This window comes from Stegodyphus dumicola, chromosome 11 (genome assembly GCF_044657685.1).
Source record: "Stegodyphus dumicola isolate Sdum_Otavi_A_Nest chromosome 11, ASM4465768v1".
NCBI classification, from domain to species: Eukaryota; Metazoa; Arthropoda; class Arachnida; order Araneae; family Eresidae; genus Stegodyphus; species Stegodyphus dumicola.
The window spans coordinates 118,377,272-118,431,028 of NC_140778.1; the positions used below are offsets into that span (position 1 = coordinate 118,377,272).

At 33.5% G+C, this 53,757-nt stretch overlaps 1 protein-coding gene across 2 annotated transcripts; it reads right to left on the reverse strand.

Annotated features, from left to right (window-relative positions):
- Window positions 1-233: 233 nt before the first annotated feature.
- LOC118196342 (uncharacterized) lies at window positions 234-39,744 on the reverse strand. 2 transcript variants are annotated; one of them, XM_035367774.2, is made up of 13 exons: window positions 39,577-39,744; window positions 34,958-35,074; window positions 31,772-31,873; window positions 28,325-28,429; window positions 20,580-20,684; window positions 19,571-19,678; window positions 17,561-17,662; window positions 12,960-13,070; window positions 11,166-11,267; window positions 9,684-9,791; window positions 5,000-5,101; window positions 2,865-2,964; window positions 234-428 (listed from the first exon to the last, which is right to left on the reverse strand). In XM_035367774.2, the coding sequence occupies exons 1-13, from the start codon at window positions 39,674-39,676 to the stop codon at window positions 419-421; spliced, it is 1,272 nt and encodes a 423-aa protein (XP_035223665.2). In that variant the 5' UTR covers window positions 39,677-39,744; the 3' UTR covers window positions 234-418. The 2 variants fall into 2 exon arrangements, with proteins under 2 accessions (XP_035223665.2, XP_035223664.2); XM_035367773.2 differs by lacking the exon at window positions 39,577-39,744 and adding an exon at window positions 39,151-39,441.
- Window positions 39,745-53,757: the final 14,013 nt, after the last annotated feature.

The following is a 53,757-nucleotide window of genomic DNA, read 5'->3' on the forward strand; positions in this document are numbered from 1 at the left end:
CCGCTAGGCTTATCTAATGGTCAATGGATTATATTATTATTTAGTTTAATTAAAAAATCAAAATATTGTTAGAGAATTAATATGTACGTATTTATGTTTCATTAAAATATAGAATTCCATACTACAAGTAAATGATGTTTTGATTTTCACATAGTTTTGTATGAAGATATAATAAACAAAATTTCGAACAAAACTTGTCAATTCAGAGAAGAAAGTACAAAACTTAGCAATGATTTATAATCTTGCAAAGAAAAGTCTGTGAAATTTATTTAAATTTAGCACACAAAATATAAAAGTTTTTCTCAGTTACAAAATACTTCCAGAAAAAATGCATGTTAGGAGAATGTGATTAGGGTAACTGGATGTAATCATATATTCCAGTACTTTCTAATTGATTTGAGAAGAGTGCTGTTTGCATTTATTTCCTTCTGTAAAAAAGAAATGCATTTAGTATACATTAGAATTTGTATAAGCACAGAATAATTACATACGTTAACAAATGGGTAAAAGTTTAATGCAGGAATGCATTTATTTCCCCATTCCTGTATAATAAATAGCAAATTAATAATTAGTTATAAAAAAGTCCTTTATACAGACGAGAACGTTTAGGCGTGTTACCACTAGTGTGTAAATCCTGTGACCAACACAACGAAAAAATTATCTCACTTTAGAAGCTAAAAATCAAAATCAAGTTTCAAAATACTTTTTGAAGCTGTAATTTATTAGACTGATTACACATGCCCCTTGTTATTTCACGGAGTAAATTTTTAAACAATTCTGTTATTAACATAAAAATATTGGCAAAATTTCTCCAAGTATTAAATCGTATGAATATACTTATTGTGACCGTCTCATATTGCGGTTTTCAATATCCATTTATAAAAATATGTAGAAAGATATTTAACTGCACAATACTAGAACTACATTAAATAATACTAATTTTAATAGCCATAGACGCCATTTATGCAACTTGAGAAAATACGTATAAGTTATATTTTTGCGCAAATTCTACATGTGTTCTTGGTATTTATAAAAAGCACCAGATTTTTTTCCTAATCTTAAAATCATCATTGTAATTAATGTAATGTTATTATATTGTTGTTGTTAGTTCGTTATGCTCACTTTTCTGACAGTAATATCAACCGAAGCCCACGAAAATCCTCGTGGCAAGGAGCGCAAGATACGCCTGTCGTTGGTAACAGCCTTGAACATTTTTTACATGTGGCAGTGCCAGTTAGCTCAGTTCCGCCCCCCCAGTTTTTACATGGAGGTAGGAAAGGTACTTCCATGAGTTTTTATGGAGGGGGGACGGTTCCGAGGGTCTCCTACCAAACCACACTTATTCCTCATAATCGTATAATTAGCCTTATTGCATGTTTTTCCCACAGTACCACGTGATCAATTGCATTGTACGGCTATTGCATTCTGTTACTAAGTTTGGTACGAATCCTGTACCATAATTGCTAGTAACCAATGTATCGACCTTTGTGTACCTTAAACACAGTTGCATGCTAAATATATTTTGTATAACATATTCCTTTTTCCTAACTATTGTTGTACTATAGGGATTGAATGCGTATCGAGATCAAATTATATTGTACGCTACCTACTTCTTCTGTATCACATCACTACCTGCGGTATTGTAACGTGACTTTGTCATAGCGAATATCTAGTTTATTTCACTTACTTTCAACGTGTTGCTTTGTCAAATATATGTACTTGGCTATGCAATGTATCCCCATCCAGTTGTTAGTCTTCTGAATTAAGTCGAATTCTGAATGCTTTACGCATTTCCCATGTATCAGTACTTCCAGTCACACACTGATGGCTATTGTATTCTTTTATTTTTATTTCTTTAGGTATATCCTCTGTGTATTGCTGTAATCATTTACATTCATTATGTCACTATGTTCTCTATTTTTATGTTATATTGTCATTAAGTCTAATTCTACTGTCTATATTTTACTCATTGTATATTATTGGGCTGCCCAACATCAGACTGTACTTTAGCTTATGTATATTCTATATTTGTGTGTATTATACCTTTGTAAAACTTTTGCTTATTGTCAAAACTCGCCCTTTTTGGCCCCGCATGCTTTTGTTATTTTATTTAATAAATGTGGGGCCTGGGCGGTTGGTCTGTTGGACTGCCCCCGGGTTGAATTTGGTTCTGGGTTTGGGCGCCTGATGCGTGGCGTCTTGTCATTCCTCTTTAGGCTCTAGATATAGGTGGACGTGGTGCTAAACCGATTAACCTTTTGGTAAAGGGACAGTGCCCACGTCCTCCGTTGCTTATCGCTTATCGCTTACCAAACCACACTAAAGGACTTTCAGCTCACTGCAAATTTAGAGCGCAGTCATGCCGCACCGACATTAAGCATTTGCAAACATCCATCATTTCTCCGGGATTCGATTCCGGACCATCGGCACGGAAGTTAGCGACGCTAACCACTATAGCGGTTGGATGACATTATCCTGCTAATAACATGAAATTAGAATGAATAACATGCTTAAATTCAAAATATGAAAATAAAAATATGTCAAATTGTTGTATTAATTTAATGCTTCTTGTTTACGTTTGCAACGTTTCCAAAATTTTGAAGCAAGACTTGATTGTAAAAGAAATTCTGTAAGGACTCTTGTATATTTTCTTTCGAATGCATATTTTTTCATTGGGGTAGGTACTTCTGTCAAACGAACTTGAATCTAGGGCTGGATACCTCTGGTTTTTAATTTAAAATTTGAAAATTTCTTTTCAATTTATAGATTAATTTTGCTTAAATTTTACCGTTGAGTAACTGAAACGTTAACATACATATGCGTAATATATAAGGTCCTTGCAAACTGCGGAAAAGTGTACTTACTTCCTCCATAACACACACGCAAAAAGAACGATTCCGATAAAGAGCGTAGCCAGTATAATTCCAAGCAGTATAAGAAGGGCGGTGTTTTGTTTTTTGTCTTCTGCAATGAAAAATATGGCATTGTTACTCCACTACACTTAAAATTAAAGATCTAGAATTAAATTATCTAGATGAAAACTGTTGTGATAGTATGCAGAAATATTTGAAATTCCGAGAAATATTTATATATAACCAATAAGATACACAACCTATACCTAAATTAAAGATTTAGAATTAAATTATTTATATGAAAATTGTTGTGATAGTATGCAGAAATATTTGAAATTCCGAGAAATATTTATTTATAACCGATAAGATACACAACCTATACTCAAATTACAGTTGAAATAGAAAGGTGTAATGACTTAAAAGCATTTTTCACATCTGACCGAGTATCTCCCAAAATGTTGGACAAATTTTAATCAAATGTTTGTTGATACATGTTGATATAATGTAAAACAAGATACCCCAGGGCACAGCCCAATATAGTTCTGCCACAGAATGTCATTTCCATTAAAATATTTATCAGTTATATTCAAAACTCCGCTGTCTGTAGTACTGCAGTCAATAGGTTTATAGAATAACACATCTTCGCTAACATCAGTTTCTACAACATATCTTATATGTAATCAAGTGAGCATCTTTACGTACATGTATTACTACTTTTTCTATTAATTGATTGCAAAGATCTTCAGATACATCGTAAAATTTTCTTCACACTGTATTATCTGCAGACTAAATCATTCTATGTTGTTCAGCGTGCGATTCGCAGAGCATCCTGGCTACCATGTCAGTAACCGCAGATAGCACCGAAGTTTTCCACACTGAATGGTAATTTTTGCATTTTGTTATTCTATAAAAAAACCTTACATGATGCAAGCAATCCTATTGATTGCAAAGATCTTCAGATACATCGTAAAATTTTCTTCACACTGTATTATCTGCAGACTAAATCATTCTATGTTGTTCAGCGTGCGATTCGCAGAGCATCCTGGCTACCATGTCAGTAACCGCAGATAGCACCGAAGTTTTCCACACTGAATGGTAATTTTTGCATTTTGTTATTCTATAAAAAAACCTTACATGATGCAAGCAATCCTATTGATGTTATAGATCATAGTTTTTGAAAACTATTCTTGCTGTTTATTTAAAATGTCTAATTTTCTTTGAAAAATTCTGTAGTTTTGCCAACGTGGTCTGCATATACGTTTTCATTGTTAGTTTTTATGCTATCTACGGCCAAACTCTTCATAGAGAGCAAATGTATTGATCGTTCTGGGTCATTAAGAACCTTATATGTAAACCCCAATGATAAGTACTTTGGATCACTGGTTTGTGCACACGTACACGGGATTTCTACATTTAGGATTACTATTTTGAGTAGCTGTATAACCGCTATTTGCATTTACGTGTACCGACTTTCCTCTGCTTTATTTCTCTTCTCATTTCTTTTTTAATCCAGTTACGTATTTAGGTATATTATTCTAAATAAATTAAAACTACTTTACTCCAGTTTTGAAATTAACCTCAATAATAATTTAGAAGTGTACCAAGAGCCCCCAGTCACGCCGTTTTTCTCATCTCGCCTCACCGGCGCTTGATTCCAATGCGGAAGCAAGACTTGATGTTGAGGTTCTTCTTCCGCCAAGAGTGTGAATTATTTCCAGAATTAGTGCCCCAGATACTTGGACGAAAGTTGTGGATTACGCATAATCGTATAGATGATTAATCTATTACCACGCCTATTGGACTTTTTGTGGCTTGTTTGTACTCGAAAATAATATATTGGTACAGCTGCGTAAGCCCATTGCAATAATCTTGCGCCCCATAGGTTGGAAACCGAAAACCGAAAATGAGATTATATCTAATGCAAAACAAAAGCATATATGTTTCGTCAGAAATGGCTTCGTATGGTATAATGAGAAACAATAAAATAGCAATTTATAAGAAGGTCTTTATTGTTAAACTATTTTTGTTCCTTATGCGAACTTTCTTTGAATAATAATTTAAAAGTTATGCATTTTTTCAGAAATTGAGTATGAAAAGAATAGTATGAATATCAGTTAATAAGAAGAGGATGAAGAAACTGACTCTACCTTTGCATGATCCTTCAAATTCGACAAAACCACGTCGACAGTAGCATTCTTTGTTTCCATGAATGTCCAAAGAGCATTTGCCATTCGGGCCACAGCTGCAGTCTGGAAATGACGAAACAAAATTTATGAAATAAAAGACAATACATGTATCGGCTTTTATCGCAATGTTTGGAGGCAGAAATTTTTTTTATCATTATATTACTACAAAAAAGGTGCAAGAAATATAACAAAATTATTAATTTTTTTATTTTTACAAAATAAATTAGAGAAGAAAGTTTTAAACAAAAAGCGATATAGACTAAATACATTTCCTGTTATCGCTGAAGAATTTGTCCAATTGTAAGGTTGAGAAGAATACCAGATTTTCAAGCAGGAAATGTGAAAAGTGAATTTTGCCATCAATGGAAAACGAACTCTGGATCTTGGAATTATTAGCTGGGATTGCTGATTCCTACTGTAAAAGTGGGAAGATAGGAGAGCCATCATTTTTTAGAAGAACATTACGACGATCTGCCATAACAACGAGTTACTATTTAAATTTTATGCTTTCTCATTACATTCTCCTAAATTTTCAAATGTTCTTATTCAGAGTCATGGAAAATTAACTAACAGTTCATCCACTTTCCCATATGTTGATTATAGTTTGTATACAACTTTTCATTTTCACTCTAATTAATAGAATTGTACACTTAGATGAATTAGGCTTGTTATTATTTACTTAGCTATCTGTTGCGTTTTCAATTTTTTTAATTAGTCATTTTAATTTCTTTTATAATTCAGTATTAATTTCATCCTGGTTATACCCAAAATCACATAAATGATTCAACATTAACATCTATAACCACTAAATCTCTAGAAATTTTTCTCCGAGTCACAAAAGTAATACCGTAATTTTCTCATATTAGGGGAAAGAAATTCTCATAAATTTCCTTTTTTCATCTTTCTGGGAAAGGAATTCGTGATCGAGGTCAGTGACGAGTATCAAAATTAATCAAATGCCACGAAACAGTAAAGTAGCATTTTAAGGCTAAATTACGATTACAATGAAAGCAATAATAACTGTTATACGGACTGCATTTTAGAAACACACATGTTATTAGTTAATTAAAACAATATTTATTTGTTAATGACACATTTTTATTTACATTAGTGCTCATATCATACCATCTAATTATATTATTCTTACTCTTTAAAAAATATTTCGGCCGCTGAGAAAATTCAGCTGTTTGTCTTGTACGAGTAAAATACAAACTGTAATGAAAAATTTAAAAAGTCTCTTGACGACATATGGACTATAGTTTTTTATCAATCACAAGAATTTAGAGAGACAGAACTTTCGCTTTCTCTCTTCTAACAGTTTTAACAACCACAAAAATTTTTCTTTTTATATCGAATTGTTGTTAAACAAATTGTATTTCTTTGTAATGCGATGTCTGACAAAATCTTAAAAGAATGTTTTCAGATACTGATAAAGTTTCAACTCCAGCAACTCGAACTAAGTAATTATTTAAACAAATATGATTAATACTTGCGACACTATTAATAAACTGGGTAACTGAATACCAGCAAAGAGTGCCATTTTGGCCATCATTCATATAGCTCTAGATGACCCAAAGAAGGAAAATAAAGTTTCAAAATTTGTGAATGAATTCTACTTCATAATGGAATAAATTTTTGATCCAGGTTCGACTAAAATTAAATAATTTTATTTACATTTTTCTTATTGCTGCAAGAGCAATTATTGAATACATTTGAGATTAACAGAAACTTGGGATGCTATTTTCTGCTTCTCTTCATGAAGGAAAAAGTAGCATTATATATTCTGCTACTGTTTCAGTAAGAATAAATAGAATATAAGTTAAAAATTGATAAATTCTTATAAATTGGCTGGCATTACGACTCATACAGATTATGAGTGGCGAACTGTAGAATATGCAATCCAGTTGCTCAGCATGTTCGGAGACAGAGCAAGAAAATTGTAACTGTTGCCCTAACAATTCTGTAGAGGTTCGATGGAAGAAATTTGAAGATCTAGAGGGCAAAGGGAAAGTTAATGGCATAATACAGGAACTTTTTTATTACGTTCTCTATACGATCTTAGAGCAACGTTTATCATTACGTTATGTACGTATTTTATTATGTACTTTGAGCAAGCTGATATCTTTCAGGATATCAACTTGCTCAAAGGAAGCCCTCGACAAGTGCGACAACATTGGCAATATAACAGGTGACAGCACTTTGTAGACCTATCGTCGAGTCATTAAAGTTCTGCACACATTCTCGCAAGGTTACTTGGTAGTATGGGCAGCAGAGGAATCGTCTGAGTGCATGCCATTTTGTCCAAAGGAAAGAGAAGTTACAGTTTTTTTACTCATTCATATAGTACTATAATCCTTATTTATTATGTTTAATTTCTAGTTATATTCTCGGTCATGGATTTTAGAGTCAGAGTTAATAATAACAATAATCGTAATAATGAACGAGTTACGACCTGGCACGTCTTTTCTTGTCCATTCTCTACAAAAAAAGCACATTACATAGTTATGAATACAAGTCATTTTGTTCCCTAAACATAAAAACGGGCAAAGTGGGATTTCTTTCTTCCTCTCCTTTCCTCCCACAATGCGAAATAATGAGACAAGTTCATGCTGCCGCATTACAGTTACAAGGAAAGCATTTTCATTCTTTTAAATGAATTTTAGTAAAATTTAATGTTATTTCTTAGTTACGATACAAACAAGTTTTCGACGTAAGATTCCCTAGAGGCTAGATTAGTCAGCTATACCGTGTACAATTACATTACATAAAACTGATAAGTCTAAATACAGAAACAAACATGCAAGGAGGAACAAACATGCCATGCCTGTGAATATTTTCTCTTGTTCCAAATGTTATAAACTGCATTTCAAAAGACTATGAATATCATGAAAATAAAACAGTTGTTTATCAATTTGCAAAATATACTAAAGTTTTATATTGTAAGGTTTTACATAGTAAGGCTTTACACTGTACTATATATTAATGTTGGCTAATCAGTATCTCTGAAAGTCTTTCAAATGTTCATGTCACAGAGTATAATATCTATTAGCTAAGTATCTTTTCTAGACAACTGAAGCGCGTCTGGAAATGAATCTGAGATCGTTTGAAAGAACATAATTCAACAGCTGTTGAAGTGTTTCTAGAAAAACAAATATTGAAAATGATACACGTTGTTCTTTTGTAATGGGCATGATCAGTAAATATAAAAATAGAAGCTGAAGACATTTTTAAATTACAAAAATCGAAAAGGAAAATCCTTAATCATTTAATAATTTATGATATTAAGGAAATTTTTTGGTTTCGGTCTCTTTAATTAATAGTATCAGAATCAGTGCTTAAAATAAGGAGCAATTTAGGATTTTCACTGTACATCTAGCAATTTAGCAACTAGATACTTACACATTTCGTTTTAATAATATCTACTTTTTAACTAAGAAAAATCTCTCTTTTATTTTAGAACAAATTTATAGCTTTTCCCTGAGTGGGGTATCTAGAACAGGTATTCATTTGAATATGCAAATGAAATTACGTTAGGATAATTATTAAAGATTATAAAAAGGTAGTAATAAATGTAATGAAAGTTTAAATCGACTGAAAAATTATAAGATTCCTTCGAAAAGCAATAACTGTGACACAGAGATTTTGATCAGTCTGCTGATGCCACATGCAATAAAATTACATAAAACTGCTAAACCTAAATCAGAAAAACAAACATGCAAGGAAGGTCGTCTTTGGATATTTCCTCTTGCTCAAAATGTTATAAATTGCATTACATTATTATATTTTTTCTTATAGATTTTTTTAATTATAATTTTATTTTTAAAATTTGTATGAATATCAAGAAAGCAAAACAAAAATCTTTCAATTTTAGTTTCTACAGCAAAACATAGTTAGCAGACAATAGTAAAAGGACATCTGTTATAAAAGAATAGAATGTGTGAAATGAGGTACTTGTATAGTAAAATTATTATAGATCCATGCAGAAATGTGAAAAGATAAGTACTTATAAGTTTGAATTCGTTAAAGAAAAAATTTGTAAATTTTTAAAGCATATGAGTCCTCTTTTTCAAAAATATATCTGTATATGATATTGATTGATTTTAATGGAATGTTATTCGAGTAAATAGTTTTGTACCTCGAATGAGAGAGCCTTTAATTAGATTTCTTAGAACACAGAATAGGCAAGGCAACATAAACATAATCGCATAATTTCATACAATAAAAAATTATAAATTGCGTATATTTTAGGATAAGAAACTGAGAGATGAAAATTTAAAACATGTTTTATTAAATTATGTTTTCCATTATAATGTCTTCTAATCCGTAAAAAAATCCAAATTATTTTCTTTTCAGTAGCCATTCATCGCATGCAGATGTAAAAAAATAGGCTTAGTGGACGTGCAATAAATGCTATTTTGCTTTTAATTTACACAGATGCTTAGTCAATATTAAAATATTTTACTCGGAATCTGAAAAGATTTTGACTTCTGATAAAAAATAATAGCTTATTTTTATTGAATATATATGTAGATGTAATGTCATCAACCGCATTTTCTCAGGAGAACTATGAAGAATTTTACATTTCATTTCACATTCTTGAACAAATGTAGCGTCTACAAAATAACTGTAGCATAAAAAATAGTACCTATTTCACATGTCCTTCCTGAGTGCGGAGGCACACAAGCGCAGCTGTAATTTCCATTAGAGAACTTGCATTTCCCTTTGTTTTGGCATGGATTTGGGTTGCAAGGATCTAAAAAGAAGAAAGAAAAATTAAATCTCTGTTTTATTACATTAAAATACTTCATTATCCTAGTTGAGTAAAATTTAATTAACGTTCAAATAAATTTTCAAGGTATTATGACTTTTATTTTCTGACTTTTGCAGTCGCTTCATCATCGAAGAATGCAAAGCCATTTTTTAATTGGAAAAACGAAAAAACGAGCCGCCGCTGTTGAAAAGTCGGACATATAAAGACGGACAAGAATTAAGAGAGCTGAGAGATGTTTATGAATGTGATGCACATTGCAGATATTTTTTGATTAATTCTGGCTGCAGAAAACTGAAAATATGTTTCGTTTGACCAGAACTGTTGGAATATGGAAAATGTAAGATTTTGTTCTTTTAATATATTTCGTGTTTTTAATGTGCTGTTTCGAGATTTTGCTTGAGTAGCCAATGTATATTAAGGTACATTGTCAAAGAATATTGTAGATACCCAATACCCCAGAAGTTCATATAGAAATTTTGTCTTTAAGCATCGATCTTTAGTATTCCCTATCACTACAGCTTAATATATATTGGTCCAGCAAGAAGAGTCTTGAAATTTCGCACCAATAAGCGCGAAACTTGTAATAGGAAAAAGGAAACACATCAATATTGCTGTTCAATATTGCTGTTCAAAGAACCACATTTTCCTTTTTTCTGTAACTGAATTTATTGAAAAATATCTTCCGTCGACTATTTAGTTTTTTAAAAACAGTCCAAAGTCATAAAACTCTTTCAGTCTGGTTGATTATATGACCCATCTTTACTTTTAGTTTTTTTAAAATTTATTTCATAGTTGATTTCGCGCTTTGTCAGTATACGGCCCATTAGTTTCATCTCCCTTAGCTGAAAATTTTCTCGAATTTCCTACATTCCTGGAGGAGTCTGTATTCTGGCAGCTGAAGAAAAAGGTTTTGTTTAAACTTCGAAAGCTTAGTCCTGCAAATTTACACAACATGCGCTTATTCTTGTTGCTAATTGCTAATATCGTCAACACCTAGTCATTTATATAAGCCTAGATCGATCTCTGTTACTTGCTTTTTAATACAAACGAATTATCCATTAAAACACTGCATATTTTTAATTTTACGTGCTTAACTTATTTTAAATTTTTTAATAATATTTCATTATGCTGGTGTGAAAACTTTTTTTATTATTTTTTATTTATGTTTACTTGTGACTTTATTAAACTTTACAATATGTGCTGCATGCGTGTCTTAAAATTTTAAAGTTAAATGCATTATTTTATATGCATTATTTTATATAAAATGCATTTATGTTTAAATGCATTATTTTATATAAAAATTACAGTGTGTTTCAGTAATTGCTAAATTAATTATTGACGTAAAGAATTACGTACCTTTGCATATTCCGTCAATTTCCATAAATCCATCTGAACAAATGCATCGCTTAACATCATAATTTTCGAAGAAGCACGATGAAGCTGAGCCACAGTAACACTCTATATGTACACAAACAAGAAGTGGTTATTAGTGAAAAATATTCAAGTATAATGTCTTTGAATCGCTCTGACATAATATTTAGATATATGACTAAAATGTGTCAGGTATGTGTTATTGAAAATGTACAAGTTCGATTTTTAATTAGGTAAATTTCATTTTGAAATTGTTTTCAACCCAAATAGGCATTAGCCCAGAAGGGATAATAGTCTAGAAATGACATTTTGATTCGAATCACTTTAAATGTGCGAATTAATTTTCAAATCGTTGCCACCAAATATTATTGCCCTGTATTATATTTAAATAATGGAAAAATCTGCATAAATGTGTGTATGTTTCTCTCATTGTGAAAACCCGAAACCGAGAGACATCGAATTTTGAATACTGTAGTCCTCCAACCAAGTATGGCGCATGGAAGCTCGAATCTTGAATTACGAATTTTTTTCATTAACTGTTTCACATTTTTTAAACTTTAATGAATTTTTGATTAAGAAACTCAACGATTTCAAAGCGAGCAATGGCAACACTCTGAATGAAATTAAATATTTTTATCCCAAAGCGCGAAACTATCTATCGGAAATTTTAAATTACGTTGCTTTTAAATATTTTAGCCCAATGTGGCGTTAGCCCAAATACTGTCGAAACGTGTATATGTCTCTAAATGAAAAACACACCTGTTTGGCGTAATATAAAATCTGGAAGCTTGCAGATTTTTTAGTTTATATTTTTGTTATTAGTCACTATCAAAGAACTGACAGGCTTTTGCAAAATGTTCTTGCTTCATTAAGAAGAGAGACTAGGGTTTTACGCACTGAGATACCTTCAGTGTTTGAACACTTATTTTCGCATGCCTGAGAAAAACATTCATTTTCTTCATTTAATTATTTATTTGTGTATGCAGATTTTAAAAACATAAATTTAGTGAGTCACTAATGATGAGATTATATAAGCACTTATTACGAACATCCTTCACCATGGGCTCTACCTTTCGGTATTAACACTTGATTGATTTTCGGTATTAACACTTGATTGCGGTATTAACACTTGATTGCTTGATTTTTTAATACTGGAAATGTCTAAAAATCGAAGTGATTGAACCACAGTAGATTGCCTATTATACTGTAGATTTTGTTTTCTTTTCAGGTTTTTTATTTGCATTTACATAGTTTGTAAAATGGGATTAAACTTATAAATACATAAAATAAATTCTTCTGCGTTAAACCAATTCAAATGTCTTGCATTACAAAAATATTGACTCTAAGAATGGTTAAAATTCAGATAGACAATGTCTGTAGCACTTTTGTAAATTAACATTCTGTATTTTATGCACGTTATCAGTCAGACTTAGAAAAGCTCTCATAGTCACACTAGTGAACAAAATTAGTGCTTATATCATGCGCAATACTTTAAGTTATACAGTTTAACAAGAATATCACATAAATTTCAGAAAGAATTCATTGAAAATAATGAAAGTCAATTCTGTCTAAAAAAACGAATTAAGTACATAGTAAATATGTTTCATTTTACATTCTTTTTTAGTTTTGTTAAGAATGTATATTTCTATTTTAGCCTGAATTAGAAACAGATAATTGATATAATTTGTGAAAACAGATGTAATAAATTACTAAATTAATTTACTTCCAATAATTATGATGTCTCAGCTTTATACATTGTAAAGTATTAAGTAGGTATACCCTTGCATATATTCATAATATTTTGGTATCCTTCTTTACAGAAGCAAGTCTTCACAGTAGCAGCTGCCGATCCATTAAATTCACAGCTTGCTTCTCCGCCACATTCACATGCTGCAAATGAAGACATATACTTTTAAAAAGGGAAATAATTGCATAAGTGTTTGATAGTATTTTCAGAATTTATTAACATGATATTTAGGTAAATATATAAGCCCTAAATGGAAAGCTATATGTAAATTTTGAAATATATTTATTCATGTTTCAGTGTTCAAAAAATATTTTTATTCATAAAAATATTCAAAAAATAAATATCACAGGCATGAAGAGAAATTTTTTGAAAATTTAGCTCTCTTAATTTAAGTTTGCACTAGAAACTAATCATTGTCATGAACTAACTTGTCGTTTAGTTTTACTTAGTAAACTCATATTTTTAATCGCATTCAAAATATGTTATGTTTTGGCTTCTATTACTATGCAAAATTTAAATGAATTACAAAGAAATATGCTTAGCAAAATTGAATGCATAAACAATAAATTAAAAATTTATTACTAACATGATAACAAATTAAGAATTTTTAAATATTTCCTATAACTGCATTTTAATATTTTTTTAAAACGCTTATAAATTTTCTACTAGATAAGGCACTATATGTTGAAATATATACATACAATAAATACATATCTTTTTATTTCGCTGTTCAGAGAAACATGAACAAAGATTTAATACAGATTGCAACAAAACAATGAAATGATGAAAAAATTGAGGTCGTTTCTAAATTCTATACCCAAAAACTTATGAATTCTCCCTACACTTTGGGCAAGGGAAGTTTCGCCGTTATAACTTTCTTAGGCCTGTGTCAATTATGATATAATAGTAAAAAGCTTTTAAATGATATACACTCACTTCCAAAAGTTAAGCACGAAGATGTAAAATGCAAAAAAATCAACAAATACTACTTTGATTGACACAAAATTCGGCAGGAAAGTAGCATATATATTTATGTAAAACAAAATCAATAATTATATACAGAAATGAAAAAAATATTAAATTTTTGTAAGTTATCAGATAATGACACACTGGAGACTTAAACAGAATTATGTATAAAGTGAAAATAAACAGCATAAAATGAAAAAAAGGACATTAATAGGGTATGTGATCCCCCTCCCCTCATCTGTATACAAAGTTTACACCTTGTGACCATGCTTTCAATTAGGTGGTCAACCACCGCAGAATTAAGCAATTGCCATTCTTCTTGTAGAGCAGTTTCCAGCTCAATAAGAGTAGCTGGAGGTGGGAAACAAGAAGATACAGCACGACAGAGAGCATCCCAAAAATTTTCAATGGGATTAAAGTCGGGCGAATATGCTGGCCATGCCATACGCGCAATCGCTTTACGGTACAGGTCAGTTCGACGCCAACGTGTCGACGCCAACGGTTCAACGCCAACTGTTCGACGCCAGCGTTTCGATGCGTGGTCAATTCGACACGAAGTCGTTTCGACGCGGGGTCAGTTCGACACCATACTTTTTTTTGCTTTTGTTTGAGGCCATACTTTTCATATTTTTATTTATTTTTAGAATAAGTTTGCATCATCATTCAAATAAATTTGATGTCATCATCATTTGGTGTTTCACACCCCACATTATGGGAATTCATAGATGGTCTCAGGCGTGTTCAAAAATCAATTGATAAATGTTATGAACAATATGTACGTGGAGATGAACTGGCGCACAAGCGGAATAGGCATCTTCGAGCTGATATGAGAATTAAAGTACTAGCTGAAGATTTTGAAAATCGAGAAATAATGGAATACCTGAAAGGTGGGGTGCATAATTTTGCAATGGATTAGTGTAATAACAGTTCTGTGATGTAATCTTATTTATCTCTAATCTTATTTATGTGTAAGCTTATTTATCTGTAATTATATTTGTCTGCAATATAATATAACTACTTTGTAACCGTATGTTTATTTACCATTTGTGTATTTTGCCTTTTTGATGCTGTTTTGTGAAATAAATAAATAAAACAAAAACCTCCCTCATGTCTCGGAGCCTTGACGTTGGCGAGGGGGCTTCTCACTAATCTGGGACACATACAAAAGTCTAGAACACTTTCACACATATACACAACATATATTTATTTCAAATATGCATACAAACAATCGCTAATTCAATAATTCAGTCATATTACTTATTTATATTAATTCATATTTATTCTAAAAATAAATAAAAATACGATAAAAATATGGCGTCGAACTGCCCCTGCGTCGAAACGTACGGCGTCGAACTGCCCCAGCGTCGAAACGTTGGCGTCAAACCATCGGCGTCGAAACGACTTGCTTCGATCGCTTTACTCTCCAGGTAGTCATCGACGATGTCAGCTCTATGGGGACGTGCGTTATCGTACATTAAAACAAAAGTTGGGCCAACTGCTGCAGCGTACAATCTCACAATGAGCTCTAGGATTTCATCTCGATACTGGACAGCCGTCAAAGAACGCCGTTTAAACATGTGCAGGTCCAGTTCGGTATCCTAATGAAATCCCTGCCCACACCATAATGCTTCCGCCTCGGAATGCGTGATGTTCGGGGATGTTTTGGGACTGATTGCGTGTTCGTTGTTCACACCATATCCTTATACGCTTGTCATCTGGCTCCAGAGCAAATCTTGACTCATCAGTAAACATGACATTGCCCTAGTCAGACACATTCGAATTGACATGTTTCCGGCACCACTGTAATCGTGCCCCTCTTGATTGGACAGATAGAGGAACAGAAACTCGAGGTACCCGGGCGTAGAGTCCACTCATATGTAATCTTCGGCGTACAGTACCTGCAGATATCGCCTTACCAATGGACGCTGTAACCATATATGTCATACGTGTGGAGGTCGCTCTGCTATTCGGATTGGCTACAATAACAATATATCGATCTTCCGTGAGGGTTGTAATCATTGGTCGACCGGCTACGAGTCTTCGGACAACTGTCTGTGGGGTTTGGAATTGTTTCCATAAGTCTAAAATTACAGAATGATGAACGCCGTAGAAAGGAGCAACATCTGTGATCGATTGTCCTGCTTCAATGTGCCCCCAGCACGCCAGAGCTCAGAATCTTCCATTCGCCTTTTGGAAGTCATAGAAACACGTATGTCTTGCAAACAAATTGTGCGGAACTTTTAAACACCTTCTATCAGCACTTAAATCAATTTCTGTAACCCTTCATAAAGCTGGCTTCTTATAAGACTGTTTTCTTGACATGAAAGCGCGATTGGCTGTTATCTAACATATTTGCATACTTCCATCTACCTCTGCAGTGAATTGTATCCTCCTCAGTTTTGATTGGTTTCCGGAGATTAGCATTTTTCTCTCCGTGCTTAACTTTTGGAAGTGAGTGTATAATTCAGAACTATTTGACACCAAATTGCACATATCTCAATGGTAAGTAGCGAAATATTTAATTGCAGATATTTTAATAAAAGTTCTTGAAAGTGAAATATTCATTAATATTTAAATTCTGAATATTATCATACATAAGTTTTTATCGGTCTACGTTTATTTACAAGACAAAGTTCTGACACATTTCGCAAAAATTTATGAATTTTATACGAATTAACATTTTAATTATGAGTCTTATCATTTCTATAAAAAAATTGTGCCATCGGAGAAGTTTCTTCTTTAACGGAAAAAACATTTTTTTTTATTTTTTCGCAAATACAAGTTAAAATTTTATTTGCAAATTGTTTGCCTTAAATCTATGAAAACGGTATATTAATTAAAAAAAGGTATTAAAGTTTTCGATAGTTAATTTATTTAATAAATAATTCACCATTGCACATTTTTAATTATGTATATTAATTGTTTTATACAATACTAGGTATACCTTTCTGTGTTTCGAATATCATACATTCATGTATGATATTCGAAACACAGAAATTCAATAATTAATTAATTAAAAACTATAATACAAAGAACGAAATGGTTTAAAATATTATTAAAATTAAGGAAATTAATATAATGTTATTTATTTATTTTCTTTGTTAAAAAAATCAAGTTAAAACAGTCAAACAGTCAACGAATAAGTTGATAGAATTAATCCTCAATCAATTAAAAACTTTAATACGAGGAATCAAGCAGTTTACGATTAGGAAAGGAATTTGCAAAACATATGATAAAATTGTACTTATTTATTCGTGCAGTCTAAAGATTCGTGACCCTTTGAATTACATAGGAATTGGTTTTTGCGGCCGGCACGCATCTTTTTGTGGTAGTTTAGATTTGCAGTTACATTTTTTTAAACCCTGCTCAATATTAAGGGATTGCTTTAATGCTGTTTGCCATAAAATGATTCTGCAAGAGGGACATGTTCTTTCGTTAAAAGTCTTTCTTTGCAAACAGTGAATTCAGATCTTGCATATAATTGTTTTAAGAAAAAAAAAATGTGAACTTTAACGATACGGAAAACGTTAACGTGCACATTTTCTAGGTGAAATACGGAAAACTCTTGATTCCTCGCTTTAACGAAGCAAATTACCACCAGATTAGTTAGGTAATGTTCACATTTACGACTCTGAAGCTTTAGCAGTAACGTATACAATTACCTTACCTCTGCATATATTATTTAAATAGAGACCAAACCCAGGCGGACACTGACAGATTGCGTTTCCGAATTGGTCCTCAACGCATGTACCATTTTCGCACCCACAATCTAGATCAAACGAAAAAAATATTGTGAATGTCATGAATTTTATATTCATAAGATGTTTTGAAACTGAATGAGAATTTTTACAAAATAAACACATCCTACAGCAACAAGAACCAAAGCTATGGAATATTTTATTTATGAAAGTAGATCAAATGGCTAACAGACGGTTAAATCATCGCTGATTCCACGCAGTATTAATTTACAACATTACCATTTCCATCGTTTGCAAAGAAGAATCTTTTAATTTATACTGGCCTCTAAACCACTCATTCTACGTTAAATTGATGCTCATAAAATTACATTCACTTTGGTGTATAGATACTGCGTTTCGATTAGTAAAAATAACAGGAAACGACCAGGATATGAAATAAAGAAGAAAACGTAAATATGCTTTCCTCTTTTCATTTTATGTTTTGCTTTCTTCCCTGCATTTAAAGACATATGACATAAGCAGTATCTTTCGTCTTACTAGCATAAATTTAATGTATTTCGTTGTTTTTCGCTACTCAGTATATCCTGCGACGCGAAATACTGATGTTTAAATTGGAGACGCTTTCGGTAGAGGTTGTAGCAATTGTAACTACAATATGTGTTCTATACGAACCCCATGAACATATGTGCGTAATGTTCACCACATGACCACATGTCGGCATATCATGAACACATATCGGTATGTATTTATCTCACGAAGATTCTATATATACATTTTTGCTTTTAGCACTTCAAAAGTTACGGCTATTTGCTCTAGATACCAATTTTTACCACCTTATATTTCATTCAGGGACGATATAACCCTGAACGTTCCTCCAAAAGACGGATCTCAATCTTAACACATTCGATATACTCGAATAACATTTAGATAAAATTATTCTTGTTCGGAATTTTATTCAAGTCTACAAAATTTCCCCCTTATATTTTTATTTCTCTCTCACCGCACTGATCCAATTTTCGACAATATTATTCGTGTCTCCCAGGTGTTTTGCATGTCGAATCATATCGCCTAGTTAGTGATACCTAATGTGATTCTTGTTTCCTGATACAGAAGGCAGTTTAAGGGTAAAGATTCTTACCAGATACTCAATTCTTATAGATTTTGATGCACGTAGCCCAATGAATTCGAATAAATTTCAACTTTCTGTTTACACTAATAAAGGAAAATTAGCTGCCACGGCAAAATATACAAGCCAAAGTACACCTAATTTTCTCGTGAAAGATTAATGATTTAAAACGATTGCAGGGAGTTTGAAACGGTTGGAGGAAAACATCTCAGCCACTCCACCAACTTTTACATTTTTCTCACTTCTCTACTGTTGCTTAGCAACTTCATATTAATACGTTTGTAGAAGTATTAGGTGTTTCGAAGCAGGACACATAAAAAATGAGCAATGCTCTCGCCGGAACTCGAACTTGTACCTCTCAAATGCGTTCCGAGTGTGCTACCTTTCTGAGATTCTCAAATGCGTTCCAACTGTGAGAAGATATAGCAGAAGGAGGGTGAAAATATCTTATATACTCCTTCTTTTAAAGAGAGACTGGAAATTAAGAGACCCAAATGCCAAATCTTGGTGGTAACGAATTATTGTCCACCAACTTTTAGTTCGGGCTCCACTGTAGAGTCGTTAGATTATTTTGAAGCTGGAAACGTGTAAAATGAGCAATGCGCTCGCCGGCATTGAAACCTGGACTTCTAGAATATGCGCCGACTGCGCTACCATTTCACCATGGAGGCATGCTGGGAGGAGAGAGAAAATGCTTTGTAAATGTATTAATTGAAATTTAGTTACTACATTTTGAACTTACATTCTACATATCTAAGAAGGAAAGGTAAATTACAATCAAACGTTTTTCAACGTGTCTAATCGGAACTATAATGCGTCCAATTGCAAAGACTCATTCTGTAAATATAAATACCTTTCTCACAGTTCCTTCCCGAATAGGGAAATTTGCATGTGCAGGTATAATCAACGTACTCCACTTTACATTTGCCTTCATTCTGGCATGGATTGGGGATGCACGGATCTAAGTAAAAAAAAGGGAGAAATTCAGTGCAATGTAAATAATACATTCGATATTGTAAAATATTTGTACTTTTATAGAATATTGTAATTTTACCACCACTTCTTCTACATGTATGAATTTTTACTGTTAGTTCAAAATAAAGTATTAAACCAAAGCAGAAACGAATTATTCTGCTGAATGCCAGGAAAAGCACCAAAGTATCAAATATTAAAATGAAACGCAAATTGCAAATTCAGAGGTGTAACTCTTCAAATTATTTACTCATAAAATTAAGAAAATGCTTGAACTTTTTGAAAATAACTAAAAATGTTAGATTTTAAAGAAATGTGTGTTTGCTGGTGTGTAACTTCACGATTATCAGCTGAAACAATTTTTAGCTATGCCCTGACGATAATTTCATTATCTTAAGTGTAATTCTTTCAAAGTTTAAAGATACAGAAATTAAAATCAGTGTTTAAAATAGTCTCTTCAATTTGGCAATGATTTAAGTGGTAGAAAACGCCATAAATAACACCAAGGGAAGATTTCTGTAGTTATTTATTAAATATTCTAAAATTTAAGCCAAGATTTAATTTTCAGAATTTAATTTATAATTGTTTAACTAAATTGCTTGAGCATGAAACATGCAACAGATTCTTTTCTCAAATTGTACAAATTTTTTGCGACAAAATGCAATTTTCCTTTTAGAAATGATACCTAATCGAAGTGTTTTATAAATTATTTCCTTAAAAAGCTTTACTTATACCTAACACTGCGCAGATTGAATTCAAATTTGATGACATTAACAAGTGGTACACAATCTGGTTTATTATATCTTTAATTTTGTTTATAACGTATATTGTTTGATGCAGCTACTAAAAGAAATTTTAAAAGCAGCAATTGTTTTAATTAAATTCGTTACCTTTACATTTCCCATCTATATATCTGTATCCTTCTAGACAAAAACATGTCTTTTTCCCATCATATTTATCGAATCTACAGCCAGCATTTGGTCCACAGTAGCACTCTATGAACAGACAGAAGAACACATAGTAACACTCAGAGCAGAATTAAATAGAAATCATACAATACAATTTTATACAAATTTCGATCATTCAGCAAAAACAAGACAGCTTGGGATTTTAATATATGCTGTTTAACAGACTTAATAATGCTCTAGAAACGTTTTCGCAAATTTTATTTTAGCAAATTAAAAGAATGAAATCTTTTCAATGAATTACAGATGCGTTAATATTACAGACGTGATAGGTAGAAATCATTCTAGAAAAACGATTTGTACATAATTTTACATTCTTCCTCATTTTTATGCTTAATTTATATTATATGTCCAGCATTGCATGGTGACAGTAGGATGATCAGACGGTTATGCCCTTAAACTACCACAGGAGCTCGAATCAGAAGTATTACTGCTGTAAAGCTTTACGAAGTATGACTTTATTATGAGCTCACAGCTCAGGTGATATTTTACAGGAGCTAATAAAAGTCACAGACTACAAGTACGTAATTTGAAGTGTTTTCAATATTTGGCATTGCGGCATTCTATGTGCACTATGTTTATCGTTTATTTGCGCTTATTTTGCAAGATTATGATTGCACTGATATGCTATATAAGTACAGAATACTAACGTCGCGGTGTACTACTTAATATTAAGTGCACTAAGCACACTAATTAGTCCAAAGGGACTTGAGTCCCGAAGGACTATTACTTTCGTTTTGGCATTTTGCGTCGGACGGATAAATGTCGGTTCACTTTTCAAACTGTTGCCATAAAATGTTACAATCCTGCATTATATTTGAAGAAATTAAATAATGAAAATCTGCGTAAATGTATGTATATTTCTCACATTGTCATAAAATAACGGTACATAGAGTCATCGAATTTTGAATAACGTAATCCTCCAACGAATATGAGCATGTGGAAGACCAAATTTGAAATTTGAAATTTGTTTTATGATCGATTTCCTATTTTTTAAAACTTTGACGAATTTTTGATTAACAAACTCAAGGATTCCAAAGCGAGCAATGGCAACGTTGTGCAGAAAAAACATTTTTATCTCCAGCGCGTGAGTCTCTTATCGGAAATTCTAAAGATATGCTCGTTTTAAAACTATTTTGCGATATTGCTGTTGCACTGGATCTCATGGTTTAAGTGCGAGGAACATGATATTTAATAAAGAAAGGTAACACACAAAATGTTAAAAACGCCCCTTTGGACGTAATTTAAAATCTGAAACATTTCAGATTTTTTTTCTTTTATTTACTCTAACGTTTTGGACAACATCGGGTACGCATAGACATCCACAACTAGATGCAATTTCTTCGGTGTATTCAATTAGGTTTAATTGGTCTCTTGAACTTAAAATTCCACTTGAGTCCTGTTAGTTGCCGCTGTTGTTGTGACTTATCTCACTTTTCTGACAGTAACATCAAAATAATCCCGCGAAATTCATCTTGTCAAGGAGTCTATGATTGCCCCTGACGTTGGCAAGAGACTTAAGCACGACACAGGTGACGGTACGACTTTGCTTGATTCCACCCCACCCCCCCCAGGTATGAAGAAGAGCACCCCAGGAAGACAGATCCGTAGGCCTCCAACATCACTTCCCCTACGAACAACCACTCGAAAGGACTTTCGGCTAGCCGAATATCTAGATTGCCGTGTCGCACAGACACAATACATTTACACACATCCATGCCTTCTTCGGGATTCAAACCGAAGTCTTTCGGTACCGCAGTCATCCTCGATAACCACCATCACGGTTGGATGCCAGTCCTGTTAGCAGAGCCGGTTACCCCATTTCATTATTCGTTTCGTGATATTAATCATGCAGACGTTCCAAGAGTAGCACGTAAAGTCACAAAATAATTATTCCTCAAATAATTAATGCAAATTTAATACACTATGTATACAATCGTTGGCACTATGTATACAATCGTTGGCACTATGTATACAATCATTTGCATTATGTATACAATCGTTGGCGATCTATTTACAGCTTCTTTACGCTTTGTGTTTATATAAATCATTGAGAGCATACAAATGTCGCGATTAGTTTGTTATCAAGTCTAGTCTTGATATTAGTCTGTTTCATCTTTATGAAGCTTAAATGTGGATAGTGCTAGCTATCTGAACTGAAATATAGATAGTGCAAGCTAGCTGAAATTCCTAGTGTTCTACAGGTTAATTGATGTTTTACACGATAGCACTATTTGTTGTTAAGAAGTGATCTAGCAGATTTCTCTATTTGGGTGTAATTTCAGATTATTTTAGGAGATTATTTATATAAAGATTTCAGATTATTTATATAACGATTTTATTATTAGGAGTGATATGCTTTCTCTCCTTAAATCAGAATATTTTTCAGTGACCCAATCTTGTCTGAGAAAGGAAGGATATTGTTGTCCCGTTTTTTTCCCTTTAATTTAGTCTTGAGTGCCTACATTATACAAGGGCATAAGTTGTTTTCGGGGAGTTTAATGCGCTATTTGTTTATCAGCTTGCAACTTTTGAGATGATGGGTTGAATCCCCCTGCTCCACATATACAGTCCCCTAAGAGAACAAATGTTGCTCTAAAGGATATGTAGACAAGGGACCATGGACTTTTATAACCCAGTTTATCAAATTATTAATTTTAAAGCAGATCATTTAAATTATGTTTTAGCTTTCTAATCTCGAAAGCAATTAGATCTAATCCATAAAAGCTTCGCGAATTGTGTATTATAATTTTATATTGATGACTAAGTTAGTATTTTATTTTTATTTCATTTGAAGTATTTTTAAACTTGAAACATTAAGTAAAGGTGGCAACATTAAGTATCCAAATTTGTATACGAAATTTCCAAAACCTAATTTAGTTAAAGATGCTAGGCATTAAAATGTGTCAAAAGTTTTGGCATATTTTGACATTTTAAAAGTACCTGAGACCTTGACTGCTGTGGTGTTGTATGTAAATCACTATTTAACTAGATACTTTCAGGTAACAAAATCAATGCAACATGTGCCCAATACTTGCTGGCTTAAAACTATATCTAGTATATTGTGTTTCAACCCTAATATAGGGAAAAATACTTAACTTACCCAAAAATAGCATGAGCCTCTCAGTTTGACAAATTCATTTCTTAATTTCACTTTATTTAATTACTTAAGCATTATCTGAGATAAACACATAATATAAATATCATAGCACACATAAATATAAAAACTGCGCAGTTTTGTGAAAATTGAAAGCAAAGCTAAATCTGATGTCATCGTTCACTTTTCTTGTTTGAAATATCTCAACGTTTGGCACACACATTCTGGATGTTGTTTTACACGGTTACCGCCGAAAACATCGCGGCAAAAACATCGCGGACGAAAACTTCGCGGAGAAAACAACGCAAGACGAAAACGTAGTGCTACAAAACATCGTGGGAGAAAACATCGCAGTTCTAAAACATCGTGGTACAAAATATCGTCGTCGAAAATCATGGTAAAAAATAAAGTACCTAGAAATGCGTTCTTCAGGCATTAAATAAAGGTAACACACAAAACGTTAAAAAAAAACCCATATGGACGTAATTTAAAATTTGAAACTGTTCAGATTTTTTTGAGGGGTGAGGGGTTTGTATTATTTTTATATTTTTTATTAACTAATAAATATCAGTTGAAAATGTAAAATCGAAACTTAAGCAAAGAAAATCAATGCAACTTATAACACTTACTAGAATTTTAAACTGACATAATTTAAACAAAGGTCATTAATAAATTATTTTTTATAAAGTTTTACTTGCAATTCTTCATGAAAAGTATAATCTAAAAAAGAATAGAAAAAGGGAGATAAGTAACTGCATGGCTTTATCTACAAAAAATTGCTAATTATGACATTATTTTTTCCCCTTTGTTAATCTGATACTCTTATATAGAAAATTATTTCTTGTTTTGTTTAAATTTCTTGTTCTGCTTTTTTTTAATATTTATTAGTTAGTAAAAAATATGAAAGTAAAAATTATCCTTCTTTCCATATTGCGCTCACAAATCGTTATGGGAGTATCCATTTACAATTATTAAAGCATGTCTGCGATGTTACTGAAAAAAGCATATATGACCATTACTGAAAAAAGCATGTCTGCGATGTTAGCGTCATGTGATGATTTGTCGATACTTTATCTCTTGCCACGATATTTTCGACGACGATGTTTTTAAACTGCGAAGTTTTTGAACCGCTTTATTTTCTCCGACGATGTTTTGTAGCACAACGTTTTCGCCTTGCTTTGTTTTCTCCGCGACGTTTTCGTCCGCGATGTTTTCGGCTGCAACCTTTTCGGAAGCATTTGAAACATTGCTTACCCACGTTTTCATTCTTTTATTTATTTAGCGCTTAAGCATTTCGTATTAGTGCTTGACAATTACGGTAACCCTAATTATGGATGAACTATGTTAAATATTCTTCAGAGTATACATTATTTTAAGAGTGTCCAGAAATATTTTCTAAGCGAAACATTGTTTAAAGATAATAAGCATATTTTTTAATTTTCCCTAATAAAAATGATATTTCAGGATTCTTGAATTAACAAATATTCATTACATACCAAGCTATCAAATACCTGTAGTTTTTTTTTAATAGTATAAACAGTTTTTTCTAAGTTCTGGAAACCTAGCCAAAAATTTAGTGTTGTCCAGATTCATGACATACTAGCGTAACATCAGAAATCTTTAGAAATTTAGGTATATTTTTTATTTCCCAAATTTTCTTTAATGCAGTCCTTTAGCAAATTTCCCATTTAATTCATCATGCTTATCCCAAAAGACTCAATTTTTAAGCGGTCCTAAGAAATTTTTCTCCTGTGTTTTTATCAAATGTAAAATAAAAGGCTCCTAGAAGACGGTTAGCAGTTTTTAAGGTTTCTTTAATTTCATTCTACAAGAATAAAATGTTTGCTCTGCGCATCTGCCATAGTTGCCAAAACACTGAAACAAAATTTTCCTTTTATCAGTCAGATAACTGAATAGGACTAAACAGTATTGCAGCAGATAGCTTCATAACAATGTGAAGATTTGTCTCTGGCTGATAGTATTGGCTTTAAGTTCTAGAAATTGAAAGCTCAATTCCTAGAACTTTGCTAACATCCCACGCATTCATATACACAAGCTGTATTTTTTTATTACCTGTTGCAATCCTGTACATGTGTTGAAAAACAGCTACCAAGAATGAATTAAAGTTTCCCAAATTTAAATGACATAGTAATCAGTATTAAACTTAAATTAAACATAGTGTAAAACGTAAATGTTGAATACAAAGGAATAATAATCAAATAAGCTTTAGATTTTATCTCTCAAAGAAATATATGATAATTTGAAATGTAAAACTTTAGGCAAAATCATCTTAAAATTGATGTATGTTTCTCTTATATATTTTGTGTGGGACACATCTGAGATTTGTTTGTTAAATAATCCTAACAAGAAGGCAGAAACACTACCTATACCTTTCCTAGATGTTTTTCCTCATCTAGAGATAACAACGTAATTCTAATGAAGAAAGAAATAGAAATTTCTATAACTCTCCAAATAGAGTATTCGAAGACCTGATAAAAACTAAAAAACGGAATTTTTATCAGATTACTTTCCTAAAGACTATTTCATTGAGTAAAACAAGTTTTGAAAAGTTCTAGGATGAAATATGATTTACTTTACTATAATTTTCACAAAGACGTTAATCTGTAATTTTGGCGTTTCATTGCAAATCATGTGTTTTCATCTATTATTTTCAATGTAACTTTTATCACTTTCAATTTACTATCCTACAAAAATCTCCCTCTTATGTTATTTAGTTTTTCTCAGGTCTTTTATCTCAGTTTAATGAAAATATTGTCACTGATTTCAGGTAACTCGTTAAGTGCGGATTCCCATGCATAATCTTGTACACTGACTACCAATAAGTATTTGGAATAAGTATTTGGACACCTGTGATAGAAAAGTAAAACTAACTTTATTCAAAATCAATAGTTGGTAGAGCCTCCACAAGAGGTAATTACAGCGTGGACCCTCCGGGGCATACTTTTCACAAGTCTGTATGACAGCTAGTGGTATTTTTTTCCACTCGGCTTGGAGAAGACATAGAAGTTCCTTCACCGATTTTGCACGGGTTGTGAGTCCCTGAATTCGGCAATGCAACTCGTCCCAGAGGTTCTCAATAGGGTTCAGGTCTGGACTCTGGGCAGGCCAGTCCTTTCGATGAACTCCATTGGCACCATACCAAGCCTTCGTTAACGTCGAAACATGACAACTGGCATGAAAGTAACAGGGGTCCAACCCGTAAACCTGCCACAACGTAGGAAGCACGTTGTCATCCAAAATAGTGCAGTAGGCATCGGAGTTGAGCTTACCATGAATGGGGACCAAGGGTCCCAGCCCATACCAGGAAAAACACCCCCAGACCATAATTTCACCTCCGCCGAAATTGACTGTTGGCACAATGCATGCTGGCAGGAGACGTTCTCCAGGTAGACTCCAGACTCAGACCCTGCCATCCGAACGGTAAAGGGTGAACCTTAATTCGTCACTCCAAAGAACCCGTTTCCACTGATGTACGGTCCAATTTCGATGTGCTTTGCACCACATTAACCGAGCAGCGCGGTTGGACTTTGTGATCAAAGGCTTATGGGCAGCAGCACGACCATGAAAACCAAGCAGATGTGCTTCCTTACAGATGGTATTCATTGAAGCAATACTCCTGGATGCCTGTTGAAACTCCTCGCGAATGAGGGCCATCGGTTGGGTGCGGTTCTTCCGAATTTCTCTGGACAGCACTTGTCGGTCTCTATCTCCCAGTTTCGTTAGTCTGCCGACTCGGGGAACATTCCGACCCTAACCGCTCACCTTCCACTTCTTAATCACATAGGCCACTGTCGATTTTGGGTACTTCAGATCGCTAGATATGCCCCTTAAGGATCGGCCAAATTTGTGATACCCGATAATTATACCTTTCTCGAAATCAGAGAGCTCCGAACTGCGAGGCATCTTGCATGCGACTAAAGCCGATGCTGTTTCCTACACGATATATACCGGCGGAGTCCGTGACGTAACTTAGGACCGCAGATATCGTCATTTGCATAGGTGTCCAAATACTTATTGGTATTCACGTAATATCACATATCATGCATCATTGAATGTCTCATATAATACTATACTGCATATGTATGTCACTTAAAGCACTAATTCTGGCAAAGTACTTATCTGCCATGGCCCTTGTTTGGCATTTTTTTTATTTTAATTTTAATTTTATCTTAATTCATTTTTTTATTTATTTATTTCTATTACATGACATTCAAAATATATGCTGGGTCTCGGCGACTGTTCTGAGGATTTCGTGTGGCCCATTCCCTTCCCCATACCATCTTGGGTTACTTTAGATAAAGGGGGACGCGGTGCTATACCAATTAACCGCTATGGTAGAGAGATGGTGCTCGCGTCCTCCGTCACTAAACTAAACTAATACTTATTGGTAGTCAGTGTAATAGTAAAGGCAAACTACTTCCATTGGGGTAGGTTATTACTCTTCACTTATTATAGGGCACAGGCTAAGATTTTAAGAATGATTAGATTAATATTGCCTTTTAATCCAAAAGAAAATGCTGGATATTCAATGATTGCATACAGTAAAACTTACTTTCACATTTGTCACCTTTTTCTCCATATCCATCTTTACAATTGCAGCTTTTACCGCCGTAATAACCAAACGTACAGTTAAAGCCGCCTTCACCACAGTTGCACTCTATAAATGAAAGCATAAATACAGTCAGCTGCCTATTTGTTTATTGTACAGTTACAATGTAATTTTAACCTATTTATCTGTTATATAGGTGATATATTATTAATTATATAGGTACAATGCATCTATTATTTAGGCCTCAAATTTGTCAATCAGGTAAAGAACTCAAAATCTCAAATTAAATCAAATAAAATCTCAAAATACCTTCATTAAAAATTTTAAAATATAGAAACGCATAAAACGCCAAGCACACTTAAAACAATTAAAAAACAATTTTTTATAATTAAAATTAGAGTTTCTTAGCAAGAACAAGCAATTCTACCAGCAGGCAAGAGGACAGATTTTTGGAGCAAAAAACTGAAAGTTTACTTTTGGTCCCATTCGGCAAAAAAACCAGCTGCAGAAGCTGACTTAATTCACTATTCTGCTAAGTTTCAAGTGTAAACAAAAATGGCTGCTATGGTTAAAAAAGAAATTAGCTGCAATTAGGCGAGTTTTAAACTGTTGATAATTCTATAACTATTGCATGCAGATTAGCTAAAGGTTTTAAAAACCTTATCAACCAACCTTTGGATTCCACTTTCCCATTCTTAGATACATTTGAATGATTGTTTTTGCGGACGTCTGTACTTACTGATAGAATAAAGGACTTTTTCCGAATATGGAAATGTAAAATGGATTCAGAAGAGACGTTCCATGACATCTATACGTACATATATATGTATATATGTATCTGGCTTAACCCCAAAACGAGTAGCCTCAGGACTTTGAAATTTTGTATATGGGACTTCTGTAGTATATAGTTGTGCATTCCCGTTTTGTTTGCAATCGGCCTTACCAAAAGTATGTATACAAAATCCACTCTGGTACTCGGCTTGGTGAGCTCAGTTTTTATCCCTCTTAAACGTTTGCAAATTGCGCATTTTTTGCTTTAAAAATAATTGATTTAGTTGCTCTTATGTTCCGGTTGTTACTGAACCTTATGACGCCGCCATTGGTTCACATTTGAAAATCTTAGTAGAATAGTGAATTAAGCGGTGAGATAAGCATTCATAATGACGCGCCTTACTTCATGGATCTGCCGTTGTTTTCACAAGAGTCCCTTGAATTTCAAGACCATAATCAATGTGCCTCAACCAGTAAGGTCCTCTTTTCGGGAAATATTTCTCACAGCCGATGGCAAAGCCAGGCTTAGGAGGTATTCTTTTACGAGAAAAGATAATGTTGTTAGTGAAAGTGCCTGTGGGGGTGTTGGCCTTCTAACCTCCCATGACTATCCGTCGACTGATTTTACCTCGGACAAAGCAATGATAGAGTTCACAACGCAATGAAGAAAGAAACAGAAAATAGCCTACTCGAGAACCTGAAAACATTTGAAAACGAAATTTTAATCTCATTTACTCGTATATCAAAGCAGAAGAGAAACATCTAAACGTAAAGAAAAAAAATTAGGCAAAGCAACAACTTTGTGTTAGGCCTAAATTTTAGCCAAGACTCTACCGATTCCGAGAGCAACAGGTACAGGCTCCTGCTGATCAGGAGCAAAGAATTCTGTGCAACTGTCTCAACTAAATGAGTTTAGTAGCAAGCAAAGGATTTAGATAAAAAACATTGAGAAAACAAAATACATAATATAAAGAAGAAGCCATTTTTTAATTCGCCAGGTGACATGACTTACCATGTGGAGGGAAACGAGCAGAAAGGAGTAACGACAAACAGAGGTGCTGAAATCCCATTCATTGCGAATTTACATTGCTCGACATTGAAAATGCAACACCAAGAAGGAGTGGTTAGAATTTTTTTCAAATTTTAGAGTAGAAGCACGTCACTGTGTTATGCGAATGACGTGAAATGCGCAGCTCTCCGACGCACGTGAAGTAAGATTTAGGGATGGAACGTGCAGAATGGGCAATATTGGTGTCGTTATTTCTGCCAGACGAATTATCGAAGAAAATTGGTTTTTGTCCCAGAGGATACGTGTAATGGGAGCGAAGGCCAGAGCGCCGTCAACGAAGGCACATCTAGCAGATAGACGGTTTTACAAGGGTATGGCGATCGGACTGATAAGGGAGGGTTGGTTCTTAAGTCAAATCGCAGATGATACCCACATAGATGCTAGCACGGTGCATCGGCTATGGCGAACATGGTTGGAACAAAGAAACGTGGGAAGAAGGAGGGATGCAGGTGCAGCCAGAGTGACGTCAGCACTCGTGGATCGACGCATCCGCCGGACTAGAGTGATGTGGATGACAGAATGGCGAAACGTCGTGTTCTCAGATGAGTCACGCTTCTGTTTATCCAGTGACAATCGCCGCATACGTGTGTGGCGTCCACGTGGAGACAGATCTAATCCGGCACTAACTGTCGAACGCCCCACCGCGCTACAGCGAGGCATAATGGTTTGCGGCGCTATTGCCTACGATTCCAGGTCACCTCTAGTTCGTATTCAGGGCACTATGACAGCCCAACGATACTTGAATAATATACTGCGGCCGGTGGCAATCCCCTACCTTCAGGGACTGCCTAATGCAATTTTTCAGCAGGATAACGCCCGACCACACAGTGCTTGCATCTGCTAACATGCTCTGCAAGGTATACAGATGCTTTCCTGGCCACTGTACTCTCCTGACCTGACACCAATCGAACATGTGTGGGATGTGATTGGACGCTGTTTGCGGACTCTGCCCCTGCCGCGTTCAGAAGACGAACTGTGACAAATGATTGAAAGGGAATGGAGAGCCATCCCTCAGGACACCATTCGCACTCTTGACGCTATGCCTAGACGTGTTTCTTCGTGCATCGCTGACCGCGGTGGTCGTACATCCTACTGAGCCGACGCCGTTCTCGCTCTGTATTCTGACTATCATTTCGAAAAATAGATCACTTATTGCTGCTTGCTTCTCTGTCTTTTTTCCAAATTTCATCACTTTCTGACGCTGGTTGTCCCTGTTTGCCCTCGAAATCTGAAGAGACTTGACTTGATCAACGCAGAGACTTGATCAACGCTAAACAGAATGTTTTTGTTTGCCTGATTTTTATTCCAGTATTGTGTTATCGTTGTAATTATCATAGAGAAATTACAAGTTTCGCGTTTCATTGTATCTTTGTAAGAATATCTTATTATTTCTATTTAACGACGTGGTTTAAGGAAAACATTCTCAGCGGTTTCAGTTAATTCGTTAAATCGGGATTCGAATGTACTACTTTTAATTGTAAGGAAACAATTTGTTCTATTGAAGTAAGTTATTACTATTACCTGATTAATGAGCAAAGCCTAAGATTTTTAATAATGATTAGATTACTAGCAGTGATGGGTATTCAATGATTGCATGCAATTTAACTTACTTTCACATTTTCCACTTTTATCTCCATATCCTTCTTTACAAATACAGGTTTTTCCGCCGTAATAACCATACGTACAGTTAGAATCTTCACCACAGTTGCATTCTATAAATAAAACGAATGATTAAAGTTATCAGCTTTTATTAGAGAAATATATAAGTACATATATCTACATGTTAGAAAGATAAAATGTATAATTTAGATTAGCAATAGCTTGGTTGCCCCCTCTCGTGTCTAACACATGTCATATGATTCTTAAGTAACGCTGGTGATGTAAACAGAACTAAAACAGGCAAGAATAATTTTATGCAGTATTTTATCCAAAAATGCATTGTGAACGGAAGCTAATTCATTGCGGATCAAGATTTCATACCTGAACACAACTTATAAAGTATTTCTCATGTCTTCTTAGCATACCTTAGTAGTGCGGTCTGCACGCTGCGCGCGTATACCAGAGGCCCGTGGTTCGATTCCCGGCAAAGGCGTTGCTCATTTTTCATCTCTTCTGCTTCCAAAATGTGCCTAATGTCTCTACAACCTTACTCTCTATCTGCACTTCCGCCTGGATAGATTGCTGCTTGCTGCTTCCTGTTCACATTTTACTGCAAAGCTATTAAAAAACTAAGCGTGTTTGAAATAGGTACGAGCAGTGTGCCATGTTGTTTGTGACCGCGACATATTTTTAAAATAAAGATAAAAAGTTAATTTAAAATAAGCATGAATGCAGGAGATTAAATAATAAAAATAAGGATAAGGATAAGGATTCTTAAAAATATTTTTAGGAAATGGCATGCGAGTATTATTACTTCCTTGTGCGAAGTAAAAAGGAAGTATTGTAATCGCGAAATGTTTTAGGCAGCATATTTCAACGAAAATATACATTTTGACCGCTATCGAATGCAATTTAACGATGTTTCTGCGTGATATCTGTACATAAGGACAGAATAAAAGACTCGTTTCCTCCAAAAAAATAATAAAACTGCTTTAAAATTAATTCTGAAGAGAATTTTTCGTGGCGTCTGTACGAACGTATGTACGTAACTCAAAAACGAGAAGCCTCAGAACGTTGAAATTTTGTATATAGAACTGCTATAACATGTAGATATGTACCTCGTATTTTGGTTGCAATCGACCGCACCAAACGTATATAAATATATTTATATATATATCCACTCTGTTACCCGGCTCAGTGATCACAGTTTCTTTACTCTTATATTTTGTAAATTGTACATTTTTTGCTTTAAAAATGATTGAATTATGTTGTTTTTATCTTCCGGTTACGGGTTTTATGCCTTTAGTAAATCTGTATGGAATATTTTTAGAATTATCAACAATTTTAAAGTTGTTTAAGTGCGGCTAAGCCTAATAATATTTTTGATGGCGGCCTTTGCTTGTTTACATTTGAAACATCAGGATAGTGGATTTGTTGCCATTCTAGAGAAACTTAGCTTCGCAACAGCAAAGATAAAACGCCTTAATTTATTACTGCGAATTAAATCATACATAGTTCTTTCTGGAATTTTTTGAGGAAATAAGTGTTTAAGAACTGATTCGTAATATTTAATATAGATCTTTTGAGTTTTTATGTATTTTTGCCTTGTCGCGAAGTGAGAACTGAATAAATTGAATGAGAAATACTGAATCGTCTGTGAAAAACTGTTCCTTTTTTGTTTTGTTTGCTTAATTTATTTCATACATCGTTCTAGCTTTATTATAGTATTTGAATAGCATGTGGCAACGATTATATAATTCTTTAAATGATATAAATTTTGTGCATTCTGAGTTATATAATATGAACGAAACATAATACTGTTAACTGAATCCAGCCAGGGTGTCGGTATGGTAAAAAAATAGAGTGATTTTTAAAGAGTGCATTTATTCTATTGTGGTTTATGCGCTGTCGACGAAGTAGATATAATTCAATCTAATACGTTTAAATTAAATCCATGAAAAATGCGTATAATTTAATATTCCGTACAAGGAAGTTATGTGGTGTGCACATCAAATTTTTTTTAGCGTTATATATTGTGTTATTTATTTTTACATGCGGGCTTCACGAGCAGGGCGAAATCATTGCTGATATTTTGGCGCAAATTTAAAATCTCTAAATATAATTGGGAGCCGCAATAGCAAAGAATTACCAAACATTGAGAGCACTGAATTGCTAAATTACGTATAGAAATAATGTTTCACTGAATGCGGATTCAATTAGTACCTTACCAATTAACAGTACTAACCGAAATATACTAGTACGTTGTGCTTTAGGATACTATTCTTAATCTGATGCATTATTCTACGCCGATTTTCAAATGCGTTTTGGCCAGTTACCACACTACAGTAATTTGTTGACTTTTTAATTTTCGCAGTAGTTTACCTGATTGGTTTTGTTTATTTAATTATGGCAAAGCCTTCCAAAGCTATCTGCCTAATGGTGGGAATGCCTTTTTAAAGAACTTTCTAAGGAAAATTGGCTCGTATACACGTTACACATTAGAGCAATACGAAAACGCCCACGCAGTCAGCCCATTCCCTGGGATTCGAACCCAGTGCCGAGCTACCAGTGTTCAGCAGGTTCATCGCTCGGTTGCTGGTGGACCGAAAGCGAAGAGAGAAATTTCTTTTGCGTTGTTTATGAATATTTTATTTACGAATTACATGAGAATTCCAAAAAAACTGCAAGAATTCATCAGTTTGCATGCATTGTAATGCTTAGTTATCTGTACGATATGTTTTAAATAGTTGTTGGTATTTTATAATATCCACCAAAACGGTTTATAGTTAATATGAGAATATAGCCTGATGCCCAAGGTAAAACAAATTTTTCTGTCTCTTACTCTGCAAATATGAGACTTCCTGAATCCTAGAAAGATATCAGCCATTTTCTTTACATACAAGGATTGTATTTGCATACAAATAGAAACAATTTTTCGCTTCTTGCTAAAGGGCCCACTAGAGGCCAAGCGGTAAAGTCGCTGAACGTTGGTAGTCCGAGGTTCGAATCCCGCGAACGGGCTGGCTGCATGGGCGTTTTCGTGGTTTTCCCCATGTGTAACGTTTATGCGAGCCAGTTTCCTTAAAAAGTCCTCCACGAAGGATCCCTCCCCTTAGGCAGATAGCCCTAGAATCTTTGCCAGAATCACACACACACACACGCTTCTTGCTAAAATATATAACTTATTAGTCACTTACCTATTTCGCAATTCGTTCCAGAATATCCGGTCTTGCACTCGCATTTATAAGCTCCCAAAGTCTTCGTATCTTCTTTACATTCACCATCGTTTTGACAAGGTTGTGAGTGACATGGGTCTGGATGTGAATAAGGAATATTAACATTTTTAGACAAATGAATATTCATAACCATTTAATAAACAATATTTACCTACTAGCACAACTATTTTAAGAGAAAGAAAGAAATGATGATTTAAAATCTCTAAAGAATATTCATTATATATGTATAATTACATTATATGAATAAATACTGTTTCGAAATGCCCAGTCGCGGTAAGATAACTTTCCCGCAAGGCGGGTTTAAGGTTGCCTGAAAATGGCAAAGGAAAGCACGGTTGCCATACTTTTCGCGAAATCTCCCATTCGGCGACAAAATTGGAGATATACTATGGACGGACAGACAGCATTCTCAAACGTATTCTTACCGGTTTGGCCCAGAATGTTCTCGAAGGCAGGCCAAAAGCTACATAAACCCTGCCTGTACCAGTAGCAGTGCTTATGTTGCGCGTGCTGAGCTCCGAAAGCGATCGAACCATCTCGACAGCTGTACTTTAGTGTTTTGCCGTGAAGCTGTCTTCACCGTTATAGCCTGAGAGCTTGAAGGCTGTGCTGCTGATTATTTGAGCGTGTTTGTCGTAGTTTTTCGACGACTTTAAACGGGATTTTGGAAATGTTCTGAGTAATACTGGCTAAATAAATTGTGTTTTGATTCTTAATCAAGTATTATCTTCAATCACTCCAAATCCACGAAGCCGTAGAACGCAACCATATATTAATACATGAATAATTATATTAATATGTTATACATATATACATATACAATTTAACTTTTATTAGACATTTATCTCACAATTCAATGAATTAAGTATTGCGTCTGAGAGTTTTGATTTCCTTTTGCCCTAGTAGAAATTTTATGGCGTTTACTTTTATAAAACAGAAGAAAGAAAACTTTTCCTTTAGTGAATTATTAGGAAGATACTACATTCTTTCAAAAGTTTTATCGAAATTTTTTCCCACTGCAGGCAAATCCTACGAGCGTATATTTTGAAAATTTTAAGACGAGACATACTACGGTTTAAATAAACTGATCGAAACCCTTGAAATTTAAGAACTCAGATTTGAAACCTCTGAAATTTAAATCAAAATAAAAAAAGAAAATGACGACATTCTTTGTTAAAGCTAAAGAAATGTTATACTCATGATTACTCATGTTATACTCACGTTATACCCATGAGTACAAGAAATGTTATAGTCATGATTGCAAAAAGTTGGCGCAGGCGAGTACTACTACTATTTGCCGCTAATATCAAAGTATCCAATCAACTATATCATACGAAGCTGTGTTGTATCCTTGATTGATTTGATAAAAATCTAATTACTTTGTTTCTCCTTTTACTTCCTTGCAAGATGTAAAGGAAGTATTGTACTAGCGAAAAATTACGGGTATCGTATTTCAACGAAAATATCTATTTTGACCGCTCTCGATTCCATATGAACGATGTTATTGTGTTACATCTGTACGTACATGCAGAATAAAGAACACTTTTGGCCGAAACAGAATGTGAAATGAATATGAAATGGATTCAGAAGAGATTTTTTTCCTTGAAGTCTTTAAGTATGTACGCATGTATATCGCATAACTAAAAAACAAAAAACCTCAGAACGTTAAATTTTGTATACGGGATTGCTATAACATGTAGATGTGCCTTTTTTGCTGCAATGTGCATTTTTTACTTTAAAACTGATTTAATTATATTGTTGTTATGTTCCGTTTAAGGTTTTTATACCTTTAGTTAATCTGCATGCAATAGTTGTAGAATTATAAAAAATTTAAAGTTGTTTAAGTTCCACTAAGCCTAACAGCGTCGCCATTCGTTTACATTTGAAACTTGGGAGCATAGTGAATTAAGTCAGTTTCTGAACCAACCTCACTGTCTTTTTGCTGAGGGGGGCCAGAAGATTTATGCCTCGAAAAATCTTTCTGCCTAATTTTAATTTCAAAAATAGTTTTTTTTTTCCTTTTTTTATTTTTTTTTTTTTATTTTTTTTTTTATTTTTTTTTTTTTTTACGGGTTTAACTATATTTGGTATTTTAGGTTTTTCTATATTTAGCAATTTTTAATGGAAATGTTTTGAGGTTTTAGAAAATTACATTTGTGGTTTCCTAGCCGCCAAGTAAGAACTAACTGAACTGATTGAATGAGAAACATATCTCTAATGAAATTCGGGGGAAAACTTTAAATGAAATGCAGCAAGAAATGTTCATAACTTAGCAATCCGGACAAGGAAGTCATTTAGCATACACATCAGAATTTTTTATTATTGGTTACCTATTTTCAGAATTAAACATTTCTCATGAGGAAAGAGAATTGCGCCAAAGTAAAACATAAAACGAGGCATAGAAACAACTTTCTGTTGGCGAAGATAGTATTTAAAAATCTATCGATTTCGAGGGCAAAGAAATTCTGCTAAATGAGGAACAAAATTTCTTTACTCCTGATAAACTGCGACCCCTACCTATTTAGCCTTGAAGTCTTAATTAAAATCAACGGCATACAGAATGGACTGGAGGACAGGGAAATAGGGTACCTTTAGCATAATCAAATATTGTTAAAACAAGGCTAAATAATGTGGATGTCCTATAAATAAACTTCTTCCTTTACAGTGTTATAATATGTTAAACAAAACGTGCTACTAACAAACATTTGGAAAGATCAAACATAATTACTTCGAAAAGATAAACACGCTTTTGCTGATAATGTAACTGTTCCATCTGATACGTTTTAAGTGCGGTTTTACAATAGACTTTTTTGTACATAAAACTGCTAATATTACCAGTTTTTGATGTAGTGCTGTACTTCATGAAGCTGCACATGCTGATACAATTCGGAATGTTTATTTTTGTATGTTAAATAAACATGAGTCACATTACACGTGAGTGAAAGTAAACCGTTATTTGAGGTACCATTGGACGCTATACTATTTTTAGAACTCTAACATATAAACATGATTTAGAACGTTCTTGTGAATCTATGAACGATATTTATCTGATTATGTACCAATAACACCGGTATTAAATGTGTTCTTGTACGTTGTAGAACATTAATACACAAACATGAGTTTGGACTTTCTTCTAGAATGTTGTCGATACGTTCTACAACAGTTTTAGCAGTATGTTTTTTAAATGTTCTCATGGTAATTGGGTATCAAAATAAAGTTATGCAAATAAAGGCTTAAATAAATGTTACTGGTACAAATTGCGATAGTGAATGCAACCCTTCATAGAAGGTATAAAACAGTATGTCCAACAAATATTAATTTCAAAGTTCTCTTAATTTGGTTGACACGAAATCTTTTTCAGATTTGCAACTTACAGAAATATTACTTGCGTAGTAGGTTTAAGTACTTGAGTTCAGTTGAAATTATAAAATGAATTCCTTTAATAATGGCATTAAATAAACCGTTAGAGCAACGTATTTTCTTTGTCAATTAAAATAGACAGTTATAAATATATTATATCAAGACACTTATAATAGCCATAATAGATTCTCCTTATTCTCAACAATTCTCATTTACGCTCCGCAAAACTCCAATAGTTTTCTTCTTGTGCTTTGGCTTCGTTATGCAGAAATGTAAACACGGTACATTTTTCACTGACAAAGTTCCCTACGAATAAATCACTTCCTGTAAAGAAGTACCCTACTGCACTTTACAATAATAAAATAAACTGGATTAATAAAATATGGCATTATTCATAATTTATAAAAAGTTTATTTTATCATTGTTCAAATATTCAGGTTTCCAAAATATCAAGAACTGAACTGAAATCAATAACATGGATATAACGAGGTCTATCTATGTAGACATAGGACAGAGAACATGGAGGGCAGAGAAGACAGAAGACAGAGGAGGGAGGGCTTCAAAGAGCATTTTTTAAAGAAAATTGATTCATATTTTCATTACGTATGCAGAAGCTGGGAAACACTTATGGTATCAGCCTATTAGCCTCATTTCAAATCGAAATACATTTATCTGATTTAAACGGTATTATTCGCTTCTGGAGAACTCTTTAATTTCAAGAAATGATAAAAACAAAAGTTAATATTCTAAGAAACGTTTTCTCAATTAAAAATTATTAGTAAATGTTAACCTACCATTAGGTCCTATGACTTCAGTCGAATTCAGGCCTGGACCTTCTGAAGCTTGATATAAGTTCCCATTTCTGTTGAAGATGTTCAAGATTTTCTCCTTTAGTGATTTTGTGTCTGAATGGTTTTCTTGTGCGGTAATTACAACGAAAAGAAGCGAGCAAAGGAATAGTTCGAAAACAATACGAGCCATTACAATTTTTAAATCCTCCACTCCGTTTCTAAAACGATTTGTAACCGCCGAGTATATATACAGAAAATTAAGTATTTGATGTTCTTCCTTTTTAAATCAAGTGTGTGAGTTCAAAGAAATTTCGCATTATTCTCGATTTGTATTGTGTTTTTATCAGCATCTTGATAAATCTTTTCATTTTTATCTATTTATATCACTTTAGAGAAAGGTGCAATCAAAATAATACATATGATACTTACTGTTATTTATTGTGAAGGTAAGTGTTAATTCAGAAGCTTTCAAATAGTTGTGGGATATCACCACTCTGAAAGACGTTACAAAGTTCCCATACTTATACATTGGGGGTGTAAACTATACAGGGTGCATAGGAAAGTCCCTTTAACCTGAAAATTCTTGCGAACGGAGAGAGCTACAGCTATGAAGTGAGGTAACAGTATAGCTAATGCAAATGACAGCAGCGCCCCTAGTGTGCAAATTTAGAAGATAGTCATTGCAAATCGAAAATGAAAAGACAGGTGACAATATAAGGTCAGGCGGCAATTTGTCTCATCCTTGTGATCCAAATATCTTTTCATACTAATTAATTAATGTTTTAAAACGTTCTAATTAGAAATTTTTCTCTACCTGTTTTCAGTTTCGATTTGCAATGCCTGCTTTCAAAATTTGCCACTATGGGCGCTGATGTCGTTTGCATCAAGTCGGGCGTAGTCATTTTACTGAAGCTCTCTTCGCTGGCAAGAATTTTCATCTTAAAAGGACTTTCTTATGTACCGTGTACATCTATTATTTATAGTCTGATATATTTAACATTTAATGTTTCTTTTAAAAAATTTAGAAATGCATATATAATCAGTTATGATATTAATTCAGTCGTAGATCCGTATACTTACAAGAATAGCAGGAATCACATTTAAGAACTATTCTAAAAAACTATCATAGTTAAGTCTAATATTTAAGAACTAATCCTGAAACTCTGCTAATGACTCTAAATGGTTTCACTCAATAGAGTTTTAATCAAAAATAAAATTTTTAAATTAAGTATATTCAGCATCGTGCATACATTTTCATCAGAGGTAATCTTGTAGAACTTCGTGAACATAGTTCCATTAGAAGTACAGTTGTACGTTTGAAAGCGATTAATCATATTATAATTTATTTCTCCCGCCTGCTTAGCATGCCTTCGTGGTGTCGTGATCAGTACACTCGAAGCGTATATTCAAGAGGTCCGTTGTTAGAGGTACGGTGAAGGCATTGCACATTTTTCATCTCTCCTGCTTTAAAAAATACCTAATGTTTCTACAATATCTTAAAATACTTTATTTAGATTAAAGCCACAAGCAACGAGTTATCATTAGTTCAAGTGTGCTCAACACGTATGAAAGTCTACAGAAAATTAGCTCCCAAAGTGGAATCGAAAGCATATTCGTTAAATATAAACTAAAATAGTTGCTTAGTTGTACATTAATATCATCTGAGTACTATTGTAGACGCATAGCCACGTTTAAATCTTGCAATGTCATTATGCCTTATCTCATGTAATGTGCTATTTCCCATGAATATTGAACTTTATTTACCATTTATGTATGCTTTTATGTCACCTCATTTGTCGTTTAGTATAATTTTCCTACTTTTCTTTGCTGAGTATGAGGGTATGTCAGTTATATATAGTTACCTATTTACGTCACATGTAGACTCTCTTGCAATTACTGGCATTTCTTTTCATGCTTTGCACTGACTCGTTATCTCCGTGCTTGCACTTCCCTTCGCCTAATTGGCTGATCGGCTACAGCCGTATCACACTGGTTATCTGTCGACTCATCACTCTATTCGTCGTGGACTTACCTACTAGATATGCCTTATTGCTACATTGTGTCTATCACATACAACTATTTGTTCTATCTTAAGTTACCTAAGGCTGCGTTCAGACGGCGGCGTAAAGGGTGTAGAGGCATAGTCATAAGGGTATAAAATATGGGAGTTCCGTTCACACCTGCGAGAACAGTGTGTAAGCCGTGGCTAATGAGAGAAGCTAAATTTGCGCATGCGTGGGTGTGTCTACAACTTTCCAGCGCTGTTCTCCTGCTCGATTGATTTCCCCGCGTTCGCTCTGCTTCTTTTGTGACCGCGAAATCTTCTGTAGAATGCTGCTTCGTTCTAGCTTCTCTCTGATTGGTCGACGCTTATCCCAAACTCGGCGTAAAGTTGAAAACTTTGAACCCTGTGCCATGAGCCCTAAACCAGATTTTGTGACGTAGCACAGACTGGTTGCTTTGGCAACGGAGCTCGGCTTTCACCACTTATGCCCTTTGCGCCCTCGTCTGAACGCAGCTTTAGAAGCATCACGTAATCGAAAATCGGCACACAGTTACTTCAGAGCAGCGTCAGAAGCGCGGGAACCTACGTGCGAACAATGTTTGCCTGAGCCAACGATTCTATCTTTTTACAGGGACTAATGGCCCATGCTGTGTAAGAATAGAATTTGGATTTACTAATTTGCAGCCTTGGGTGTTTTCCAAGAGTCTTTCTCCGCAGTGAAAAGAGCTCTCCTGCCTAACAGGTGAGGTCAATTCTTGCCTCGCCATGGACTGACTATAGTTACTTTTACGCAGTGGCGTAATTGGCCAGACTAAAGTCAGTTACGTCACACAAGAGGAAATTTTGCAGTGCAGCAACTTAAGTCTTTGAAACCGACTTTCATATTCACTTTTGATGACCGAAATCCAAGTTTCGAACATATTTAGATTGCGTTCATCGATATTTTCTTTTTCATGTTTCCTTTTTAACAAGGGAAAAAAATGAAATTTTTTAATTTTTTATGACAGTTTCAAATAATATCAATTTTGAAGTAAAACTCATCCATTCCTCATACATTTTCAAAATTGTGTGGTTATTTCCTTGGAGTCGTACGTTGAAATCATTATAATGGTTCATTATGTCTGTTAAGAACAAAAGTCTTAAAAACCATTGTTTATCATTGAGTTCGAGATCATTTTCACCCATTTCGTGAAGAAATATTTGTATATCATTAAAAACACTCTACAAATCTATTAAGAACTTTGCCCCGACTTAACCACCGTATTTCAGAATGTAATAACAAATCTCCATATTTCGATTCAATTTCCTCCAAAAAAGCTTTAAAGCGCCTGTGTATTAATGCTGATCGCGCTATTATCATGTTTACGATCTTAACTTTTTCCATTACATCCTTAAGTTGTTGTGCAAATAAATTTTCTTCATGTATGATAAAATGAAACGATAAAAGTGAACGCCAAGTTCATTCTCCCATTAGTTTTACAAATCCAACAGTTTTTCCTCTCATACTTGGTGTGTGTGTGTGATTATGGCAAAGCCTCGAGGGCTATCTGCCAAAGAGGAGGGATGCCTTCGTGGAGGACTTTCTAAGGGAAATTGGCTCGTATACACGTTACACATGGGGAAAACCACGAAAACGCCCATGCAGCCAGCCCGTTCGCGGGATTCGAACCTCGGACCGAATTACCAGTGTTCAGCGACTTTCCCGCTCGGCCGCTGGTGGGCCATCCTCTCATACTTGGAGCACCGTCAGTTGTTATGGAAAACAATTTACTTTTTAAATCCAATACTTGCCCATTTTTGAAATTTGTAAACTCTTGTACTTGACGAAAAAAATATCAGCGCCTTTGGAGGTGTCATTCATTGAAGCAGAAACGCACAGTTCTTCATTGACATTCGAGCTATTTATTGATGCAAATCTAATAATTATTGCAAGCCTACCAATACTATTTATGTCGGTACTTTCGTCAACTGCAATGCTAATTATGTCACAAGATAACAAATCTTTTGTGAACTGTTCATCAATATTCTTGGCCATATCTTCAAAGCGACGCTGGACTGTTCTAGCTGACAATGGCATTTCTTTCATTCTCTCAATTATTTGTTTTTTATTTGCTAAGTCATTAAATAAGTGTTCGGAACAATTTATGAATGCGTTTTTCAAAAGCTTGCCGTCTGTAAATGGTTTTCCGTTGGTACCAATGCTAAGAGCTGCAAGAAAGCTGGCAGACGTAGCGTGATTGTTGCTGGCAACAAAACTCTTTAAGAATTTATTTTGTTTTCCAAAATTTAATACACGTTTAGCAATGTATTCAGATTTATCTTCATTTGCCATTTCACTCACATCTTTATGTTTTGAGTCGCTCAATATTATAAGTCCTGGCGGTAATTATATCTGTACATAAAGTACATATAAATTTGTCACCATTTTCGATACACCCATACTTTTGTGTCGACACATCTTGAAATAATCTCTTTTTTGCTTTTTTTTTTTTTTTTTTTTTTTTTTTGTTCATGGTAATTTGTTTAAATAATAATATTTATTTCACTAGGTCACTAGGTCAATATTATTGTGCTACTGTACGACACGTGCTATAACTATAACTGACGTACAAATGAGATAACGACGTGCGCGTCCAAGAATGGTACAATTTGTTCAGTCAATGTCGCTGCATTCCGCATACTATCGGCCGATTCCATATCCAGTCAGGCGTGGGTGGGGCGCGCGTCCAGGAATGGTACAATTTGTTCAGACAATGTTGCTGCATTTTACATACTATCGGCCGATTCCATATCCAGTCAGGCGGGGGTGGAGATTTAACTGACATTTTTATATGTTATATTGGATTCAAATTTGGTACGTTCATAACTTTGCGACAAAAATTTTTTGGGAAAAAGAAAAAAAAAATGTTTGTATATCTTATACTTCATTTTCGAAACTAAAGTGGGTCACTTGAAATTACCAAATGAGTCACTCGGTGACTCACGGGTCATAGGTTGCTGACCTCTGCACTAGATTATAAACAGTTGCTCTAAGGCTGCTATCTACTAGTAATCTTAATGATAATAGCTTTATTTTTCTCTAGTAGTGCTCTTAATGATAATAGTTTTACTTTTGTAACATTATATTTATTCTTATTTTTTTAGTTTATTATTCATTCATTATTTAGTTTATTTTATTAGTTTCGTTTTTATTTTTGTAATATAATCTGAATTTTTTAAAATAATTTCTCTAAGTTGTTTAATTTTCTTAGAATTTGCAAGACAGTTTCTAAGAATTGTAAAATCATCTTAAAATCTATGTCAATAATTTTCCACTAACAACTCTGCTCATCAACTTTGCATTACTCTTGGTTAATTATTCTACTACAGTGCTTTAATTTGCCAAAAATTCTACAGTGTCAAAATCTTTTATAACATTTATGCTATCCCTGTAACAAAATGTTATACTTCGCAGAAAAATCTCTGTAAAATGTAATATTCTTTGTAAAAGTCTAAAAACTTCTCTATAACATTTATATCATTACTATATCAAAATTTGTATCCAATGTTTTTTAAGTAAAAGCTTCTAAATGAGCAGAAAAAAAAAAAGCTGAAATTTTTCCAGACTGAAGAGCTGCTCATTCTGTGCTTCCTGTTTAGTAGTAGCATGCTGGTTGCTCTTTATCATAAATATTATTAACGGGCTGTTGATCTTAGTATTACTTTGAGATTTCCTTGTAAACACGATGGTTTAGTAACCCCATGTTTGAAATGCAATTCTATATTCTTGAGATTAAGCTTTCGGGAATATTCTGCTCTATCAAGGCATTAAACTGTGTTTAAATATCTCCGAATTCAACATCAGCCGAAAATATCAAATGTCTTTTATTTGGTTGATTGTTTTTATTAAGATATGACAAAGCACATTAGGGCTACCTGCCTAAGTGAAGGATGCCTTAGTGGAGGATTTTCTAAGGGAAACAGGCTCGTATGCATACTACACATGGGAAAAGTCACGGAAACGACCATGCAGCCAGCCCATTAGCCGAAATTCGAATCCCGGACAGAACTACTAGTGTTCAGTGATTTATCTTCTTGCTCGGTGGTGAGTAAGAAAATATTATCATGCAAATCGTAATTTTAATTTTTTCAGTACAGAAATTCCAGAGAAAGGATACGAAGATTTTTGCTTAGAAATGAAAATAAATGTAGGACATCTTAATTTGGTGAAACTGTTACCTATGCATACCAACTCAATACAAATCTGCATCAGTTTTTAAGCTCTTTGGATAGCTGTTATCAGCTGTCCTACAGAGCAGCTGGTATATTTCCAATTAAGCAGCTTCAAATTTAACTTTCCTGACAATGTTTATTTTTCAACTATAATCTTTGAGCATATCATAAGGAGAAAACAGAGACATATATAATTCGACAGTTATGTCTCAACGAAGAACATTCTTCATATTACACATTTTTGTAAAACTTATGCTAGACTTATTCTTATAATGCTAATGAATTGAATGTGTGTATAAAATAAAAAGATAAATGAATGACTGTAAAGAAGTAATTTTGCCTTCCAAACACGTGAAACCCACTCTAACTGGCTTCTTGAATTAAAATTTTAAGAATCGAACATCGTTTCATTGTTGCCATTGAATCGAGAAAAAAAGTGAAAGTGCACGCGACTTGTTGATACAAATAAATCTTTACATTAAAATGTAAAAATATAAAAACAAAACAATAAATGTTTTTTCAAAGTAGTACATTACTAATTATACATGTATAATGATTTTTGTATATCTAAGATGGAGATTTTATTTTAAATCTTTTTAAAATTGAGATATTTATATATGGGTGAAAAATTTAATTGGAAGATTTTAGAATTTTATAAAAATACACAAAATTACTCAAAATTATGTTGAGGATTTTAGAACTTTATATATTGTCTGGTACTTACGTATTATCCTGTCGACTATTCGTGGAAATTTCAGCAATGGTTGTCAGTTGTTATTGTGGAATTTTAATGGCCAGGGTCATTAATTGGCACAGAATTCACACTATTTGGCCAATCAACAGGATAATACATAAATATCGATTGTTTTGTTAGGAAAAGGTTTTATGATAGTTACCAAAAATTTTCACACACACTCAATTGTTTTTTTTTTTTTTTTTTTTTTTTTTTTAAATGTGAATAAATATTGGTCTTCCATGATTTTGATCGAAATCTTATGTAACAGTTCAAGAGCAAGTGAAACTTATCTAAAAGGAAATTTATGATTTTAATTATAAATTATAGTAATTAGGATATTCGCGTGTTATTGCAAATATATTAGAACAATAAAGAATCAGTAAAATGTAGAATAACTAAAGACTGTATCCATTTGTTGATTTCGGTTGCACATAAATCTTAAACTGATCACTTAAATACAATAAACATAGCGAGGTGTTTTATAAAAATTATGCTAGACTAATGCTCATAAATGGAATGTATGTATAAAATAAAAATATAAATGTATGAAGGTAAAGAAGTAATTTTGTTTTCCTCTTATACAACTAAATTTTGACATTAAAATATAAAAATGTAAAAAGAAAACAATATAGTAAAGAATCAGTAAAATGTAAAATGTCTAAAGACTAGATCCTCTTGTTGATTTCAGTTTCGCATAAACTGTAAACTGATCACTTAACTACAATAAACATAACGAGTTGTACGTATATTAGATTTCTCCCTGAGAAACTATTATTTGAATTGAAATAGAATTTAATAATTTCCTATGATATGTGATATTTTTATATATTTAATTTTTCTTTGTGTTATTTGACGTTTACTTGTATTTATGTTAGATGTTGTGCTGCCCTAAATGCATCTGTTAAAACCCCAAATATAAAATATGTAATATCTCAGAAAATAATAATAAAAAAAAATAAAGGGAAACCTTAAATACGTAACTCTGTTCAGAACTCTATTTTAACAGCGCAAACGCAAGATATGCGACCTGTAGTAAGATATGTTAATCTAAGGTATACCTATCGAGTTATTATGAAATATTTCACAATGATAACTGAAGTTTGAACTCTGATATTATTGATGATTGATAATGATATGCCTGATGCTTCTTGAGGTATACTTTTTGTATGGCGATTTTTTCCAACTGCGGGAAAATTCTTTGACCTGATTATAGAAATATTACCATTTTAATTAAAACAGGAGCATCATTTTCCTTTGAATTGCTGAAACTACTGAAATACGTTTGGTTAAATAACACAAGAAAAGTACAAATTGCACGAAGTACAAAAATTAGGGGTGGGGAAATCAAACAGAATGTTTTATTAGTTTAAAATGCAAGTAAAGGGAAAATATTTAACATGTTTAAATGAACTCTATTAAGGAGCTCACATTGAATACTCTATATATGCTGGAAAGAAAACAAAAGTGTAAGGAAAAGACGGTTGAATTGTATAAGCATATGCATCGATTCACATTTTCCTTCCTCATCAGCATAAAATTTATCATTCAATTTTTAGTTTTATTATTAAAATGTTAAGAAGAACTAAACTTACTGATAACAATATTCATTCAGTTTATAGAGTCATTAGCATATATCGATGCAGAAACAATTTCGATAAAGAAGCAAATGTTTTGGAATGAAAATTTTGTCATATTTTAAAAGAGAAATACAATCTGGTACTTTTAAATTTATTCTTTTTTGAAACGGCCGTTTTTTAAACAAGCTGAGGAATGAAGGATATATTTTTGCCCTCTCCTTTTCATTCTAAAACGTTGCGAAAAGCACGGTATTAAAATTTCTATGTGAAAAACTAAGCAACATTGTTAATCGGAAACGGAGAAACCTCAGCCATTAATCCTACATAGAAAGAAAACTCCAAACGAACACCCGAAAAAGATAGGTACTACTTTTTTCCCTCCTGTTTATGAAGTTAAAAGGTTGGTGACGAGCTAAAATCCGCCGACGCAGAAATCAGTTGCATTTTCTTTAAATACATTTGTAGGAAAACTTTATTACAAATTATATTAATTTCCTAATTAGCTGTTTTGCTTTGATGGTTCATTTTGTTTATGCTAATTAGTACATACACACACACTCATATATATATAATATAATATAATATATATATATATATGTGTGTGTGTGTGTGTGTGATAGTCCTCATCCAGATGAGCAATAATTACCATAAAACATAGCGTCACATTCTACTCTGAGAGGCATAAAAGAAGAATATTAGAATTCCAACCTGAACTCAGAACAGTGCTGGGAGAGCGAATGAACGAGACCAAAAGTTGCACAATCAGTTTAGTGAAAAACTCGCAGAGAGTGCACAAAACGGATAAAACGGAAAACTTGGCGTTCGAGTGTTAATTCGAACTGAGAGTTTGACGGCAAACAATCATCTAATTAGGGGAAGGGACTTTTTTCCCTTTCGCCATGTTCAATCATGTCCTCCTGGACTTGCTGTGCTGCGTTCTTCTATGGGATACGAAGTTCTGACAGCCGGAATACAGCATGAACATTTCATGCTAAGTTGAAGTTAGTTGTTAATTTTCAGCCCTTGATGTTCGCAAACGATGAAATGGTGTTCGCAAACGATTACAACTAACTTGTCGTAATCGTTTGCGAGGTTGAGACCTTGCCAACCAAAAATTTGCAATAGAGTGTTTGCTGTCAAAGTCTAAATTTCGAACGCCAAATTTTCGGTTTTATCCGTTTTTTTCGCTCTCTGTGAATTTTTCACTAAACTATTTGTGCAACTTGCCGCCCAGTCGGTATGGTGGTCAGGGAAGCTGACTGCGATGCTGAAGGGCCTGGGTTCGAATGTAGGAGAAGGCATGGTTGTAACTGTCCGTCCCCTTCATAAGAAAGGCGATGGTGGCCCACCTATTAGGCGCCTGCATAATAAAGAGACCACCACATCCGGCCTTGTATACATTAATGGACTGGGTTACATTTGTACATCTTCACAATTTGTACATCTTCACATTTACATCTTCACAATTTGCCATTAGAGAAAAAAAATTGTGCAACTTTTAGTTCGGTCATTCGCTCTCCCAGCACTCTTGTAAGTTTTACTCTTGTAACTCTTGTAAGTTGGAATTCTAGTATTCCTCTTTTCTACCTCTCAGAGTGGAATGCGACCCTTTGTTCTATGGTAATTATTGCTCATCTGGATGAGTACTGTCATCTCTCTTAATTTGTAAAAGGAATTTAGAATCACCAAGTATATGTATGTATATATACATAAACACATACACGCACACACATATATACATAGAGAGGGATTTATTTTAATTTTTAATACAGATATAGATACTTTTTTAATTCACCGTACCGTGGAAGTTTAACTCTACATTAAGTAGGTTACCAGATAAAAAACGTTTGAAAAATACTCTCTTAGAGAATAATATTGTAAATATTAATATCAATGTATATTTATAGACCTGAGTTTAGAATCTAGATTTGGTAATTGTGAGGAGGCTTACTGTACTGAGTTTTACTGTGAATACTTTTGTAACGTCTGAAATTTACCTTAAATATATTTTTTATCAGTTAAGCTTAAGAATATGGCAAACGAATTAAGACCTCAGATTGAAATATCTTACGAAAGGGGTCGATGTCAATTGAGCAATTTTGTGGAGTTTCATTTAGTTTCTATTCTTCACCAAGGTATTGTCTGTCATGATTTTATTTTAATTTTTAATACAGATTGGGTAATACAATTACTTATAATTCTCGAGAATAATTTATGAGAATGTGACTACCATAACTGGATGCAATCAATTATTCCGCTTCTTTTTAATGCATTTGAAGGGGGTCCTTTTTGTGTTTATTTATAAATTTAAGAAGAAATGCATTTAGTATACATGAGAATTTATGTATGCAATGAATAATTAGATAAGTTAATAGATATGCATAACTTTAATACAGTAAAACTGTTGCAGGAATGCATTTATTCCGTAAATCCTATGTAATTAATTATGAATTCATATAATTAAGTATAAAATGCCATTGATGCAGATGAGAACATCTATAGGGGCAGATAACTACTAGTGAGAAAATCCTGTGATCAATAGTTTTCTTTTCTGATAAAATTATCTTAATTACATCGCGAAACATAACATTTAACTAAATGTATCACATTTATCCTCGTGGGTTTTTGAAATTTCAAAGATTAAAAACAAGTATATGTATAAAACAAGTCATCAAGCCTCGTGACAAGTCGTTGTAACAAGTCAACAAGCCGCGGCGTGCCCTTTCCGTTTTTTTTTTTTTTTTTTTTTTTTTTTTTTTGTGATTCAGTGGCAACAGTGAAACGGTGTTTTGTTCTTAAGACTTAAATTCAAAAAGCCATGTTTCATGTTTGGATATTGCATTGCGATGAAATGGTGTTTGATAATGCTTAAATATATGTTCTTGTTTTGTATATCTGTTACACGTGGAGCCACTCAAACTCGCTCCTTGAATTATTAAAATATTAAGAATTAAATATCGTTTCATTGTTGCCATTGAATCACAAATAAAGTGAAAGCGCAAGCGACTTGTTGACCTGTTACTATATATAATTGAAATTTAATTCTGTTTAAGGTTGTCAATCATTAATTTAGTTTTGATAAAAAGTCTTATAAGGTGTTTCTCCCGCCTTCTTGGCAAGCCTTCGTGGTGTGGTGTCTGCACCCTGGGCGCGTATTTCAGAGACCCGCGTCTCGATTCCCAGCGAAAGCGATGCATATGTTTCATTTTTCCAGCTTTCAAAAATACCTAATGTCTTTAATGAACTAAGAGGGTGTTCGATCATGATTCTTCACACCCAGGATTTGGCGATTGGGTTCCCAGTCGCCATTTAAAATTAAAAAAAGAGAAATCCTCAGTCTCTCTTTAAAAGGGGGAGTATATAAGGTGTTTCTCCAGTCTTCTTGGCATGCCTTCGTAGTCCGGTGGTCTGCACGCTGGGCGTGTATACCAGAGGTCCACGGTTCAATTTCTGGCGAAGGTATTGCATATATTTTATCTTTCCGGCCACGAAATAACCTAAAGTCTCTACAATCAAAACAGTTGAAGAGAATAACTATATCCATATTTAATTTTTATTAAGGAGGATACTAAAAAGTTCAACAAAACACTACACATACTACAGCAAAATGGGGTTTCTAGTTTCGATAAAATTATTTACAAACATATGATGAAGTGAGATTTCATCTTTGGTTATAAAAAGATAAAAGTGAAAAAAAAATGTATTGTTAAACTCTCGCAGAGAAAAGTGTATGAAGTTTATTTAATATTAGAATAACAAATATAAAAGTGTTGCTCAGTTACAGAATACTTCCAGATATAATACATATCATGAGAATGTGACTAGCATAACTGGATGCAATCAAATATTCCCCTTCTTTTCAGTACATTTGAGGAGAGAACTATTCGTATTTATTTCCTACTGTAAAAAAAGAAATGCATTTAGTATACATCAGCATTTATATTAGAACTGAATAAATACATAAGTTAATAAATATGTAATAAATATGCAGGAATGAATTTATTTCATAAATAATATATAATAGAAAATGAGTTAATAATTTAATTTAAAATTGTCGTTTATACAGAAGAGTATATCTATGGGCAACTACCCAGTAGTGTGTAAATACTAGGACCAACACTTTTCTTTTTCAACAAAATTATCACAATTTAGAAGCTAGAAAGGAAAATCAAGTTTCAGAACACCATTTCAAGTTATCAGATTTTGAGTGTAATTAAACAGGTCAATTATTATTTCGCGTAATAAACGTTTTAAATAGTTGTGTTATTTATATACAAATATTAGCAAATTTCTTCAAGGTCGTATGAATATTTTTTTGTAAAAGTCGCAATTTGGGGGTTTCAGTATCCACTTCTAAAAATGTAAATAATGATGTTTAACTGCGGAATACTTAAGAATCGTAAAATAATACGACTTTTAGTAATTGAAGACGACATTTGACGACATTTATGTAATTTCTAGAAATAAAAATTACACTTTTGCGTTCATGATGTATTTGTTCTCTGTGTTTACAAAAACATCAAATTCTTTTCAAATCTTAAAGGCATCCGAATAATTAATATAACGTTATCGAGCCGTTAATAAGATAAAGTTGAAAATGATAAGATGATTAAGATAATGTTATGAAAATTAAAAAATGTCAATTTATTGCATTAATTTAATACTTCTTGTTTAATTTTGCGACGTTTCAGAATTTTACAACAAGGGGTAACTGCGTAAGAAATTTTATGCAATTTGAAGGAGTCGCGTATATTTACTTCGGAATGCATGTTTTGTAATAGGACACATATGTAAAAAAACACATATCTAAACCTGGATTTCATCTGATTTGTAATTTAAAACATTAATATTTGCTTAAAATGAATTTTACTTAAAATTAATTGTTTTTTAATTCAAAAGGTAACATTGGTGCAGAATGTATAAGGCACCTGCAAATTGCAGAAATGTATACTTACTTCTTCCATAACACACACGTAAAAAGTAAGATCCCAAATAGAATCGAAACCAGTATAGCTCCAAGAAGTACAGGAAGAACGATGTTTTCTTTCTCGCCTTCTGCAACGGTAAATACAGAAAGTTAGTTCACAACACGCAAAATTAAAGAATTATCATGAGCAAATGATTAGTTATTAAAATTATTAGACCGCTATATATTACCTAACATAATTATTTAATATAATTCATTAAATAATAAGTGCGGAAATATTTACAATTCCGGAAAATATTTTAAACATATATACCAAATAAGCTACGCATCCTATATCAAATTGTATTTTAATGAATACACAGATGTTGAAAATTATTTTTTTTTTAGAATTTTCATATTTGGCGGATTAGTTCAAAACGTACTGGACAAGGTTTAATAAAATCTTTCGTGGACATAAGCTGATATAACGCGAAACAAATATACCGTACAGCGTTTACAGTAGATCGGCATATGGTCTTGCGAGCGTAAGAGTCATTCGGGATGGAATGTCTAAAAGACAGATCGCAAGATCGAATATAAAACGAGGTTATTTAGGAGTATGGTATCCTTAATACTTTATAGGCCTCACAGCATGACATAGTGGAAGTCAGGCGATTTTGAGTCTCTATGACAATTGGCTTCATTCCTGCAGCAATGTTGCTTTGTTTCTGAACAATCCCAAAGGGTGTGTGTATTGAGAATACGGCAAAGCACACGAGGGCTATCTGCCTAAGGGGAGGGATGCCTTCGTGGAGGACTTTCTAAGGGAAACTGGCTCGTATACACGTTACACATAGGGAAAACCACGAAAACGCCCATGCAGCCAGCCCGTTCGCGGGATTCGAACCTCGGACCGAACTACCAGTGTTCAGCGACTTTACCGCTCGGCCGCTGGTGGGCCCCAATCCCAAAGGGAAAAAGGAGAGTTGCACTTGCCCTCGTCAGAGCGTCCTAGATATGTGATAGAAAGTATGGGTCAACAAAACTAGCTGGCCAGTCCATTTGAATAATTTCTTCCCTTTTCAGAACATTAGCCATCAGATTATTCCTTATGTGGACAAGCGTCATCATCAACAAAATTAAAATAAGGCTGAAGTGCCCCCCTGTGATGGGG

Coding starts and splice junctions, on each gene's coding strand:
- LOC118196342 (XM_035367773.2), bottom strand. CDS start 39,337: ATGGCTCGTATTGTTTTCGAACTATTCCTTTGCTCGCTTCTTTTCGTT. Junction 35,075..39,150: donor TGAAGTCATAGGACCTAATG/GTAGGTTAACAT, acceptor ATTCACATCCAG/ACCCATGTCACTCACAACCT. Junction 13,071..17,560: donor TTTAAATAATATATGCAGAG/GTAAGGTAATTG, acceptor CTTCATTTGCAG/CATGTGAATGTGGCGGAGAA.